This window comes from Lactuca saligna, chromosome 6 (assembly GCF_052625555.1).
Source record: "Lactuca saligna cultivar CGN05327 chromosome 6, ASM5262555v1, whole genome shotgun sequence".
NCBI lineage: Eukaryota > Viridiplantae > Streptophyta > Magnoliopsida > Asterales > Asteraceae > Lactuca > Lactuca saligna.
In genome coordinates this window covers 128,734,964-128,807,052 of record NC_136422.1, presented here as the reverse complement: position 1 = coordinate 128,807,052, position 72,089 = coordinate 128,734,964, and the positions used below count along the sequence as shown (strand labels likewise).

Sequence of the window (72,089 nt, the reverse complement as noted above, 5' to 3'; positions counted from 1 at the left end):
TTTCATATATATCATTTAATTAATTATTAAAACAAATACTCTTAAATGTCTTTTTATGTAATTTTGTATATTTCAACTAGTTTACCAAACATCATTTTTTTTATCAATTAGCTTCTCAGGTGTTAGCTAGCTTGTTATTTAACAGCCAACTTTTTAGCTACCAGCTAACTTTTCAGCTAACAGCTAGCTTTTCAGCTAGTATGTCAAACATAGCTTTAGACTAGCTTTTTAGGAGTTCTTTTTTTTTTAATTTTCCATATATACCCCTTAATTAATTATAAAAACAAATACTCTTAAATGTCTTTTTATGCAATTTTAGATATTTCAGTTAGTTTTAACAAACAACATTTTTTATCAGTTTTTATCAGTTAGCTTCTCAGCTATTAGCTAACTTTTATTTAACAACTAACTTTTCAGCTGTTAGCCAGTTTTTCAGCTAACATCTAGCTTTTCAGCTAGTACACCAAACATATCCTAAATAGCCAAATAAGTCTCTTTACCAACTTCCTTTTTAATCAGGAGTTAAGGTGTACATAACAATTTCTTGAGACAGCTATGTATGATTTAAAGAAGTTGTACAATACGGTAAAAAAGCATATAATTGTTGTTTATGACAAGACAAAAAAATAAATAAATAAAATACTGTTTATGAATAATGGTATTTACGCTAAAAACATTACATATGGAAACTAGCAAGTATTTTCCATAGTAGATATTGATGGATAATGAAACAACAAGTGGTGTACATGATATATTAGTTTACTCCTAACAAGAGCATTCACAATGGGTTTAATAAGAATGGAACAATTGATGACTATAGGATTGAATATAAATTTAATGAAGTGTGAGGAGGAAAGTAGAATGAGAGAGTTGTATGATCATTGAGAGTGGTTCAATGGATTTAATATTTTCTTTTTCAATTAAATTTCAAACCAAATATAGAAATTCATTAAACTTTATAGAGTTTAATGGAATTAGATGTTAAGGAGTATAGTTGAATAAAAAGTGAAATGTTGATGTGATGGTGATATGTCAATCCATTGAATTCCTTAGAATTCAAAGGATTGTGGATGCCTTAAGTATGGAGGAGGGTGGATTGGGAAATATAAATGGTTCAAATCATTTATCACTAAATGGTAACTAGGTTTTGTACTATAATTACAAGCATGGAAAATAATTTTTCAGCTTAAACTCTAGATTTAAACTAAATTCTTGAATTTGCAGATCCTTGAACCTGAAAGTGGTTGGGAACCAGTTCCGTTGACAGAGATGATGACCACTCGTGCTATAAGAAACTACTACTCGAATGCTGAGTATATTACTAGTGCTGTAAGGCTTGTACAACGAGGGGCAAGCACAAGGGAAAAGTATATATGTAAGAAGCTTCTCGAAATCTTAAATGTATGTGCTACACGATTCATGTTTGTTTTATGAGCACTCTTGGGTTTACTCCTCTGTGTATAATTATGTATTGTATGTGAACAGGTGGAAGTGTTGAGATTCGAATCTGAAGATAAAGTTGTTCAACAAAAAAAGCGCTCTGAAGAGAGACAAGAGAATCATATTCTAGGTAAGAGGTATCATTACCTTGGTCAATGGGACGCATCTTTAATACTATTCTTTTGTCATTTAACAAACAAGATACCATGTGAATGGAAGAGTCTATTGAGCATTTTTTTAACCAATTATAATTAACCTTTTAGGAGAAAAATATGATGATGAGATCGAAAGTTGGACAAATGGAAGAGAACGGTTCTTGGGTGATATGTTGTCAAACCTACAAGATGTACGTGCAATCTTTCTACTTAAATTAAAAAACTTGTCATAAACTAGTTCCTCGTGAGAAGTAGCAAGTATTTTTGATAGAAGTATCAAGTATGCAACATAGATGAACGTAATATCTCTAGTTTCTTACAAGTAAGGAGATTTTTAACTAAAATCTTGAACTTACAGATACTTGGACCTGAAAGTGGCTGGGAACCGGTTTCACTGAAAGGTGAGTGGCAAACTCGATACTTAAGTAGAGCTTACAATAGATCTCTTCTTCTAACCGATCCCAGCACACTGAAAAACCGAGGGGCAAGCATGAAGGAAAAGTATATATTTGGAAAGGTTCGCAATATTTTAAAGGTATGTAGTTAGTGATCTTCTGTTTTTCACTCGTTGAAGCAATGTACTATTACTGTTTGATGTTTGAGAACTCTTGGGTATCACTCCTCTGTATAATTAATACTTGTGTATATCGACAGGATGGTTGGGATTCTGCTCTTGCTGAAGAGAAATAGCAGCCTCATACTACATGTAAGAGGTTCTTGGAAAATTCTAACAAGCTGAACTTAACCAATACATTTTTGGCTTAAAAGCTTAAAATATTAAATGTGGTATTCGGCCCAACTACCTAGAATTGTTTACAGCTCATAGAGGTTGGTCTATATCATTTTGAGTGTTCTTAATTTGCTTTGTTAGTTTGCATGGTTCAAATGTGCAATTAGTAGTATGAAGTCTGAACAATAATTGACGTAAATGTAGTTTCATTTATTATTAGATGCAAGATTTTGTTTGTTAATAATGTGATTTTCCTAGTGTTGTCTGTAAGATTTGTTTACTCTCATAAAGAGCATGGAAATAAAAAATGAGAGATTGTAATTTTTAACGACGCACTGAGCTGTTGACGACATAATCCATCAGTATTTTGTTAGTGATAGCATTTACCGACGGATTGGCGTAGGAATCTAGGCCGTCAGGTTTAAGGTCGTTGGTCATGTGTACTGACAGATTAGCATCGGAATACCGACGGCTCCACTTTACCAACGGATTGGCTACGCTTTAGCAACAAATGCCTCTTTAAGCATGTTTGACTTGAATACTGACGTAATAACTATGCTTTAGCGACATACCATGTTTGACTTAGTTACTGATGGAATACATAGACACCTTTTACCGACGGATATTTCATCTAGTTTGTCGGTATTTACGATTTATTTTTTTAAAAATTGTAAAATACCAAAATTTCAAAGTTGTTTTTTTTGGTCAATATATGGAAAAAACCAATATGAAGTTGATAATAATAATCATATTTAAACTCAAACCTAACTAAAGATTGCAATTAAATTGTTTAAATACAAAAAAGGTGTCCAAATATCAAGTTCAATTGTTCCATACCAACTAAGAAATTACACAAAAGCAAAAAATACCAAGTGTTTATGCAATTGTCCGTTGTTTCCAAAACTAAGAAATATATATATATATATATATATATATATATATATATATATATATATATATATATATATATATATATATATATATATATATATATATATATCATCAGTGGGGCATATCCCATTCTCTAAAAAACCATCACCATTTTTTCTAGAAGTTGCTTTTGTACTTATCACATGTTAGAAACTTCCTTACCTTATAACCTTAAAAATGGTACTTAAACCATTATATCAATGTACTTTAGTTTATTATAACAATGTATTTTAGTTTTTAGTTATAGCAATATACTTACATTTTAAACTATAACAACAATGTACTTTTGTTTATTATTAATTTAATCCATAATAACAACATACTACTTCACTTTTAAACCATGAATTGCAATATACTTTTGTTTATTATCAACCAATATTAACAACAAACTACTAACTTTTAAACCATAATAACAATGTACTATTTATAATCAATTTTATCTAGAAAATCATCATACTTTATTTTCAAACCATAATAGCAATGTACTTTTGTTTATTATTAATTTAATCTATAATAACATCACACTACTTGATTTTTAAACCATAATAGCAATATACTTTAGTTTATTATGAATTTAATCAAAATTAACAATAAAATACTTAACTTTTACATCATGATATCAATGCACTTTTGTTTATAAACAATTTTATCCATAATAACAACATACTACTTCATTTTAAACCATAATAGCAATTTATTTTTGTTTATTATTAACGTAATCCATAGTAACAACATACTACTTAAGCTTAAACCATAACAATAAACCTGTAGTTTTGATGCCTTCGACTGGATAGACTGGGAATATAGTGTCCCTAAAATGATAAAATTAATATATGAGGCTCATATCCCAAAGGTAGCACCCTTCTTTTTTCATCCTTTTCTCCTCGGTTGGCTTTCACCATACTTGTTAACCAACCCCTACATATATGCATCCTATAATTTAGCAAAACAACACCAATGTCATATACAAAAATATGAGAAAATAAATATACAAACATGATAAAGATAAGTCACATGTGCTTCCTTAGTCGTATAAAGATATTTAGTTAATGCTAAAACAAAACAAGAATAATAAAATTTATAACTATGATTACTTACTAATCTATCTCGATGCTCGGTGTATCCTATGCAACCAACAGTTTGCCTTCATGTCATCTCATTACAGTTAGGGATGTTACGATTCTATTGACCGCTTTTAGATTACCTTTTCGATTTGTTCATGCTCGAGTGCTAACAAAAGAAAAATATACGTATAGTAACATTATATAGAATAAAACTCAACAAAATAGACAACAATGTATTGAATTCCTTACCTCACACAAATGTGGCCACACAATCTTTGGTATGCATGGGGTAAAAGTTATTCATCGTAGGAAAGTAGGAAACATAACCTTTAGGGATAGGTTTCCCAGTCTCTTATGCCATATTCGCATATCTCTTCCTCATATCCTTATCATGTCTCTATATTGATCATTAATCAAACTCTTAAATCCTAAATGCATGTTCACCCTCTCTTTTTGGTACCATGCACCTATATTTAGTCTGTAAAAAATAGAAGTAAAGGTAAAAATACAAACTAAAAACAAATGAGTAGAAGATACAGTAATAAGTATTATATTACTCGAAAATGTAGACATTTATCTAAGAACCGCATCTCGGATGTCACTTTATTGAGGTCACGACTGATACAAATTCTCCCAAAAGAGAATAGTACACACCCTATAGAGTCCATGATCTAAAACCAATAGTATTGAAAAACTATATAAGTTTAATTATAACATCCAAAAATAACTTTTTAAAAGATTCCAATAATAATTAATGTCTTATTTGGGGTGTTGACAATATTATCCCTAGATGTGCTAATATAAACAGATTATGTGTGGAGATAGATTCACCTTTTTGTCCATTTTGTATTGAGGATGTTGGAGATGTTATCCATTCATTTTTAAAGTGTTATTTTGTAATGTCTGTGTTTCTAGGCTTGTCATTAATAGCAATGTCATAGTCTAGGTTGATATTTGTAAGCTATTTTGAAATAATAAAAATGTATTATTTGAGTATTATGTGTTTTATGCTTAATTGCTTAATTATGTGGCTTAAATGAATGAAGAATAAAAATATGAGTTAAAATAAAATGTTAGATAAGCCAGATATCGATACATGAAGACGTAGTGGTCGTGACAAGGTTTCCGAATATATAAAGAATGCCGAAATCCGAGTTATAACGAAGAAGTTATAACCTGTCGAAGTTTCACGACAGAACCGGTACGGCACAACACGACGTAAATAGTGAATTTACGATAGAGCGATATCTAGCCTTATAGATCTAAACGAAAGTTGTAGAATATGTTAAACCGAGAGCGTGCATGAAAAGAACGTCTAAATCCGACTTAGTATGACGAAGTTATGATTTTCCGAAGTTTCGACTTAGTAGTATGTAGCCCGAAACTCGAATTTGAGATCGAGTGATTTCTAGCCAAAACTTTCTTAATAAGAATCGAAGATCTCATCAATAGTAGTGCAACGGAGGTAAGACAGATGAAAACGGGCGCCATACGAAGAAGTTATGAATTTCCAACGAAGTTTTCCTGTCCCGGCCTACTAAAAATAATATAATAAAAATATAATAAGAATAAATTCAAAGTTAGCCGACGAAGTCTAAACGAAAGTTTTAGATCTTGTTTTTACCTACGCATGGAAAAAAGAACGTCGAAAACGGAGCTTGTATGCGAAAGTTATCAATTTATGAAGTTCAGGGCGCGAACCCCAACACTGTGTCAGAGTTTATGACGTGTAAAGGGGTTCACGACGTGAACTCAGTGCTGACATCTTCTGGAGCCTTCTAGAGCAAGTGGACTGATGACGAACGCAATGACCTATGCTTGACTGAACTCACGACATGAATTTTGAGATTTCACGATGTGAATTCAATATTTCAGCCTATAAATAGAAATCCAAGGGCAACCGATTTTGGTTGCTATTCCCTTCACTCTCTCACTCCCTAAACCCTCTCTGGTCATTTTGAATTACCCCCGAAGCCCCGGTATCATCCTGAGAGCCAAATCAAGTCCCGAAGCCCGAAGATCCCAAGAAAAAAAAAGAGTTTCTGAGCCGAAGTTCTGCCTGCGAGAAGCCCGATGTGTGGAGATCTTCCAATTTCACCGAAGAATACTACTTCTACAAGTCGTAGTGCTGCCCGATCATCTTCTCATCAGGTGAGTGCATAGTCCCTTTAAAATACATGATTTTATACAACTAATTGATTGAATGTATTAAGTATATGATTTATGTGAGTGTGTAGTTATTTTTTTTCTAACACATAAATACAAAGTATTTCCATAAAATACGTGCTATGTGTTAATATGTTATGTGTTATTTGAAATGAGTATTGATTGAATATTTTATACATGTTTTATGTTATATATTTATATTTTTATCTACAAATACGTTGGGTGGAACATGTGTAGATAGTGATGTGTGATGAAATAAAAATGATAAGAGGCCTCGATGTTGTTGTTGATCTAGTCATCTAGCGGAGTATGGATGACGACCACAGACTCTTTTTAAACAGTCATGCGGAACGTTGGCATGTTCATAACCTATAGGTGTTATGAACGATGTGTTCATCGGTATACTTTATCCCCCTCATGGTTACCTTTAGGACATCTATTGTTAAGGAAACCCCTTTGCAGTAATGTCCGTCCCGATGAAAATCCTAGATTAGGTCCCTTGTGATAGTTGTTGTTTTAGGGACGTAAAGTGAGGATAACGGGAATGGGTAATTGGGTTATTGTTGGTTGGTAAAAAATAAATATAATTATTCATTGTGGGTTGAAAACCTTATATGCTCACCGGGCTCCCAAGCCTGACCCACTCAATTTCTTTTTATTATAGGTAGTGGCGCGATAGCATAAGTTGGAGAACTTGTGAAGATGTTTTTGTTTATAGACCAGTAGTTGTATGTAACTGTGTAAGGTCTATGTTTTATTGTGTATGCTTTTATGTTTGTATCGGAACATGACATCCCGAGTTTTGATAATTAATGAAAATACATTTCTTTAAGAAATGCTTTGATAAACCTTATTTTATCATGTATTGTTTTGGGGACAAATTCTGCAACTCTTTTAATCAAAGGATTACTCTAAAATTATTTTAAAAGCATAAATGAAACCGGTCTTTTCTGGCCGTGATTTTGGGGATGTCACATCTTTGGCTCAAGAGGCATCCAATCGAGTTTCGGTGTCGGTGAATTTACATATTTTGGTGTTTGATTGATTTATGACTATGGCTCAGGGATTGATGCTCGGCTTGTCGCCTACTTGAAGCATTTAATTTTGGATTCGATATTTAGTCACTACAAGAATCTCTCCCTATACCGACGATAGATTTCGTTGCTAAAATGTCAGCTATTCTGAAGACAAGTCGTCAGTCAAGAGTTGAACAAGTGTCTTTGACTTGGAACTCTATGTTGATGACTAGTCGTCTCAATAGAGTCGGCGGGAATGAAAATATTTTTGCGGTTTTCTGAAATCCTATAACGACGATTTTTCGTCGGTATAGGTAACGAAATTATACTTTTCTATTTTCTTATAATTCATGTTAAAAAAAATAAAAGTGATGTTGTTTTTCCTTAAGTTGTCCCATCTACTTGTCAGCAGTACAAAAAACGGTGACTCGTGTGAACTTTGTACCAACGAATTGTCATCGGTAAATTTTGCTTAATTGCGAGAAAAATGAAACGTCATATTTCTTTAACCCTATACCGACGACATGTCATCGGTTTAATGTTTTAACCCCATCAGACCCTATTCATCTCCCTCATTTCCAGCAACGTTGATCTATGAAATTCTCTCTCGAACTTTCACCTACAATCATTCCCTCCATCCGCCTCCTTTACTCGACCGTCGGTTAGCTCTACACAAGCAAAAATTTTAGTTTTACTACTCTTTTCAGGTTTATTTTGCTTTGAACCCAATCCACTTTTTTCTTTGTTTTCCGGTTAGGGTTTCACTGGAGGACTACCACCGACTTTACTCTCCTTCCAGTCACTCTCTTCACTACTGACAACAAGTAAGCATATGTCATTTATGAGTTTTTTTTATTTGCTGTTTTTTCGGTAACCATCATCCACCACTTGAGGAATACTATAGAAGCCAACAACCGGAACCCCGCAATCGCTGCCTACAAAAGAGGTATGTTTTTAAAAAAAAAATGGTTTCATAATTGTATGAAATTGTGATGTCTTGTATGCCTACTATGATGGTTTGTATAATTGTTTGAAACTGAAATTTGGTATAATTTGTTTGATTTTGTGTTTAGATGTATTGTATGATTGTATGAAAGTGGTATTATATGTCTGAAATGAGGTGCTTAATTGCTTAAGTTGGAATGAAGTGCTAAAATGAAGTGCTTAATTGCTTAAGCTCGAATGAAGTGCTAAAATGAAGTGTCATATTTATTTGATTTTGTGATTGAATGAAGTGCTTAATTGCTAAAATAGGAATTTGATGTCCAAAATGAATAACATCGTACTTTAAGAAAAGTACAATGCTATAACTGAATATGAAATGAAAAACTGCTACGTTGATATGTGCTTAATTACAAAATCACAACATGCTTTAAGAAAAGTACAATTATATAATTAAATATGAAATGAAAAAGTGTTACATTGATAAGTGCTTGATTATAACATCATACTTTAAGAAAAGTACAATGCTATAATTGAATATGAAATAAAAAGATCGTTACCTTGATAAGTGCTTGATTATAACATCATACTTTAAGAAAAGTACAATGCTATAATTGAATATGAAATGAAAAGAGTGTTACATTGATAAGTGATTAAGTAATATGAATATGAAAAAAGTACAATGATATAATTGGAAAAAATAATAAAAAGATGTTGAAAGCTAAAGATAAAAAAACTAACAAACAAGAAGTTAAAATACAATGCTTTAAGAAAAGTACGTTGCTATTAAAGAAAACATATTCGCAAAGGTTTGATTATAATTGATAAATGTATTAAATTAATTCGAAAATCAAATTAAATGGTAAATTATTTAAACCATAATATTATGTAATATAATATCAAAAGTATGGTGTTATAATAGAAAATAAACAAAAGTATGATGTTATAATTAACAAAAGCATCTACTTTTGTTAATTATAACATTATACTTTTGTTTATTTTCTATTATAGCATCGTACTTTTGATATTATATTACATAAAATTATGGTTTAAATAATGTATTGCTTTATTTGATTTTCTTGTTAAAACACATTAAATTATTGATTTTTAGTTTAATTCTTTTCTTTATATTCGTCAAGACCCTAGAAATATCCGCTTGAAATTGATTTAGAAATTAACTTTAGGTTGTCCCCATTTTGGGACTGCTTTCTGAATACTTTATCTCATTTAGGATGTGAATGTGTATTGCATGATTGTTTGTTTAAGAAAAATTTAGATGTTTTTTTCTCCGTGCTCCTCGGGTATATATTTCTTTATATACTTTAAAGCTAAGGGGAAAGACTATCGAATTATGTTAAAGAAACAATCATACGATACACATTCATATATAAGATAAGGTATTCAAAAAGTGGGTTTAGAAGCCTATTTTTGTGAATACTCTATCCATTCCGTTTGACTTTTACTAAGATCCGCTTTCCCGAAGAGCAAAATTCCAGCCTCACACTATGAAGCATATAAGAAGTTGAGAAAGATAAGGTTAGGATATCAATCCAACCATACATGAAAAAATGACAATGCTTTGTTTTGGAAGGAGAATAATTCCATCAAGAATTGTTGGATCTGCAAGGAGAGTAGACGGGTGGACACAACTACAAAGGGAAAGCAAGTACCACACATGGTTTTACGGTACTTTCATTTGATTTCAAGGCTTCGAAGAATGTATAACTCCATAAATACAACTAAATATATGATTTTGCCTAATATTGGGTGCTCAGTGGATGGTATGACGAGTCATTCGGTTGACAGGAAGTCATGGAAAGATTTTGATCAGAGATATGTATATTTTACCAAAGAACCTAAAAATGTTTGTCTAGGTTTGACTGCTAATGGCTTTTATTTATTCAACAAATTTAATAGTACTTATACTACTTGCCTAGTTATATTGACTACATCTAATACACCACCATGGATATACATGAAAGAGTATTCTTTTATGCTAACTTTTATGGTTCTTGGCCATAGATCACCCTCAATGGATATTGATGTTTTTTAGGCCAGTGGTGGATGATTTGAAAATGTTGTGGGCTGAAGGAGTCCAAATGAGATATGCGTCAACTATCATTGTATTCAATATGTATGCAATGTTGTTATGCCCTACTTGTGATAAGGATGTGTTGAATACTTCACTAGTGAATGATAAAATCAATGAAACAAAAGAAGTAAGATATGACTTTACATAAATAGGTATTCGTTTAGATCAATTTCCAAAAGAGAAATTCAACAAGAAGAAGAAAGAAAATAAGAAGAAGGAAGACCAGAAGAAGAAAGTAACAGTAAAGGAGTGAGACTACATGATGGTTTTTTCAACTCATTAAAGGAGTGACTACATGATGATTTTGGTTCAAACTTTAAGAAGAATGTAAATGATACTAAATCAAATATGGTTGGGATAAAATCTCATGATCATCACATCCTCCTGCAACAATTGCTAATATAGAGCTTTGAGTAGGTCGACCACCAAATGTTTCAACAACACTCATTTACCTGTGTCAATTATTTCAAAAAAGTTGTGTACGGTCCTTAGATTTTATCAACATGAGAAAATCCCAATCAGAAGTGGTAAAGACATTATGATTCTTGAGTTGATATATTCTCCAATATTTTTTGACATAATGATTCATCTAGTTGTTCATTTACCTAAAAAATCATTATTTGAGGACCTGTACACATGAGATGGATGTATCCATTTGAAAAATACATGAAACAACTTAAAAATTATGTCAGAAACAAAGCCAAGGTAGAAGGTTCGATAGCATAGGGTTATGTTGCAGACGAAGCTTTACGATTCTGCTATATATATCTTGAAGGTATGTAAACCAAATTCATTTTTGTTGATAGAAATGAGGATCCCGACTTTCCAAAATGGCAATTGTATGTGTTCTAATCACAATGTCGACCGATGTCCACTAAGAAGCTCACCGAACTTTGTAAAGAAGTAAAAAAGTCATTGCATTGGTTTGTACTAAATAGTTGCGATGAGGATGAGAGGAAAGGCTACAAATCATAAGTTTTATGATCTATTAACTATTTTTTCGATAGTGTTATGATGTCGTCAAACTATTCTACTTGTTTTGTCCCACATCCAACGAATTCAAATAACAATTGCTTGAAAGTTAATTTAAATAGAATTTCCTTCATGGTTCAAAAGAAAGGTAAATACCTTACAAATTTATAATGTAAAACTAATTTATTTATTACTTAATTGTATACTATTATATTTCATTATAGACTTATCCTCTCAAAAAAGAATCGCCTTTGGACCGTACTTGTTGGATTTAGATGACTAAGCCAGTAACTAAATTAGTATATTGTTTAATTAGAAGTAAAGTCCTTTTTGGATTGCCATCATGACCAGAAATGACTAGAAATGATATTATAAGAAAGAAGTATAATTTATTAGATTATTATATGATTAATAAACCAATTAGATATTATGGAAAAATGATTTGATATTATATTATAAACACTTGATTTATTGATTTATTATGTGATTAGTAAATTAATATAAGATCAATTGTTAAATAATTGATTTGTTAATATATATATATATATATATATATATATATATATATATATATATGATTAATAAATTAATACAAAATTAATTCGAATTAATTAATTATTAATCAGAATTAATCTGGAATTAGTTCAGAATTAATTGGAATTAACTAAATGAGCAAAGGGTGAATTGTAACTGTTTAATAGTTGAAAAAAAGGTAATTCTAGAAGCCTCCATATGATGGTCGATTTTGTGGAGTTCCTTAGGGTTTCCGTAAGCCTCTTGGTTGCATAGAAGGACATGATTTGAATTCATATTAAATCTATTATTTAATTAATTCAAATCTTATTTTGCCTGAAAGTTACTTAAACTATAAATATGACACATTTGGCTTGTGATTTTCATTCACCACATTACCTAAAGGCATAGGAATGAAATTCCCTTCATATCTCCTATGTCCTCCTCGTTCTAGGTTTTCTGGTTTTGGGTGTGAGACATTAGAGGCATCATCCTTTTGATGCTTGCTTTCAAAGAAACTTCAAGAGAATTTGATTTGATAATTTGCTATAATAATCAAAATGTATGTAACCCTAGTCTTTATGTTTATTTTGATTCTTCATACCGTCTCTCTAAGGCTTCTTGACGTTCATAGTTTATTGCTATCAATAGAGAAAAAATAGATCCAATCTAGGTTGCATGTGAACTTCAGAGTTGAAATGTTTTCTACCACACGACATTTTTTATAACCTAAACAACCCATTAGTACTAATGAATTAAAGGCGTTGGCACATGGTCCATTATATGCATATTCTTACACTGCCTACATAGTAAATGGTGTTTGATTTTTTTTGCTTAGCCATTATCTCCAACGTACTACTCAAAATAGTGGTATTGTTACATTAAGAGTAGACGATACACCATTTTATAGTCATTTAGAGGACATCATAGAGTTGCACTCTTTATATGGTTACTCGGTTGTTCTCTTTCATGTTAAATGGTTTAATGTGTAATTAAGTAAAGGAAATTTAATTACTAAAAAGAAAATGGTTGTTATCAATACTAGTCGTGAATGGTATGTCGACAAGACATGGTATGATCATCAACAATACATCTTAGCCACAAAAGCTAAACAAGTGTTTTATCTCCAAGATCCTACTTGAAAAAATAACTACAGAGTTGTGGAAGATGTTCATCATTGAAAACTTTGGGATCATCCAAGTATCGATGTGAATGAGACAAATGTCATGAAGAACACTCGATCAAATGATTTTTCAGTTTAGGTTATTTTTCTTCATTTTTTATTCCATTGTCTATTATTTCTCTCAATAGAGCACCCGAAGAACAACGAGGTACGTCAATTTTTAATCAAAATTTTATCGTATTGTTGATTAGGAGTAGTTTTTGTATATAGGGATAACTTTTTTTTTTGAGAAAAAACAAAAAAATAATTAAAATTCTTACGAAATTACGGTGTACAAGTCCACACTGCACATATTGTGCAATGTGGACTATGAAACCTACCGTTTTAATTTTTTTTTCCAGTTTTTTTCAAAAAAAAAAGTTATCCACATATAAAAAAACTATTCATAATCAACAATACGGTAAAATTTTGATTAAAAATGGACGTATCTCGTTGTTCTTCGGGTGCTCCATTGAGAGAAAATAGTAGACAATTGAAGAAGTATTAGTCAAGTTTAGTAAAAAAGTAGTAAATTTTTGCAAAAAGTAGTCAAATTTACCTAAAAAGTAGTCAAATTTACCAAAAAACAAAGTCAACAAATTCAAAAAAGCAAAAAACTATTTTATATTTTACAAAAAATATTTTTTAACAAAATAATTGTCAAAAAACTACTCTACATTTTATAAACAATATTTTTAATCAAAATAATTCTCTAAAAAATACTTTCTATTAAAAAAAAAAATGTAGCTTTTTAATCCAAAACCGTAGACTTCAACTAAAACCCTGTAATTTTCATTAAAAAAACATAGATTTAACCAAAAACCGTAGGCTACAGTTTGGGAAACCGAATTCATAGAGAGAAAACAATAAGTTTTAAAAAAACCTACGGTTTTATATCTTCAAAATGAGTTATTTATTTATTTATTTGTTCATTTATTTTTTATACTAAACACGAAATAGTAGACGAATTAGTGAAACAATAGACGATTTTAAATACCTACGGTTTCGTGGGCTATTTTTGGACAATTCCTAATTTTTGGTTAAAAATGGTTAATTACTTCCTTAATTTGGTTAGATTAGTAATTAGTCATAATTGTTATTTGTTTTAATCAACCATTATGTTGGCATTTCATGTTATTATCTTTTTAACAAATTATTTGGAATGCACCAAACATACAAATCAATTGTTCCCCTTCTATCTTATATGTATGTGGTATTCGATTATTTAGTAGGGACCGATCAAAGAATTCATTGTGTTTTGTTAATTCATTTTCTCTTATACAATACAAGCACACAGTGTATATGTTCTGTAGTAGAATCTGTGAATTACTCGCAAACACAAGATAAGATGCCAAGTCCTAAACATGTATTTTCACCATCAAATCATTTGATTTACTTCTAAAATATAAACTGTTGTCAACTACCTACATTGAACAAAATGAAATATCATGAAAATTCCTTTGATTTATCTTTTATGTGTTGTGAACATTGGCAAACGTAAATTGTTTTGGTGGTCATATATTCATAAACCAATCCATATATTATTTTTTAAAACATTTGAACTTACACCTTCATAATCACATAGTCTTGTTTCATTTCATACCATTGGATCAAAGGACTCTTGGCAAATGGTTGATGTTTATTAATACGATTTAAACTTTTATGAATTTTAATTGTTTATTCAATCGGACCACTGATATTGACAAAAAATTACAAGATTTGAATCTAATTTGTTCACTTGTTTTTTTTTTTCTTAAAAAAATCATAATAAAAAAATATGATTGCTGGAATTCATATGGGAAAATGAGCAAGTGTAATCAGGGTTCTTTTTTTTTTGGAGTATACTCTCTTTTTAACATAAAAAATAGAAAAAACTGTACAGATGGTCATTTTAGTTAGCTGAAAATTGTATTTTTATCCAAAAAGTTTTGGATTAACACAGAGGCCCAAACTTTTCATTTTGTTGCGAGTTTGGTCCAGTTTTTTATAAAGTTTTTCATAATGACTATTTTGCCCTTGTTTTTTTTTCTTTTTCAGCTTTTTATTATTTAAATACTTTTCTTTTATTAAAAGAAAAAATAAAAAAGAAATTTTGCATTTTCTATTTTATTTTTATATTTATTTATAACAAAATAAAAATGAAATATTTTTTTTCTCTCTGTCTCTCTCTCTCTCCCTCTTATTTCCACCACCACACAACCCTCCAACCTGCTGCCTTACCTCTTCCCTCTTCCCCTCCGATGACCACTGCCGACATAAGCAAAAAAGAAGCAGCCGCTAGACTATTGGGCAGCTTCCTGCCACCGTAGAGCTGCTCTTGGTCACCACCATCAACCACCTCTGTTATGTTGCTACTGCTACTACGTAAGTCCTCATTGCCATTTTTTGTGTGAATCGCAAAGGGCCAAACCAAGGAATCAAATGACCCGTCATTTTTTTTCTTTCATCATCTTCATCGGAGAGGATGTTCAGTGGCGATGTGCCGATGATAGCGAAGAAGGGCATGTTGCAGGTACGCTGTCATTGTTGCTCCAATTGAGGGTTTTCGAGCCCTAATCACACCTAAATCAAAGTTTTCTGGGCAAGCTTCAATATATGGTAAAATTACACCGCAAAAGAGAGGGTAATTCGAACACTAGAATGTAGAATGCTTTAATGGAGAAAGATAGAGGGCACATTGCTTCTATCTGTTTTGTTGAACATAGTCCTAAACCCTGAAGATTCTTGCAGTAGGAGTGGAATTGGAGAAAATCAAAAGAATAGAAGTTCGAGATGGTGGCTGTGACTGGTGATGACAGAGTGGGTGACGAAGGCAGGAGCTGCGCCGACATCTTGCTGTCTGGTTTTTTCTTGTGTCCGACCATTTACGACGAGGTGGAAGGCAGCAGATCAATATAAGCTTCATTTAATAGAATAAGAGGGAGAACGGGGGTAGTGACGGAGTTGTGGTGGTTGCATGCTGGACACTTTTAGTGGAGGGTGATGACAGGTGAATGCTGGAACGGAGGCAACAAGTGGAAGACAACAGCGATGTTGGGGTGTTTGATGGCAATGAGAGAGAGAGATAGATTCTTTTTTATTTTTCTTTTAATCATAAAAAAACATTTAAATAAATAAAAAAATAGAAAAAGAAAGTACCAAGGGTAAATCCATCATTTTCAATATTTCTAAATCAAATTGGACCAAAATCGCAACAAAATGAAAACTTTAGAGCTGTGGTGCTAGTTAAAACTTTTTTAGAACAAAGTGTCAATTTTGAGCAAACCACAATAATAATCTGTGCAATTTAGTCTAAAAATAACTAAATTTGTTAACAGAGAGGTGCACAAAAATCGGTCCTACGTCGTTTTGTTTTTTGGATTGGTCTTTTTTTGGACCGGTTCCGATCGGTTCTTCGTCGGTCCTTTTTCGGCCCCGTCCTTTTTTGGATCGGTCTTTTTTTCGGATTGGTTTTGGCTCTAAACTAATCCGATACGGGTCTTTTTTCGGTCCAGTTTCAGATTTTTTTTGGCTCTAAACTAATCCAATTTTTTTAATTTTTTTGCTACATTTCATAACATTTTAAACCATCATCCATCAAGTACATATATAATAATTTCAACATTTCATAACTTCATAAATACACATATAACTTCGACATATATCATTAATATATAAAACTTAAAAATTGGATTCAAGCTTTTGTAGTGTAAATCCAGAGACATTTTAAATTTTGAGAAAGAGAGAATTTGAGGTGAGAAGATTATAACCCGATAGTTAATTTTCATTACTTGGTTGAGTAAAAATAAATACTAACAACAAAGTTTGGGAATTTGTCCCACACGGGTGTATCAAATAGAGTAAATTATTGAAATCATCCATGTGGTTTGGTCAAAATTGCACGTTTGGTCCCTAACATTTTTTTTTTGTACTCGGATCGTCCCTATGGTTTGATTTTGTTGCGTTTTTCGTTCCTATGGTTTGGTAAAAATAGCATGTTTGGTCCCTAACTTTATGTATGTAAGGGATGAAAAATGCAATAAAATCAAACCACGGGGACGAAAAACGCAACAAAATCAAACTACAGGGACGATCCAAATGCAAAAAAAAGTTAGGGATCAAATGTGCAATTTTGACCAAACCACATGGACGATTTCAGTAATTTACTCTATCTAATAAGAATGGGAAAGGGACAAAATAAAAAAGCCAGCATTTAGGCGCTAAATCTCATCTCCGTTTCCCGCCACTTCTTCTACTTCCTCCTCCTCCTCCTCTCGCTCTCTGACTCACTCACTAAGTTTGGCTGCTTGGATTGCTGAAATCGGCGGCACAATGAAGGACCTTGATTTTAGCCGGGACAAAGGTATGCTTTCCATATGCTAAACCTAATCCCTGTAGATCAACTCTGTAAGTGCTAATTGACCGTTCATTTTTGTTCTTTTGCAACAGATCTAGCGAAAGATTTTCTTCAAAACTTCGCTGATTCAGAGGGCGAAGCCAAATATATTAGCATCCTTGTAGGTTTTTCCCTATTGTCTAGGGCACATAAATATTTCTTTGACGTTTTATGTACTAATTTACTTTGCGGTTTTTTTCCTACACAGCAAGATGTCGCGAATCGGAAACTGAAAGCAATAGAAATTGACCTCGAAGATCTGTTTGATGTATATTCCTTGTTCATGACCTTCATTTAGTACCTTATTACGACATAAGTTCTAAGATTTGATGCTTAAAACCCTTTTCATATTGTTTTTGATCAGTATAAGGATTTGGACGAGGAGTTTGTGGGACGAGTTACCGAGAACACCCGGAGATATGTTGGAATTTTTGCTGATGCTATTGATGAGTTGATCCCTGAGCCAACGGAGGCTATTCAGGAGGACGATTCTGACGTATTTCACACACAACGAGCCGAGGAAGGCAATGAGAATCCTGATGGGACCGACCCAAGACAGAAGATGCCCCCAGAAATTAGGCGTTTTTAGTAAGTATAAACTAGTTGTGTTTTTTCTTCTTAAATTGGTTCTGGTTTTCAAGAAAATTCGCTACTTTTATCACTATACTAAATTGATTTCCGACATCTTTACCCAAGTTGCTTCTACATGACAAGCAACTTTGAAATGGGTCAATCGTTGCATTTGATTCATTGTCCAAATCGTTTTGTAGGTGTATTATCTGTTTATCCATAGAAATTATGTATGTTAACATGCTAATTACCTGAGAAAATTAACGTTTTTGCCAAGTTTCTAATGCTCATTGTTTGTAATTCAGCGAAGTTTACATCAAAGCTTCCTCCAAGGTCCAGCCATTTACCATTAGGGAGGTTAGGGCTTCACATATTGGCCAGCTTGTCAAGGTATCTGGCATTGTGACTCGCTGTTCAGATGTAAAACCATTGATGAAGGTTGCTGTGTACACATGTGAAGAGTGTGGTTTTGAAATATATCAGGTATGTTTATGTATGTAGTAATCATCCCCAATCAAGCATGTGGGATTTTTTTTAAACGTTTTTGCCTTTATAACATGCTATCTCTATGAAACAAACAGGAAGTAACTGCTCGAGTGTTCATGCCTCTATTCGAATGCCCATCTAAGCGTTGTCAGGTTAACCGGGCAAAAGGACACCTTATCCTCCAACTCAGAGCCTCAAAGTTTTTAAAATTTCAAGAGGTCAGTTCAAGATACCTTTTTTGCAGTGATTTTCTCATTTTGTGCAATGGGAGATGTTTTTTTAAAGCTCCTCAAATCTGTTCTCTTACATTGGATGTTACACCTTGATAAATTTCAGGCCAAAATTCAAGAGCTTACTGAACATGTTCCTAAAGGTCATATTCCTCGTGCCATGACTGTTCACTTTCGAGGGGAACTTACAAGAAAGGTTGTTTTTTATGAAGATTGCTGAATTTTCATTTTTTAATATTGATACTAGCTTTTAAAGTTAAACTGCCAATATTGTTAACACTTAAACTTTCAGGTATCCCCAGGAGATGTTGTTGAGTTATCTGGAATATTTCTCCCTATTCCTTATACTGGGTTTAGAGCAATGCGGGCAGGCTTAGTGGCAGATACATACTTGGAGACTATGTCTATTTCCCATTTTAAGAAAAAATACCAAGAGTAAGCAGCAACTCCTAGATTTCTATGGTGTTTTTTTTCCAAGAAATGAAAATGTTGTTGATTTTGTACTGTATGTAATAGAAAATATTCCTTGTATAGTTATTGTTATATGCATTTGGTGGTTGAAGGATTTATTTTGGCATTGTGCAGCTATGAACTGAAAGGGGTTGAGGAAGAAGAAATAGGTCGTTTAGCTGAGGATGGTGACATATACAACAAGCTGTCTAGATCATTGGCTCCTGAGATTTTCGGACATGAAGATATCAAGAAAGCTCTTTTACTCTTATTAGTGGGCGCTCCTCATCGGAAGCTCAAGGATGGGATGAAGGTAAATCATGGTTAAAAGTAGTTAGTGTTTGGGTTTTTTTGTGCACAATACAAGTATGAGATTAAAGTTGTGATTCAGATAAGAGGGGATCTACATATATGTTTGATGGGTGATCCTGGAGTTGCAAAAAGTCAGCTGCTTAAGCACATAGTTACTGTTGCACCAAGAGGTGTGTATACAACTGGAAAAGGAAGCAGTGGTGTTGGTCTTACAGCTGCTGTTCAGAAGGACCCCGTCACCAATGAGTTTGTGCTGGAAGGGGGGGCATTGGTGAGTCAGGATTTTCAGTTACTACTATTCATATTCTAATATTAATATCTAAACAAAGAAAATTGATAAATAAATAAATAAATGGATGGGTGTAGGTGCTGGCTGATATGGGGATATGTGCGATTGATGAGTTTGATAAGATGGATGAGTCAGACAGGACTGCCATACATGAAGTCATGGAGCAGCAGACGGTTAGCATTGCCAAAGCCGGGATCACCACATCTCTCAATGCAAGAACTGCAGTTCTTGCTGCTGCCAATCCTGCCTGGTATTATTTACTCTTTACATTAATTATTATTGTCATTATCATTTATTTTTTAATTACTAATGTGAATGTTTTGTTTGATGATTCAGGGGGAGATATGATCTGCGCAGAACTCCAGCTGAAAATATAAACCTGCCTCCAGCACTTCTATCGAGATTTGATCTTTTGTGGTTGATCCTTGACAAGGCAGATATGGACAATGATCTTGAAATGGCCAGGCATGTTGTTTATGTCCACCAGAACAGAGAATCTCCTGCCCTTGGCTTTGCTCCACTTGAAGCTTCTGTTCTCAGGTGTATATTCATATTCCCTTTACTCAATGGTAAAATTAAAAAAAAAAAAAAAAAGTTGATAGTGTGAGAGTTGTTGATATAATAAATGATGATAATAGGGCATACATATCAGCTGCTCGGAAGCTGTCACCTAGTATACCAAGAGAGCTGGAGGAGTACATAGCCACTGCGTATTCAAGCATCAGGCAAGAAGAAGCAAAATCAAACAGCCCTCACTCCTACACCACTATCAGAACGCTTCTCAGCATTCTGCGCATATCGACTGTGAGTTGTTATTTCTTATACTAGCAATAGTAAATTAGTAATATGAATATGAATATGTGGATTGATTGATGACACAGGCACTTGCTCGGCTGAGGTTCTCGGATGTGGTGGCTCAGAGTGACGTGGACGAAGCACTGCGGTTGATGCAGATGTCAAAATTTTCATTGTACTCTGAAGATCGCCAGAAATCTGGTCTTGATGCAATCTCAGATATATACTCAATACTACGTGATGAAGCTGCAAGGTCCAACAAGATGGATGTAACCTATGGACAAGCTCTTAACAGGATCTCAAGAATGGTCAGTTAGTTAGCTGCTCTCTTTCTTCTTCTTATCTCTCTCTCTCTCTTTTTTTTTTTTTTTTTGCTTAATTATAGAGATGAATGTTGCGTTGTCAACAGGGGTACACCGAGGCTCAGCTCAAGGAATGCTTAGAAGAGTATGCAGCATTGAATGTGTGGCAGATTCATCCCAACACCTTTGATATTCGATTTATTGATGCTTGACTTCATCATGTCTTACTAGTTAGTATCTATCTGTCTATTTTTATTTTAGATTAGATTGCCTTCTTTCATGTGTCTTTTTATCATTCAATTGGATGTTGGTAGACAGCTTCAGTAACTTCATATCAAATTACCTTCAAACATTTGCAACTACCCTTGTATTTTTTTTTTTCTTTGCTAAAGCTATGGGAGAGGCATATGATGTGTGGTCTTGATGATATTGTTCAACTTGCATACTGTTTCTGCTTTGATATGTGAAATGAAAACCCAACCAAATACAATACCATAGTGATTTTGGCTTGTGAATAAAGTGTTCCTATTTTATTTTCTGAAAGATCTGATGTCCCAAAAAAAACTATATCATACTATTCTAGCAAAAATAGGCCAAAGGACAACTTTGGTATGCCCAAACCACTTGCCTTCTCCTTTACCTCCATGCCATGCACACATACGTTATTTGAGACCCTACAATCATTGTCTTCCTCGTGAACTTATCTAAGAACCATTATCGACTTTAGCTCCAAACCATTTTCTCCAGCCTCCACAAAACATCTTTAGCCTATAAGGTGATATCAAGTCATGACCTTCAAAATCACATGTGTGCATAATCGTTGGTGATACACAATTAAATCTGCCTCCGACTCTATTGAAAATCATATGTATAGTATCTATTCAACGAGATGTCAAAGGGTCCCAAGGATGATCTTTGTTTAAGGTAAACCACCTTTGAGGTCACCGAGAATCATGATGGAATTTTAGGAATTGCATGGTTGTATAAGTCATAATAGAGAGCAATACTTTTATTGATATTTCACTTATATATCATATCGAAGCAAAATAGCACAATCTCCTTTGCACATAATAAAAACTTCCAAAACTTATGTCATGTCGAATGCCATGGGAGATTTTCAAGTACACCTCAATAGGATCTCACATTCTTTGCTCCATTCCTTTCTCTACTTTTTTTTTTTTTTTTTTTTTTTTTTTTTTTTTTTTTTTTTTTTTCGGGTTTACGTCCAAATCCCAACTTTTTTTTTGAATTTGTGGTCATTTTGAGTTAGTTTCGTTATATTTTGGTCTCTATAAATATTAAAATGATTCGAATACCCTTGGGGTATTTATTTTCTATTTTTATTTCATTTTTTTTAAATTTAATATTTATTTATTTATTTTAATAATTAAAAAAATAAGAGGGACCTCTCTCTCTCTCTCTCTCTCTCTCTCTCTCTCTCTCTCTCTCTCTCTCTCTCTCTCTCTCTCTCTCTCTCTCTCTCTCTCTGGATGATGGGATCTGGAATTAGTAAAGCGACCAATATAGGTTTCTTCATAGAAGTGGTCAATAGAGTTTCTCCTTTCTTCTAGTTCTAAAAAACGATCATCATAAAGTTGTGATGTGCACAATAGTACATACTTGTTTTGAATTTATAACCTAACTTAACTAATATATGTACCTATAGGCAGTGTACCTAGTCGGATTATAAAATAGCTTTGGTAAGTCGGGTATCGAACACAGGGAACAAAATTTAGTTAATTAATTTAACTACTTCTAATTAAACTATAAAACAAATTTAAATTGGAGGTTTTTACTGATTTTGCAAGATCATAAGAACTTAAATTAAAATAACAAATTACCAGCTAAGTAAGCAAATAAACACGAATTTACTTCAAGATTAAAGCGTACTTTTGTTTAGTTCCGATTTCACCTTGTTGATTTCTAGTGGATAAAATATATTGATTATTAATTTATTAACTAGCTATTATATAATCAAATATCTATACATACCAATTCATGAATTGCTATGTAATGATCAAGCATAAGTTAAACACCAAATCAATAATGAGCACAAATTGGACTATGAATGATAATAGTTACTTTTCTATAATCAGGTTAAACAACCAAGCACAAATTAAGATTAATTATGCTCTCTAACACAATTAAAGTTGGTAGCTTTAATTACTTTATCTAAGATGTGATTAATCCTAACTCTAATTATTTAATGATCATAAACAATTAGGTTACAAATTCAAGCAATTAGAATGATTAACTATCATGCAGAAACTGATTAATAAACAATATAAACTAGAACTAAAACATGTTAGAGTTTTAATTATCAAACACAAGTAACACCAACATATACCATTCAATAGTTGAAATCAACACATACTAGCTAAGCAAACAAATAAACAAAAATTTACTTCAAGATTAAAGAGTACTACTGTTCAGTTCTGCTTTTACCTTCTCCTATGGTTGATTTCTAGTGGATGGAATATATTGATTTCCAATTTATTAACTAACTATTATGATCAAATATCTAGACATACCAATTCATGAATTACTATGTAATGATCAAGCACAAGTTAAACACCAAATCGATAATAAGCACAAATTAGACTATGAATGATAGTAGTTACTTTTCTATGATCAACTATTAAGATTAATTATGCTCTCTAACACAGTTAAAGTTAGTAGCTTTAATTACTTTATCTAAGATGTGATTAATCCTAGCTCTAATTATTTAACGATCATAAACAATTAGGTTACAAATTCAAGCAATTAGAATGATCAACTATCACACATAATTTGATTAAAAAGCAATATAAACTAGAACTAAAACATGCTAGCGTTTTAATTATCAAACACAAGTAACACCAACATATATCATTCAATAATCGAAATCAACACATGAGGATTAGGTTCATCTTCACCAAACAGAAGTATAAGGTTTTTAGCCTCTCATAGTAGCAGAAAAACACACAAAACCTATGCAATTAAGACTAGACAGGAGTATGTTTAGCAAACCAAATAGATCTATGTAGAATTCTTCTAAATCGTCTTCAACTTGTAACATACCAAAAATTCAGATAAAATTTTCATTGTAAGTTCATTCCAATCATATGATAATCATATCAAAACAGTCAAGAGTATATCATAGTAAAATGTTATCAGAGTACCAAATCATCTAACACCAAAACCAGATAGAATCTCAATCAATAGCCCAAAATCCTCAAGTATGACCCAAAGTCAACTTGGTCCAAAAGTCAACGGTCAACAGACCTTCACGACTTGACCACCTATAGCTCACATCATAAGCCACTACAAAACAAAATAATCGAGTCTCACAACCCTCAGGACGTGACATCCATCACCTCACATCGTGATATCAGTCTGGAAGCCATTTTGATCCAAAAACCTTTTAATCCATTAAGCCACTAATTCATCTTTTCTAGGAGGCTTCCTAACACTCCAAGGATCATAAAAACCGATGTTGTAAGGTCCTGTATGTCCAATACAAGACATGGGCTCAAATTAGGTCATTCATGGAGAAAAGAAGATAAATTCTCATATGAACTCCAACATCTTGCAAACTTTCATATCTATAACATATAAGCACCAAGGGATCCTAAGGACCCATAAAGTTGCCAACTTTATAGAGTCCCAACACTCTAACTCCTAAGATCTTGGATAGATATGCATAAAACCTTAGATCTAGCAACAAGGAAACATAAAGCTTGGATCTTGATTACTTACATTGGTCGAGAAGTGTAGCTAGAGGTTGCAAATGAAACTTTCAAGCTGAAACCATGCTTTCATGATGATCTCTTCCTCTTCAAGCCACTAAAACACTACCAAATGTTCAAGGATCACAATGAGAGGCTAGGGTTAGGATTTTAGTGAGTTTTGGAACGAATGAGGCTGTTTAAAAACCCTAAAATGAGGTTGATGGGACTTAAATACGAAGGAAACCCTAAAAGATCATGAGCTTGGGCTATAGTGTATCTCACGTCGTGAGCTCTTATTGCTCACGTCGTGAGCTCAGTTTCAATCAAAATCTTCATTTAATCATTCCTCACGTTCTGAACCTTCTATGGCTCACGTCGTGAGCCTTGGTTTTACCCTAAAACCATGCCTTGACTTCTTGAAACTCTAAATCGACCCGATACGGAAAACCAGGTGTTACATGCTAGTTGATAACAGTGGTCGGACCTATCGATTCGTAGGAAAAAATGACAAGATGTTAAAAAGCTTTATCTCAAATTTTGTTATAGAAGATGTACAACTACACTATAAGTCTTGGCATCGTATTCCTCTCGAACACAAAAAGGTTACGTATCCTGAGATAGATGTAAGTACACAATACTTTTTATATGTAAAAAATTTGTATACTTTTAAATACTTTTTACTAATTAAATTTGTTTTCTTATTGTAGACATATTTTGATCATGATATGTATCGGGGTGCAACTTTGTGGGAAAGCATGCGAGCGGTTGTAAATGACGACTGCCAAAGAGCTTATAAAGAACATAAACATGTTTTGAACTGTTATTTTGACTAAGTTGGTGGATATGATCACGCGGAAGGTGCAAGAATAAATTCACTGGAAGAAGTGGACGATGATGCTTCGAACGACATGATAGCAGGTCATATGCAGACATACACTATGAGGAAATAATTAAATTTATTTGTATTATATAAAAATTTTGTTAACACTTATATAAATATATTAAATGTTTTTGGCTTATTATAGATTGAAAAAGGACTAGCCTTGCAACATATTAATATGTGAAGACAAATGCGTTATAAGAAAGGTCTAAGGTTGGTTTACACTGCAATCAGAAAGAGATTTGGTAAGTAATAAACGAAGTTATTACGGTGTTAATATGTTGTTGTTGTAGTACTAGTAGTTGTTGTTATAGTTGTTTTTGTTGTTGTTATAGTTTTTTTAAGGCATATTATTATTATTATTATTATTATTATTATTTTATTGTTTAAATTTAGTTATTTATTTTAATTAATGTATGTTTATTATTTATTTATTTTAGGAAAAGATTGAAGCAGAGTATAGAAAGATACAAGAAGAGCTCGGGGAAAGCGAACGCTTAAATGAAGAACACTATCTCACCCGTGTCGCTTGTGAGAGACGTAGACATGTTCGTGGAGTTGGAAGGAAACTAAGCATCAACAATCATTTAATTCCAAATCAACATTCCAGATATTCCAAATCTTCCATATCCCACAAAATACAAATAATTTTCATGTTGTTGCATTAACCCAACGAATGAAATATATGCAACAAGTGTACAATAATCCATTGGCGCTCGTAATAACTTCCAACCACCACCAACGTTACAATTTCAATTCAATCCCAATGATTCCACAAAATACACCTGAACAAACCAACGAAACTGAGGAGAACAAGGGGACGTGGGAAGATTGTTTTTGATCTTGTATGTTATTTTGAACAATGTTTGTTTAAGACTTATCATTTTTTTGTAGTAGATTTTTAATTTGAACTTTGATGGTTTGTTATGTTTATTTATTGTTTGACATAATTTTGCACATATAATGTCGAGATTTGTTTTAAAAAAATAGGTTTGGTATATATAAAAAAATATGTGAAAAATAAATAAATAAGCTCTACCGACAACATGTCGTCGGTACAAGTCATAATTGTAAAAACGGTTTTGACCTTTACCGACAACATGTCGTCACTATAGCTGATACTGAAACAACTGTTGCAATCTTTTCCGGACGACTTGCTTGACACCTTTTCCCAACAAGAAGTCATTGGTACATATTGCATCTATAATATCGACGATAAGTCGTCTATTAGAGTATATAATAAAACTTTTTTTTCTCGAAATCACTTCTGACAACAATTTTCCAACGACTTGTTGTCTGGATTGGTTGACCAGACGACATCTATCCCCACGACATTTTCCACCTTTACCGACAAGGCTATACTGACAACCTTGTGTAGACAACAAGTCGTCGGTGGAATGCATTGATTTTCCGTTAAACTAAACTAAACATAGGATGGAACATATTTTGTATAAGATTGTAGCATTTTTTTTAAAAAAAAATTGTGTTAGAACAAAGGCTGGAACGATTGTGATGCGAATACAAGACTCGGGTTTTTTGGCTCCTTTTTAATTACACCAGTATATATAAAGACCTAAATTTTATAAATTGCATATGAAGCCTAAAATGCCCCCAAAACGTCAGTGTGAGGCCTGATCGATCAAACCGCATTTTACATGGTTGAAAGAGCTAATTAATGCCAAAACAGGATTGTTAAACCGATGATAATATTACTAAAAGTCTAAAACAAAAACGCTAGCATGACCCATAGACTAAAGGAGCACAGTGGCAACAACAATGCCCAACAGGACACCTGAAGCTCTTTTGATCTTCGACAATCTTCTTTTTTCCTAGAATCAGCAAAGAAAAGGTTGTTATGATATACTTGATCACAATTATAAAACAAACTTTCAAACACATTTTCAATCGGACATATTATATATTAATCCATATGATATGATGTATTGGTTGTCTCCGTTCCATATTACTTCAATTGTATTTGGTGTTTTTCTTGTTTTCTCCAGTAAAAAATACTATACAGGGAAAAGAGAAAGAATAACATACTTGACATTTGAGTGCAGATTCAAGCGTTCTCACAACGAAATCCATTGACGGGCGACGTTTCGGCTCTCTTTCCACACATTGTAATGCCAACTTTACGAACTTGTCAAAAGAAGGAAGTTCCATTTGTTTCCTTAGATCAGAATCAATAATCTTATCTCGAATTTCTTCTTTTGATGATTTCTTTACCCATTTGATTAGGGATCGGCGTGCATCATCACAACCAAAATCAATACAAAACCTTGAGCATAAAACTTCGAATAACACGACTCCAAAGGAGTAGACGTCTGATTCTTTCGTGTATATCATGGTTTCCACAAACTCAGGATCAGCATATCCGTATGTGCCTTTGGCTTGGGTCATGAGATACGAACGATTTACGTTCGCAGGCCCATATTTGGAGAAACCAAAATCTGCAATTTTGGCGTTCCAGTTTTCGTCTAATAGGATGTTGGCACTCTTGATATCACAATGGAGGACTCGTTGGGCTTCCCTAGGATTGTGTAGGTACTCAAGGCCACGTGCAGCCCCAAGACATATCTTGAGACGTTGAACCCACGTCAACTTGGGGTCTGCTAGATGAAAGTCAAGGCTTTTGTTTGGTGCATACTCATACACAAGGATTCTTTCCTTCTCCTCATCACAGTATCCTATGAGTGAGATGAGATTTTCATGTTTATTATCGGAAAGCAACATGATTTCCCTTCGAAACTCCAGATCCAGATCTTTATTCCAGCGCTTTACAGCACCGATGGTTTGACCTTCAGAACGTGAGAACTCTCCTTTGTATACTTTACCAAATCCACCTTCTGCAATGAAGTTGCATGCATCAAAGTTGTGGGTGGCAGATTTTATGGATTCGAGTGAAATTTGGAGGTGCGCAAACTCTCTTATGAAAAACGACATTGTTGGCTAAAATTGTCAAAGAAAAGTTGAAAGTTTCTAGAAATAATGATGAAAGGGATTGGAAGAAGCTAGATGTTGATACATTTTTCTCTAAGTACTGTGATGTTGTACTTATAGGGTGAGGCGTCAACCATGATTTTGTGTTCCAAAGCCATTGTCATCTACCACCCATCTTCGTGAGTCAAGTGCCTGATTTTAAAGAACAATTTGACTTAAAGTCGTAAACTATACAACTACTAAGTCAGAATCATAAAAAAAATGTATAGTTTATGCCAATTTGATCTTAAAGTTGGCCACTTGAGTCGCGAAGATGCTTGGGTAGTGGTAGTTTATAGTTTATTAGATATCTTTTACTACTATTAATTATGTAATCATAGAACGAGTCCAAGTGAACCACTTGTTGATATTTATAAATGGTTAAAATTACTCAAATTGAAATTTACAATTAATATGACAATTAAAAATTATTCCTTTTTTTACAGCAAGAAAACTATATTGCAAACAATATTTGGCGAAGAGTGTAAAGTGATGAAACAAATATCCAACGATGTGCAAAGAGTAAAGACTTCTACCAGTTTTAGTCTCATTTTAAAACCAACGAATGATTTTTATTAGAATTACATTTTTAAGCGTTTACATCTTAATAAAAGCTAGAATAAAAGTCTAAATAATTGGGTACAATAAAATTACAATCATGTTTGAACAAAGTGGAACCTGATGCTACAAAATTATGATTTTCTTTTAAACTAAAATAAAAGAGTATGGTTGGATCTCATCTACGAGCTTAGACATGTGTATTATACTAAGTCCATCCACAATGGGAGTTATATAAGGGTTTAATGGAGTAAATGTAAATATAATATAGAGGAGAGAGAGTGTCGAGTTGAATGGCCATTGAACGGTGGAATGAAGTTGTAATTGACAATTTATTAATTTTTTAAAAATTAAAGTGAATGTGTATATTCTCTTTCCTAGTTAGCAATCCATACAACTTTCCATGAGTTTAATCCATTGGAGATGGCCTAATACTAGGTTTAAACCTTTGGAACTCCACAGTTTAAAAATTGAAATATAATTATACTTCTGATAGTGTAATTAAAAGATATAAAATTTTAGAAATAATGAAGAATTATGAAATTGTAATGTTATTAACATGAATAAATCAAATACAATAAAGTATTATAAATTAATTAATTAATATGACGGATGAAGTGTAATACACGAAAACAAAATAAAAGATGGTAGAAAAATGGTTCTTATAAATTCCCAAAAACTTCTTTATAAACGACATTGAAAGTTTTATTTGTGAGACTACCATCTTTATCTAAAATTAACAATTTTAATCATTCTCTGCTTTGAACTCTAGATAAGGCAACATACAATTGGCCATGTGAAAGGATGGGATGTTTGAGAAACAAACCAGCCTTCGATAACGACTATCCCTGACTCTTAGTAATGGTCATTGCAAAACATACAACCAATGGAAACTATGTTATTCAGAATTTGAAGGGAATTTTCTTTTCTAATGGAGTTAATGACATTCTTGGAATAAAAGTGTGGTTTCCAATATTATTTCCAGATATGACACGTGCCTCAATAACACGTTTGCCCAATGATATCACCTGGAGTCTTGTCCCATTACACAATCCATTTTTCTGATCAATATTTTTCAGCAACATAACCAGAACACCAAATTTTAAAACTAACTTATGGTTTGGTAAACCCAATATTTTCAGGCCATTTAAAACATTAGGTGAATATAAATTTGCATCAAACTGATCATGGACAAATTCAGATTGGCATATACTATCTGAACTTAAATATTCAACATCATCTCCTGGAAACTTCGATAGCAAACGATCGTTCCTTTTCTGAACCACTTCATTTTTTGAAGCAAGTACTGCTCTTTCATGAAAATAGTTTGTAATGTTGTACGTTTTCAAAATTGAAGGATATACGAAGTCAATTAATAAACCTATGGGATCATGTAGATCATTAATGAGAATATCATCTGGAATATCAATAACCGTTTCTCAATCATTGATACCACGAAGTTTGCCTTCTCCTATATCCAACACCCATTTTGCAAAATCTCTGATTTTTACTATATCAGATTGATCCCTTCCAATAATTAGTCTCATGTTTTTTGTTAATTTATGGATCTTTATGTGTTGCCATAAATATGACGAGCTTAAAGAAGCATTAACAATGTTTTGTCAACTTCCACCTAAAATAACAGGTAGAATTTGTCTAAAATATCCTCCAAAAACAATAACTTTCCCTCCAAGCGGAATATCTAAGTTGGTAGAATTTTCAGACCTGAATAAATCTTTCAAACTTCGATCTAAAGCTTCAAATGCATGCTTATGGACCATAGGAGCTTCATCCCAAATTATCAATGAGGTTTTTCTCAATAAGATAGCAAGGTCACTACCTCGATTTATTCTACAAACAGAATCCTCTGTTAGTTCAAATGGAATTAAAAATTGAGAGTGTGCTGTTCTACCTGCGGGCAAAAATAGTGAAGCAATCCCACTTGAAGAAAAATTTAAAACAATATGACCATCTTTTCTAATAGCTGCAGATATTGTCTTCCATAAAAAAGTTTTACCAGTTCCACCATAACCATAAACAAAGAAGACACCTCCTTTATTTTGTTTAACTACAGTCATGATATCAAGGAAAATGTGACACTGCTCATTGTCAATGCAAGAAACATACGATCAAACTCAGTCTTCATAATGGGAATGTCATAATCTTGCTCCTCGATGATAAGTCGATTGTTTGAAGAAGAAATATAATCGACATCCAGGATAGGCATGTTTTTATAATTTTTCAGACTCAAGTTGTTCCGAAGTAAAACTTGTTCTATGTCGAAGAAAATTAAGTTCTTAAGTTGATCTTCATTGAGTGATAAGTCTGTAGGAGAAAGAGCAAATTAATTTGAAATATTATTACCAATATTTGTATTATAATTAAAATATTAATTAATGTATGTTTAAAAATAAATATTTGACAATTTAATAAATAATAATAATAATAATAATAAAGTTTAATACCTGGAGACTTGAATCTCTATCGTTGGTTATAAAGAATTCTATCTGCCAAATATTCCCATGTGTTTTCCCAAACAACCTCTGGTTTAGACATACTATTACACATCAACAATGTAGCAAATAAGAATCGTAGTTAAAAACCAAATCCAAAATGACTCGCTTCTTTGATTGCATCGATGTATTCATTGTCATCATCCAAGAGACCAAGAGCATAACAAACATCTCTAAAAGAAGAATATTCTTCACCATAAAATGTGCGAATTTCTTCAAATGATTTGGGACCTTTCACCTTATTTAACAATATCCTTACAAAATAAGCTTCACCTAGATTAGGTGAAACCGAATGAATTCTACCAATGCACTTTCCTACTTTCCGTGGGTTACAAATCATATCACCATGTTGTCAAACAAACTTTGTAGGAAAATCAACATACGTAAGTTTTCGTGCATCAGAATTAACTACATTACACTCCATCCAAGCTATGAACATTGAAGAAGCAACAGAAGGTTTGTCCAGAACATTGTCAATATCATCGTCTTCCCCATATATAATTTGTTGTTGACCAGGAAGATGAAAAGGCAGTCTAACCATAGAAGGATACCTGTAATGAACATCATATTTAAAAATTCGCCATGATGCTTCACATGCAGATAAATATCTACAGTCGTACTACTCATTTATTTCATCAATCGTATCATTAGTATCACACTCGTTATTGCTTCGTACAATGCCAATTGTAGCTCTATCAGGTCCCTTGTTTATGTATTTAGATAAATACTTTATAGAAGAACCCTAATTGCACCATTCAACATTAATATGTGATTGATATCTTTTCAATAGATATTTGTTGTAAGGGACAAAATTTCTATTATCCAACTTCACGCCCGATTTTTCAACAAAATGACCATCGTTTCTACTCCTATATAATGGAAAACCATTCTGATCAACAGACGTATGATTATATAATTGCTTTGGAAAGTTTTTCGAGCACTTGTCGACCATACAAGGACAATTCATATTTTCAGAGCCAGATGGACCATGAATCATGAACTCATTCACAAGAGAATACAATTCTGGATCTTCATCTATGTTTGGTATCTCAGCGGAAATTATCGGATCGATAAATTTAACAGTGGGCAGCTTGTAGTCAGAATGCATAAATAGACATATATGACTATGGTTCAAGCCATTATGGGGTGTTGACTACCCATGTCAAGCCATTTTGGGGTGCCTGCCTACCCTCCGGTTTATCTCACCCGGTCACGGGGACTATTTCACCCCCTACTACTATCACAGTATAAAATATCATAAACATGTTGTCAGACATATCTGGGGTGTCCTACCTACCCTTCGGTCCTAACAATCGATCAGGGGACTATTCCCCTCCTACTACCACTACCACATAGAACATAGCATACCGTCACATAGAACATATCAAATAATAGCAAACCAGACAATTATCACAGAGACAATCATCTCAACTGTAATCGACTACTAGTGAGTCGGCCTTGGTGCCTTAAACCCACTTCTACTGGAAGGTAACTCGCCTCAATGCCGCGTAGTGTCTGAACTATCCCCGGCGTGAAAATCGAATTTCCTCGACTCCTCAATCCCTACATGGCAACTCTACCAAGTCATCAATTCGTACTCACAACCCCCATAAGGGTCAACCCAAATCCTGGTCAAAGTCAACCTCTAGTTGACTTGACTCGTCGAGTTAGTCTACCAACTCGTCGAGTCCTTATTCCTCCAAAATGATCCGACTCTCGACTCTACTCGTCGAGTCTAGCAACAACTCGACAGATCCTCCTTCAACCATAATATCAGGACCATCTTCAACCGACTCGTTGAGTTCCCCTTGAACTTCTCGAGTTCATCCCCCTCATAAAGAATGTGTTCAGTCTATGACTCGCCGAGTTGTATGAGTAAATCATCGAGTCCATCTTCATGGTTAGGGAGATTGCCTTGGACTCGCCAAGTTTGTTCATACACTCGTCGAGTCCCATGATTTCTAGGTCTATAATCACATCCATCTTTGTTGAGTCCTCTTCTAGACTCAACCAGACTCCTTAAAACAGCAAAGGTCGGGGTACCATTACCCGACTCGCCGAGTCCCAAGAACAACTCGCCGAGTCTACTAAGTCCATGTCCATAAACTCGATTTTTGTTGAGCTCATCTCATCCAAAGGGTAGATCTAACCTCTTAGGGTCAATATAACACGTAAAGTCACGAACTTTACGTCCATGCATGGGTCTTTAAGCTCAAAAGGACCAAAAATGAGACCTACAAGATGCATGGGGCTCTCATGGCCATAGAGTTGGTACCTTTATGCCATGAGACCCTTCCAAAGTTCAAGATCTGAAGCCATAACTCCACATTACACCCCACAACCCGAAAATAACTTAAAAATGCCCTAAAGATACCAAAATCCAAGCCCTAAAGTTGATTAAACACATGGGAAGTCAAGATTGAAGCTTTTTACCTTAAATGAGCTGGAGATGAAACACAATCTCTGGATCTTCTAGCTTTAACTGGAGCTCCCGAGCTCCTTTCTTCTTCTCAAGCTTCACAATCACCAAAGAATGCACAAAAATGGCTTAAGAGCACTCAAACAAGGCTAGGGTTTCAGTTTAAGGTCTTCTGGAAGTGTGAGGGACGATGGAGGCTGATATGGGAGGAGATAAGTTGTTAAAATATGGTGCAAACCCCCAAATTTAGCGTTTCACTCAGACAGCTCCTACTCGTCGAGTTAGTCTCTGGACTCGTTGAGTAGGTTACTTAAAATTCGCGCGTAAAGCCGAGTCTACTCAACGAGTTGGGCCTTCAACTCGTCGAGTCCCAGAGTAAAATACAATAATACTTGAAATTAAATACGTACCAAGAACGGGTTGTTATAAAAATAACTCATTGGCGTTCGTAATTCCTAACTTCCAACCACCACCAATGTTACAATTTCAATTCAACCCCAATGATTACACAAAATACCCTCGAACAAACCAGTGAAACCGAGGAGAACAAGGCGACGGAGGAAGATTGTTTTTGATCTTGTATGTTATTTTTAACAATGTGTGTTGAAGACTTGTCTTTTTTTTTTTTTTTTTTGGTTTGAAACAGATCTTTAATTTGAACTTTGATGGTTTTTTATGTTTATTTAGTGTTTGACATAATTCTGCATATATAATATAGGGATTTTAGGTTTGATAAATATAAAAAAAAATCTGTGAAAAATATATGAATAAATAAATAAATAAGCTCTACCGATGACATGTCGTTGGTACAAGTCATAACTGTAAAATCGGTTTTGATCTTTACCGACAACATGTCGTCACTATAGCTGATTTTGAAACAACATTTACAATCTTTCCCAGATGACTTGCTTAACACCTTTTCCCAACAAGAAGTCATTGGTACATATTGCCTCTATAATACCGACGATAAGTCGTCTTTTAAAGTATATAATAATTTTTTTTTCTTGAAGTCACTTCTGACGATAATTTTCCGACAACTTGTTGTTTGGATTGGTTGATCTATAACGACGACATCTATCCCCATGACATTTTCCACCTTTACCAACACGGCTATACCGACGACCTTGTTAGAACAAAGGCTAGAACGATTGGGATGTGAATACAAGACTCGGGGTTTTTTTGGCTGCTTTTTAATTACACCATTATATATAAAGACTAAATTTTATAAGTTGCATATGAACCCTTAAATGCCCCCAAAACGTCAGTGTGAGGCCTGATCGATCATATCGACTTTACATGGTTGAAAGAGCTAATTAATGCAAAAACAGGATTGTTAAACCGATGATATTATTACTAAAATAAAAACGCTAGCATGGCCCCTAGACTACAGGAGCACAATGGCAACAACAATGCCGAACAGAACACCTGAAGCTCTTTTGATCTTCGAAAATCTTCTTTTTTCCTAGAATCAGCAAAGAAAAGGTTGTTATGATATGCTTGATCACAATTATAAAACAAACTTTCAAACACATTTTCAATCGGACATATTATATATTAATCCATATGATGTATTTGGTTGTCTCCGTTCCATATTACTTAAATTATAGTATTTGGTGCGTTTGTTGTTCTCTCCGGTAAAAAAATACTATATAGGGAAAAGAGAAAGAATAACATACTTGACATTTGAGTGCAGATTCAAGCGTTCTCACAACGAAATCCATTGGCGGGCGACGTTTCGGCTCTCTTTCCACACATTGTAATGCTAACTTTACGAACTTGTCAAAAGAAGGAAGTTCCATTTGTTTCCTTAGATCAGAATCAATAATCTTATCTCGAATTTCTTCTTTTGATGATTTCTTTACCCATTTGTAAGATAGATTCCCAAGAATCTCGTCACTTTCCGGTCGAGGTGCCGCCCGGGAAAATCTCGTTTTCTTCAAATCACGCACTTTCTTCGGTGAGTTCATACCCCTATAATCTACATTTTTAAATGCGTTAACAATATTGTTTTAATATACACTTTTAGGGGGGGGGGGGGATACAAGTAAACACACGATTATTATCGTGTGTAACTCAAAGATTCACTAAATACTCATTTTTATCAAGTAATACATGTGTAATTCATAACCATTATATGAAATCCTTCGTACGGAAAACATAACACGATATCATATTATCCGTTGAAATTAAATAGGTGGTTATACGTATACGAATCAAACGGTCTATTTATACCTTGAGTACATGTGTTCATTTATGTCATCACAAAAGTTACACATTACAATACAAGTGAGCATCACACTAAGGTTTACTATACAAACGAAACAAACTTTTGAAAAAACTATATTAGTTTACGAAAGACATTTTTACATGTTAAAAACTCTTTATCAAACTGTCTTACATACTTTATGATTCCTTTCAAACGCTGTTAGAATCATGTTTCTAACAAAGGTCTTCCTATATTTAAAACTGTTCTTATCAAACAAACTGCTTTCAAATCATTTTATAAACTGACATCAAGTCATCATTTCTTATTTATTAAACTTTTCAAAAGCTTTTACAAAACTTCTTTTATATTTTTGTGCTTGCCTATATATGTATACTTATATAAGTAATGTTTGAAGGACTTAGGACGGCTAGCTCGCTTTATTTCCTTTTCCCCGTTGGGATGTGGCCTTAGGGCATCGGTTATTCGTCCGAATGTCGTCTAAATATTAGTTATATATATCATATGTACATATATAGACATAAAAGTTTCCGTCAGTTCGCTCAGTACCTTTGAGTAGCAAAGGCATATTTTGAGTTATACACACACATTATCAATAACTATAATAGGTATAGTTAAGACATACTATTTACCATTCCAAGTACCAGGAGTTATACAAGATTCAGTCTATTCATGAGTCAATACAAATACATTACATACTACGCGAAGAGATACAATTATATACGATTAAAAAGGCATACAATCTTAAGACATACAATTACAGAAGCATACAACTTCAAGACATACCATTTCAAGGAATACAATTACATGAGATATTATACTAGATATTCATAACATTTTATTTACTACAAGTACCATATTAAGAAGGTATATTCATATACAAAAACAAAATGGACTTTCATACGTAAATCTATTTAATACTACGAATTGTGAGACATTTCAGCTTCATGTACGTTCGAGTATGCATTTTAAGTCCTGTATTATATACCATAATCCCTTGGAGGGGGGGGGGGGGGGGCGTGACATTTGTGTATAGATCTATATGGGATTGACAATCCCGCACCTAAACTGTTAGCTACAGTTAGACCGGCAGGTCTGGGGTGACAAATGTCATAACATTCCAACGCCTGAAGAACGTTGTTACAGGCCATCAATGTCAATAGCATGGTTATAAAACTCACATGAAGTATTAAAAACACACTGATTTACGGAGTTTTCATATATCTTAGCGATTATAACTGTACAAAAATCTACTATTTTATGACATGAAAAACATCATGGTAGTTCATTTTGGGACTTTTAAACTATCACTCACTTACAAGAAAATATTGGAATTCTGAAGCAAACATTCAAAACAGTTGGGTCTTGGTAGAAGGCTACATTTTATACTAGTAGAAAATATGGGATTTTCTAGAGTTTTCAAACGTTACAGATATTTACAAACATGTTCATTGGTACAAACTTTCCTTCAAAAACATTTACAAGTCTTTGAATTATAGCTTTACAAATCAAAGTCACATAAATACTTATGAATTCACCAGCATATTTGCTAATACTCGCTTTCAAAATAACTTGTATTCCCAGGATACGGATAGACAGGTACGACTACCAGGTTCTGTGAAGACGGAGCAATCAAGACTTGTCTTTTATTTTTGAATATTCATTTTGTAGAATTATACTATGAAAGAACTCAAATGTAATTAAAATTATACTATTAATGCAATGGATGATGTTGTTGCTTGTTTACTACTTTGCATTGCTGTGATACATTACATGACGTCCTCCGCCCCAGAACGTTTCCGCCGTTCTCGGTTTTGGGGTGTGACAGATTGGTATCAGAGCATTGTTTATAGTGAATTAAGTATATCAACCCATAAAAGAGACACAAACTATAAATACAATAGGGATTAAAATACTCTGATAAAGAGTCTATACTTTTAAGTAATAAAGTATTTGAATTATACATGTCTGCATTCATCAGTGTCACTAAGACAAAACAAAAGTATTACGATTGTTGGGCAGCACAAGTAGACTTAGAGACATATAGTCAAAACTGGGATGATATAGCCTGATCAACTATATTTTCCAAGGGTTGACTAGCATGTGCCTAAGTGTGGTTGTGAGTTGCAACAAGTCTAAAAACTTACCCACAATACCACAATGGGAACAATAGAACGTAAAACTAAAATACTATAGGAGTATTTTGTGTATTCTATAAACTACTTATGTGTTAGATTCTAATACCCCAAATTACCGTATAGATAACATAGCTGGACCCCATCCCCACGACAACTCGTACTTCCCGAACAAAGGCAATGCTGGAGGGTTCAGAGAAGAACCAGAGAATGATCATCCAATCCCCTTTGAATGATCACCATACTGAAGATCTTTCGGATGATGATAACTCTGAACTCGAGAAGGAGAACCTACCCCTGGTAGCTCCGAATTCAAACCCTGACCCCCCGTCTAGGTCTTCATGGCCCGACGCCTCCTTAGGAAGAATACTTGGAAACATGGAGCGAAGAGCAAGATCGACCTATGTCGTCAAAAGGAGACCGAAGCTACTACAACTTAAGCGAAGGGAGCTCAGTAGGCAAAGTTCTAACAATCCGGATCCGCAGAGTTGGTCAAAACGAAATTCAAGGCAGGACGACTCTCCATTGTATCAAAGAGGATAAATACCAACGCAAGAATGCACACCATCTACACCAATCATCTTGAAAACACTCGTGAGAGAACTAAGAGAGACCATGAGACTCTGCTGCAAGCATTAGCTGAAACACAAGCCGAAGTCATAGAACTCCTAAGGGTATACGAAGGACACCTACTTGATATGGAACGTTAACTGACTGAGCTGAGAGTCCACCAGAGGGATGACCGTCGCCAAAAGTAGATGCCTTACTTTAATTTCCATTGTTAAAAGAATTATTTTCTGTCTATGCCCGATGCAGCATTTTCTATGAAACTATCTTGTATTGTAAGTACTGTTAGTTAGGCCTTTATGCGGCCTAAACCATTCTACTCTGGTTATGATGTAAGACCTTCTTCAAAGTCAAATTTTTCCTAAGCTTATTAAATCGTAAAGCATCGATGATATTAACAGTCGGCTAACTCCCGTGTCGCCTTTTGTTCAAAAACCCTCATCATACCTTCGTTAATATGCTTTAGTCAAGTCATTGGACTATAGTAATTTAACTCCGAAGGCATTTCCATGTCCCTTCTAGTGGTTGGATCATGTTATCCACCAACCAAAGATACCTCGGCTTGAATGACAAACATCTTAAAAAGACCATTCTACAAACATACTTCTACTCTATACTATGATTGCATCATGGGGATGTAGATCAAACCATCATGAACATACTTCCAATCCGTACTAGTACTGCATCATAGGGATGTATGTCAAACTTTCGAGAACATACTTGTACTCTTTACTTAAAGCAATCGAAGTACGTCTAGAGTCAACTAGAATCGCTCACAAAAATCTTTATCTTTCGTATTACAAAAATCATGTCGTCATCCGGAAACGATCCACCGAGCAACGAAAACCCTATCCTCCATATCGACACCGCTTCATTTCAAGCTGCAGTAGCAGCTGCGGTGACAACTTTCCTTACACAAAACAACAAATGGCAACAGTCATAGACTCACGAAGCCATAAGACCAAAAGGAAGAGGCGATATCGTCAAGCCCTAAAGGAGCGCAAGAGATCCCAAAGACTTGCATACCACAGCAACAATTGGCAACTCTTGCAGGACGCCTTAGAAAGCAGTTTCCAAGGTGGTATAATGAGGAAGGCACTCACGTCCACATAACTCTGGCTAAACACCTCACTCTCGCCACCAAGGCTAAGTACTAGCCAGTCATGCCACCAATACGGGGAGATAGGACATCTCAAGAAGGATTTTCCTATAACAAAGAACTCTGGCGCAGAAGGTAGGATTCTCAGGGTCACAGCTGCAGGAGAACCTACTACGAACCCACGTTAATGTAATTTAGGCATTTCATTGTAACAGGCTTATAAACCATCCAAAACTAGCACAAATCAGAGTCTTATCCTTTGTGGGATCCCTTCGGTATAGGGATGCTCGTACTATGTATACTTGCCATTTATAGTATACCTTATTCACGACAATAGACTTGTAGTAGTCTAAAGTACTGTGACTCTGTTGATGGTTGCACGGTTGTGTTTTGTCTGTAAACGTTTCATATTCAAATCAAATGTCTTTAAGTTTCCTTATGACTCCAACATTATCTTACGACTTGACTCAATTTGATCCTCACAAAAACAGCTTCATACGTACATCTCCTTCTCCGAAAACGTCTTTCTAGCGAAACCATCATCCCGAAACACCAAAGTACCCATGTATAGAATACCTCATAGTTCTTTCTTTTCCAAAGGAATCTCCGAATTACCACTTGTACAGTACGCCAAGTTCAAATCCAAAGAGTCCATACGGTTGAACTTCGCTGATGAACGTATACATAAGGGTGATATATAATCAAGGTCCTACAAGTTTGGAATTGACAATTCCACTTTAACTTCTTTTTCCTCGAGGGGATGAGGGCTTAAAGAAGAATCATTTATTCGATTACCTTTTCAACCTTAATTATAAACGACTCGTATAACCGAGACTGTGATGGATGAACCAGGTATGAGTTCTACTATGAACTTCAAGACGGAGACTGCCCAAGATTACGAGTGATCGTGCGTCCGTAAAAATAAACTTAGAAATACCTATCCTTTTCCCCTAATTCATGAGTAGTCATACTTCTATTAGATATTCATGACAGCTAATCCACCCCAAGGTTTCAACATCATGATTAGCAAGAGTTGGTTAAGTCTACATTGAACCGACATTAGGTGCTATGATAAGCAGTTCGTCCTAACCTCCCTAAAACAACAAAGCTCTAGTTATTTACAGCGACAAACCAAGTACGTACCGTCTCATCAAATTCGTGTATGCAAGCTCAGAAATACTTACAAAAGGAATATCATGTATTCCTTGCACACATCGCCAAGACGTGCCAAGAAATGAAGGACATTCAGAACATCCAAGAAGTACACGGCTTTTCCCCAACACCTTTCCGAAAGGACAACCGAGACTACCAACACGACGTCAAGTCAAATTCAGAATCGACTTAGTTCCAGTAGCCAAATCAACTTATTGTCTAGCTCCAACCGAGGTGCAAGAACTTCCTAACAAGCTTAAAAAACTCCTCAGAAGGGGATTCTTTAGGACAAATTTCTCACTTGGAAGAGCACCGGATTCGTCTGTAAACAAGAAAGAGCGTTCCAAACGCTAAAGTAAGTCTGATGCATCGCACCAATATTATCCCTCCCAAAAATGGGATAGAATATTGCATGGTGTAATGCGATACATATAACCAAGGGCTTGGTTGTGTTATTATGCAAGGGGAAAGATCACTACCTATACCTCAAGACAGTTTAAGACCCAAGAATTTGATTGTTCAACACATGACCTTGATTCAGGAGCAATGTTGATTACTCTGAAGATCTGGAGACACTACTTGTAGGGTACAAGGTGTAATACCCTCACCAAACACGGAAACACACAACACACCTTCGACAAGGAAAGGATATCATACCAGTGAAGTCAAACGAAAGAAGCAAAGTCGTATCCCATTAGTGAAAGATTCACTGGAATGCCAGGCGAAGACGAATGTTTGCTTAAGAACACGAGTATCAAATAGAACTCCTATCGGTAGCATGATTGTTAATACTACTTAAAACTTGAATTTCGGGATGAAATTCCCTCTAACAGGGGGATGATGTGACAACCCGATATTTTGAGATGATAAAATGTAACGCCAGACAAATTTAAGCCAAAACTTAACTTTCCTAAAATCATATTTGGGTTAAATAAAGTGGTAGGACTCGTATCAAGGTTTTCATACATATAAAGAACACTAAAATCCAAGTTATAACGAAGAAGTTATGACTAATCAAATATTCACGGCGAGAACCGGCAACGTTGGTAGACGTAAAACGCAAAGTTTCGATACAATAGTTTTTAGCCTTAGGTATCTAAACGAAAGTCGTAGATTACGTTAAACCGTGATGATGCATAAAAAGAACGCCCAATTCTGACTTCGTATGAGGAAGTTATGATTTTCCGAAGTTTCTAACCTAGTAGTAGACAGCTAAAAACTCGAAACAGAGATCGAGCGATCTTTAGCCGACACAACCTAAACGAAAGTTGGAGATCCCGACAATAGGAGTATAACAATAAAAAGTCTGACGAAAACGGACTTCGGATAAAGAAGTTACGGATTTTTAACGAAGTTATCGTGTCCCGACCTATTAATTAAAATATAATTAAAAATAAAGTCAAAATTAGCCGACGGAGTCTAAATGAAAGTTGTAGAGTATTTTCTCACCTTCGCGTGGATATAAAGAACTTCAAAAATGGAGCTCGTACGTGAAAGTTACGGAATTTAGAAGACGAAAGCCAGAATTACGCCCCGCGTAATATGGGAGTACGCCCCGCGTACTAGACCCAAAGTCGAGTCCCATCGGCTGCCCCCCTCTACGCGTAGCTAGGCCTGAATCGTAAGCTGTGATGCAAACGAACGCCCCGCGTACCTTCGGAGTATGCCCCGCGTACGAAGAACTCCCCGCGTAAGTCCGAAGTACGCCCTGCGTACCGAGGACCTCCAACTCCTATAAATAGGCTGCGAGGGTGCCGGCTGTTTTCACAAAAATACCTCATTTCTCTCTCATTTTCGCCTCGTTTTTTGTGCCAACAACATCCCGACTCCCCGGTTTCATATTAAAGCCCCGACGAAAGTCCGAAGCCCCGAGATTCCCGAGAATCTCGTCACTTTCCGGTTGAGGTGCCGCCCGGGAAAATCTCGTTTTCTTCAAATCACGCACTTTCTTCGGTGAGTTCATACCCCTATAATCCACATTTTTAAATGCGTTAACAATATTGTTTTAATATACACTTTTAAGGGGGGGGGGGGGATACAAGTAAACACACGATTATTATCGTGTGTAACTCAAAGATTCACTAAATACTCATTTTTATCAAGTAAAACATGTGTAATTCATAACCATTATATGAAATCCTTCGTACGGAAAACATAACACGATATCATATTATCCGTTGAAATTAAATAGGTGGTTATACGTATACGAATCAAACGGTCTATTTATACCTTGAGTACATGTGTTCATTTATGTCATCACAAAAGTTACACATTACAATACAAGTGAGCATCACACTAAGGTTTACTATACAAACGAAACAAACTTTTGGAAAAACTATATTAGTTTACGAAAGACATTTTTACATGTTAAAAACTCTTTATCAAACTGTCTTACATACTTTATGATTCCTTTCAAACGCTGTTAGAATCATGTTTCTAACAAAGGTCTTCCTATATTTAAAACTGTTCTTATCAAACAAACTGCTTTCAAATCATTTTATAAACTAACATCAAGTCATCATTTCTTATTTATTAAACTTTTCAAAAGCTTTTACAAAACTTCTTTTATATTTTTGTGCTTGCCTATATATGTATACTTATATAAGTAATGTTTGAAGGACTTAGGACGGCTAGCTCGCTTTATTTCCTTTTCCTCGTTGGGATGTGGCCTTAGGGCATCGGTTATTCGTCCGAATGTCGTCTAAATATTAGTTATATATATCATATGTACATATATAGACATAAAAGTTTCCGTCAGTTCGCTCAGTACCTTTGAGTAGCAAAGGCATATTTCAAGTTATACACACACATTATCAATAACTATAATAGGTATAGTTAAGACATACTATTTACCATTCTAAGTACCAGGAGTTATACAAGATTCAGTCTATTCATGAGTCAATACAAATACATTACATACTACGCGAAGAGATACAATTATATACGATTAAAAAGGCATACAATCTTAAGACATACAATTACAGAAGCATACAACTTCAAGACATACCATTTCAAGGAATACAATTACATGAGATATTATACTAGATATTCATAACATTTTATTTACTACAAGTACCATATCAAGAAGGTATATTCATATACAAAAACAAAATGGACTTTCATACGTAAATCTATTTAATAATAAGAATTGTGAGACATTTCAGCTTCACGTACGTTCGAGTATGCATTTTAAGTCCTGTATTATATACAATAATCCCTTGGAGGGGGGGGGGGGGGCGTGACACTTGTGTATAGATCTATACGGGATTGACAATCCTGCACCTAAACTGTTAGCTACAGTTAGACCGGCAGGTCTGGGGTGACAAATGTCATAACATTCCAACGCCTGAAGAACGTTGTTACAGGCCATCAATGTCAATAGCATGGTTATAAAACTCACATGAAGTATTAAAAACACACTGATTTACGGAGTTTTCATATATCTTAGCGATTATAACTGTACACAAATCTACTATTTTATGACATGAAAAACATCATGGTAGTTCATTTTGGGACTTTTAGACTATCACTCACTTACAAGCAAATATTGGAATTCTGAAGCAAACATTCAAAACAGTTGGGTCTTGGTAGAAGGCTAAATTTTATACTAGTAGAAAATATGGGATTTTCTAGAGTTTTCAAACGTTTACAGATATTTACAAACATGTTCATTGGTACAAACTTTCCTTCAAAAACATTTACAAGTCTTTGAATTACAGCTTTACAAATCAAAGTCACATAAATACTTATGAATTCACCAGCATATTTGCTGATACTCGCTTTCAAAATAACTTGTATTCCTAGGATACGGATAGACAGGTACGACTACCACGTTTTGTGAAGACGGAGCAATCAAGACTTGTCTTTTATTTTTGAATATTCATTTTGTAGAATTATACTAAGAAAGAACTCAAATGTAATTAAAATTATACTATTAATGCAATGGATGATGTTGTTGCTTGTTTACTAGTTTGCATTGTAGTGATACATTACATGACGTCCTCCGCCCCAGAACGTTTCCGCCGTTCTCGGTTTTAGGGTGTGACATCTGTGCTTGTTCAGAATCCGACAAGGTGAAAATTTCCGCCTACACTCTCACCAATAAAGCTCTGACTTGGTGGAACGGCCGAGTCAAATCCCTAACTCTACCTGTAGCCAATGCTATGGGTTGGGAAGTTATGAAGGAACTTCTACGTGCAGAGTATTGCCCTTGGGGTGAAATTCAGAAGCTGGAGCATGAACTCTGGAACCTGAAGATGAAAGGTTCCGATATCGCCATGTACACTTCAAGGTTTGATGACTTAGCGCTTCTCTGTCCGGGATTGGTTACCCCAAAGAGTAAAAAGATTGAGAGGTTTATCTGGGGGTTGACCCAGCCAACCAAAGGGAACGTTATAGCTGCGAAGCCGGATACCTATGACAGTGCCAAATGCCTAGCGCAAACCCTGATCGACCATAATGATGAACATGAAGAAGCAGCCACCACTCCTGAGCCAACAGAGAAGAGTGGCGAGAAAAGAAAGTTTTGGAAGAAGAAGAAGAGTCAGTCTTCCCCAGATCCCTCGAAGAAACAACTGATAGTGGCAGTCCACGCTGCCACTACCCTGCTGCTGTTTTTGTTGTCGGTTCCTCATCCCAAGGACCTATCACCGTGTATGCCTGTATCCTCACGTGGTGGAACCAGTGCAGTTACCACCAACGTATCCCTGGCCCTTTTCGTTTCAAAGTTTTGTAAAAGATGTGGCGAGGAAGGTCACCTCGCGCGAAGCTGCAGAGCACCAACCCAATCAAATAGCCAAGCTTCTGGAGCTAGTGTCGGTTGGACATGTTACAGTTGTGGAGAAGTTGGACATTACAAACGAAACTGTCCTAAGGGAGTAACAGCTGGCAACACCAGGAGAGCCTTAACTATGGGACAAGAAAGGACAGCCATCGACCCCACCGTTGCCACAGGTATATTTCCTCTCGGTGAATTTTATGCCTGTGATCCTTTTTGATTCTAATGCTGAAAGAAACTTGCTAACTATTCATTCAAACACCTTTCTAAACTTAGTCCTTCGTTAATAATCGAAAACGTGTACCGGCAAGTTGGTTAGCAAGTGAGAAGAGAAAGCTAACGTCATACCCATAGACCGTATCCTCAATCCAGACGATTATTTTGTTCCATTCGATTAGATGTCAAACTTTTCTTGAAAGGCCTTGATGCGGATCTTTGGCATGGAATGACTGAGTCTCATTTATGTTGTTATTCTTGGATCGTCCGTCTGAATCTTTCGTTAGACCCAACTTTTGTGATTTAGGAATCAAACCTGAATCCAACCTTCGCATCATTTCGTGCGTCAAATCTTAAAAAGTTTCCCATGCATTCCTTGTACGTGTAGTCATCGGGAAACGGGAAGTCTGCAACTCTTTCCTTAATATCTTTCCCAAGAATTCCTTCCGAACGTCTAGTCAAATCTCGCATCAACCTAATCCCTAGGACTACCTCATAGCCAGACCTCTGAGGAGATGATGTGTCCAAGACAACGACCAAAGCTTGATATGATTACTACAAGTTAGTAGTGGTGCCTTTCGGTCAAACCATTTTCCCTCGTCATGTAGATGAGCAAAGTAGTCATATCCGTGGACCTATCCAAAAACTAAGGCGATAGAGAATTAGTCGGCACCGGAGATACCTATAGAAGCCCGTCAATTCTTGGGTTCCATCGACTATTATCGCAAGCCCACCCAAAAATTTCTTCTAGAACCATCAGACCCTTAACTACTCTGCTCCATGAAGATGTGCTTTGAGGAGTGCGAACTACTTCCCTCGTGATACATGATATGCTTTGAGAATTAGTTGGAGCGTGTGTCCTGTTGAAGGCGTTATCCCAGAGAAAACATGATATGCTTTGAGGAGTGCGAACTACTTCCCTCGTGATACATTAGACCCTTTGCGATCCTCGTAGGATCGATTCCGTAACCTTCAAACTTCGGCTACCCTCAAAACTGAGTAACATTCCTCTGGTACTTCACGTCTTGGTCTTTAAGAAGTATCTACCCAACAAAAACCAAGACGCGTCCCGATAGTGAGGGTTCGTTGGAAAGTCAAGCGGAGACCCGATGTCACTTGGGAGCGTGAGAAACTGGAGCAGCTGATCCATCCACATCTCTTTTCATTTCATGATTTGTATCTTAATTCTGAATTTCGGGACGAAATTCCCTCTAACGGGGGGGATAATGTGACAACCTGAAGTTCGTTCCATTATTTGTAACCCGTTTTCGTTAACAAAGGCGTTAAGTTCCAAAATATGCCGTTAACTTTGTTTTTAATTAAATTATTGCAACTTCTATTAATGTTTTAATAATGTTAGAATACATTTTAAAGACATTAAAATATTTTCTATTTCATTTAGAAAATATTTAGTTTTATTTAAGTTGTAATTACGACAACTTTATCGGGTGCGACCAAAAGCACCGTCTAACGGCAGTATCGGGTAGAATTCCACCGTGTCCCCAACTTTCAGCATATATAAAGTTGAGAGAGCCTCATTTGAAGCTTTTTCCACTCTCTCTCTACTTTCTCTCTCTACTCTCTCTCTAAAATCCGATTTTGAGCCAAAAACACCCAAATCAAGCTTCAAAACATCAAGGTAATTATCCTAGTTTCTAGTTTAACATCTTTGGCCTTCAAATTCATAATTTTTATGAGGAATGAGACCATAAACAAGTGTTTACGGTCTAGGAACCTCCTTAGGCCGTGAACACCTCATATGAGGGTTGTGAAGCCTCAAAACCCCTCCAAAACACTTCTAGGGCTTAGATTCGACTTAGAAACTTGCATGCATGGACTAAGGACCCCAAAATCATGACATGTGATGCACCAAAACATCCTCAAATGCATCAAACATGAGTTTACGGCCCAAGAACATTCTTGGACCATAAACCCACCTCCTTAGACCGTAAACACCGAACAAAGGGTGTTAAGGTGCATTTAATCCCTTGAAAAGCTTGGTTTTGGACCTAGAATCACATGTGATTGAATTACAACCATCAAAGCCCTTAATTCATGGACAAACATGAGTTTATGGTTGTAAACTCATGAGTTTAAGGTAGTAAACTCCCCAAGAACATCTCCTTAGACCTTAAACTCATTTCCTAGACCATTTCAAGTCCCGATCACTTCCTAAGCCATGAAATTGACCCTAGAACCTTCCCGTGTGCATTGTAAGACTTTGTGGCATCCAAGAACACACCACCCATGAGTTTACGACCGTAAACTCATGGGGAATGAGTCATTAGAACTGTAAACCCTCTTATGAGTTTACTCTTGAGGAGTAAACTCCATATCCGAGCCTTATACGTCCCTAGATGTCACCCGGGTCACTCCTAACACTTGAATTTAAGTGTTTTCGCGTCTTGGAATGTATAATCATATCTAATTAGTGATTTAAAGTCTAATTAGATACATTTGCATATCATTTCATATTACATAGGAACCTCACGCCTTATCAAGCCCCGGACCGATACTTAGCATCCAATCCTACACGCTTCTCGACCGGTGAGTTCATACCCCTAACCTTTTTCAAATGTTTTCAGGGGGGAATACAAGCAAAAGTACAAGGAAATCTTGTACTTAAACTTATTATTTTCTATTCAAATGTTTCACGTTATGCATACTTTTAATACTAAAAATCGTACTAACCATTGTTTCGAATTGCAGAGTGAATTGTCAAACTAAATGTAGATTCCTTTCATAGATGTTATAAACTAAGTCTCATATTATGTTTTGTAAAAGGAATCATACTAAGATTAATACAAGAACGAATACGAATACGAATACGAATACGAATAGGAATAGGAATAGGTATACGAATACGAATTCAAATAGGAATATAATAGATATACGAATATGAATACGAGTACGAATAGGAATAGAATAGATATACGAATACGAATACGAATACGAATACAAATACAAATACAAATACGAACACGAATACGAATACGAATTCAAATTGGAATAGAATAGATATACGAATACGAATACAAATAGAAATACGAATATGAATACGAATACGGATATAACTAAAAAGATATACGAATACGAATGCGAATACGAATACGAATAGGATTAGGAATAAGAATACGAACACAAAATAACACCTTTGGATGACGCCAAGACTTCGAATATACCGCTTGTGTACCCCTTGAGTGTCACCAGAGCTTCGAAATTAATTTGACAGTACGCCTCTGGACATCGACTGTCGACAGAGCTTCGAAATTACGTCTAAGGTACCCCTTTGCAAATCACCAGAACTTCGAAAATACTGTCAATGTACACTTCTGAGTGAATCCAAATATTCGAAAATACCTCTAAGTATAGCAGATAATCAACAATCGAATGTAGGATAACTAAGATATCAGAATACTTAAATAATACTATAACTAAGGAATTTACTAGTACATCGAAATCTAAACTACGAATTAAGTATCAAAAGGAAAGCTAAACACTTAGGAAAATATGGGATTTTCCTGGAATAACTTAACAACTCGTAAACGAATTAAGTAATGAAATGATAACTAAACTGTTTCTACATAAGAAAATATTGGATTTTCTTGGATAACAACTTTTTCAGAAAACAAAAAAGAGATCTCATTCTTTTCAAAAAAAAACCGCTTATGAACTCACCAGCTTTATGCTAATTTTCAAACTGCTTGTATTCTCAGGTCAGCATTAGACAGGTACACCGCCACCTTTTGGAGAAGACGGAGCTTTAGAAGACTCGTCTTTGTTTTTGTTCATATGATATATATGTATATAACACTTGTATAACTTTTCTTTCAAACTGATGTAAACAATTCTATGTAATGTAATGTTTTGTGTTTACTGTGTTACTATGTACATTGGATTTGATACTCAACGTGGACTCCGCCCCGGAAATGTTTCCGCCTTCGGTTTCTGGGGTGTGACAGATTGGTATCAGAGTGCTTGTTTATAGTGAACTAGTATACCGAAGCTTGCATGGTATAAGACTATGTACATTAAGGGGCCTAAGTTCTCTGAACTAAAAGTATACCTCAGAGTATAAGTATTTTCAAAAGTATACAGGTATACCCAATCGTCGAGATCCGTAACTACAAGTAGAACAAAACAAAAGTAAATGGGTGTTGTGCACTGCGGTTAAACCTGGGCAGTTATGTTGTCGTGTCTAGGATCAATATAGCCTGGCCAACTATATTCATTCGAGACACAGCCAACATGTGCTTGGGAGTGACTGTGGTGTGCGGCATGCCTAAAACTTACCCAATACCCAAACAATGAGCCGACATTGTAGCGAGACAAGAAATACTATGGGGGTATTTCTTGAGCCAAATCCGTTATAGAAATCCTCATCCCAACATTGCTCCTCAATCATTCCTTTATCGATAATTTACCTGTTTTGATAACTCCTCCCCGCTTTATCGCTTAATAGAAATTATGTCTGTCATAAAGAGATATCTCGTGTATTATATCTCTTGATTCAATTCGGAGCACTTACCATCCTCTCTTTCCTGATCTTATTAGATTAAGATGCCTCCCAGAAAGAGACCCAACTTAGAGACCAACAACAACCCTCCTCCGCCACCACCTTCTCTTCAAGTCGATTTGGTAACCCTTCAGACAGTTTTTACTGCCGCAGTGGCAGCAGCCATATCGCAAATGAACCCTGGTAGTTTAGGAGGTGGTCCCCAGCCTCAAAACCAGGAAGGTAGCCAGGGACACCGAAAGGAGTGTTCCTATAAAGACTTTATGAATGCAAAACCCACATTCTTCGATGGCATAGGAGGTGTCATTGCACTAACTCGGTGGTTAGAGAAGATCGAATCCATCTTCGAGATCTGTGCTTGTTCAGAATCCGACAAGGTGAAATTTGCCTCCTGCACTCTCACCAATAAATCTATGACTTGGTGGAACGGCCGAGTCAAATCCCTAACTCTACCTGTAGCCAATGCTATGGGTTGGGAAGTTATGAAGGAACTTCTACATGCAGAGTATTGCCCTTAGGGTGAAATTCAGAAGCTGGAGCATGAACTCTGGAACCTGAAGATGAAAGGTTCCGATATCGCCACGTACACTTCAAGGTTTGATGACTTAGCGCTTCTCTGTCCGGGATTGGTTACCCCAGAGAGTAAAAAGATTGAGAGGTTTATCTGGGGGTTGACCCAGCCAACCAAAGGGAACGTTATAGCTGCAAAGCCGGATACCTATGACAGTGCCAAATGCCTAGCGCAAACCCTGATCGACCATAATGATGAACATGAAGAAGCAGCCACCACTCCTGAGCCAATAGAGAAGAGTGGCGAGAAAAGAAAGTTTTGGAAGAAGAAGAAGAGTCAGTCTTCCCCAGATCCCTCGAAGAAACAACTGATAGTGGCAGTCCACGCTGCCACTACCTTGCTGCTGTTTTTGTTGTCGGTTCCTCATCCCAAGGACCTATCACCATGTATGCCTGTATCCTCACGTGGTGGAACCAGTGCAGTTACCACCAACGTATCCCTGGCCCTTTTCGTTTCAAATTTTTGTAAAAGATGTGGCGAGGAAGGTCACCTCGCGCGAAGCTGCAGAGCACCAACCCAATCAAATAGCCAAGCTTCTGGAGCTAGTGTCGGTTGGACATGTTACAGTTGTGGAGAAGTTGGACATTACAAACGAAACTGTCCTAAGGCAGTAACAGCTGGCAACACCAGGAGAGCCTTAACTATGGGACAAGAAAGGACAGCCATCGACCCCACCGTTGCCACAGGTATATTTCCTCTCGGTGAATTTTATGCCTGTGATCCTTTTTGATTCTAATGCTGAAAGAAACTTGTTAACTATTCATTCAAACACCTTTCTAAACTTAGTCCTTCGTTAATAATCGAAAACGTGTACTGTCAAGTTGGTTAGCAAGTGAGAAGAGAACGCTAACGTCATACCCATAGATCGTATCCTCAATTTAGACGATTATTCTGTTCCATTCGATTAAATGTCGAACTTTTCTTGAAAGGCCTTGATGTGGATCTTTGGCATGGAATGACTGAGTCTCATTCATGTTGTTATTCTTGGATCGTCCGTTTGAATCTTTCCTCAGACCCGACTCTTATGATCTTAGGAATCAAACCTGAATCCAACCTTCGCATCATTTCGTGCATCAAATCTTAAAAAGTTTCCCATGCATTCCTTGTACGTGTAGTCATCAGGAAATGGGAAGTCTGCAACTCTTTCCTTAATATCTTTCCCGAGAATTTTCCGAGAATTCCTTCCGAACGTCTAGTCAAATCTCGCATCAACCTAATCCCTAGGACTACCTCATAGCCAGACCTCCGAGGAGATGATGTGTCCAAGACAACGACCAAAGCTTGATATGATTACTACAAGTTAGTAGTGGTTCCTTTCGGTCAAACCATTTTCCCTCGTCATGTAGATGAGCAAAGTAGTCATATCCGTGGACCTATCCAAAAACTAAGGCGATAGAGAATTAGTCGGCACCGGAGATACCTTTAGAAGCCCGTCAATTCTTGGGTTCCATCGACTATTATCGCAAGCCCAACCAAAAGTTTCTTCTAGAACCATCAGACCCTTAACTACTCTGCTCCATGAAGATGTGCTTTCCTATTGGAGCGTGTGTCCTGTTGAAGGCGTTATCCCAGAGAAAACATGATATGCTTTGAGGAGTGCGAACTACTTCCCTCGTGATACATTAGACCCTTTGCGATCCTCGTAGGATCGATTCCGTAACCTTCAAACTTCGGCTACCCTCAAAACTGAGTAACATTCCTCTGGTACTTCACGTCTTGGTCTTTAAGAAGTATCTACCCAACAAAAACCAAGACGCGTCCCGATAGTGAGGGTTCGTTGGAAAGTCAAGCGGAGACCCGATGTCACTTGGGAGCGTGAGAAACTGGAGCAGCTGATCCATCCACATCTCTTTTCATTTCATGATTTGTATCTTAATTCTGAATTTCGGGACGAAATTCCCTCTAACGGGGGGGGGGGGGGGGGGGGATAATGTGACAACCTGAAGTTCGTTCCATTAATTGTAACCCGTTTTCGTTAACAAAGGCGTTAAGTTCCAAAATTTGCCGTTAACTTTGTTTTTAATTAAATTATTGTGACTTCTATTAATGTTTTAATAATGTTAGAATACATTTTAAAGACATTAAAATATTTTCTATTTCATTTAGAAAATATTTAGTTTTATTTAAGTTGTAATTACGACAACTTAATCGGGTGCGACCAAAAGCACCGTCTAACGGCAGTATCGGGTAGAATTCCACCATGTCCCCAACTTTCAGCATATATAAAGTTGAGAGAGCCTCATTTGAAGCTTTTTCCACTCTCTCTCTACTTTCTCTCTCTACTCTCTCTCTCAAATCTGATTTTGAGCCAAAAACACCCAAATCAAGCTTCAAAACATCAAGGTAATTATCCTAGTTTCTAGTTTAACATCTTTGGCCTTCAAATTCATAATTTTTATGAGGAATGAGACCATAAACAAGTGTTTACATTCTAGGAACCTCCTTAGGCCGTGAACACCTCATATGAGGGTTGTGAAGCCTCAAAACCCCTCCAAAACACTTCTAGGGCTTAGATTCGACTTAGAAACTTGCATGCATGGACTAAGGACCCCAAAATCATGACATATGATGTATGGACATGAGTTTATGGCCCAAGCATGTTCTTGGACCGTAAGCCCTCATTCATGGACCATAAACTCATATTAATGAGTCAAAATGCCCTTAAACACCTTCAAAATGCTTCCATGGGAGTGTAGAACCTTATAAACCTTCATGTGATGTACCAAAACATCCTCAAATGCATCAAACATGAGTTTACGGCCCAAGAACATTCTTGGACCATAAACCCACCTCCTTAGACCGTAAACACCGAACAAAGGGTGTTAAGGTGCATTTAATCCCTTGAAAAGCTTGGTTTTGGACCTAGAATCACATGTGATTGAATTACAACCATCAAAGCCCTTAATTCATGGACAAACATGAGTTTACGGTTGTAAACTCATGAGTTTAAGGTAGTAAACTCCCCAAGAACATCTCCTTATACCTTAAACTCATTTCCAAGACCATTTCAAGTCCCGATCACTTCCTAAGCCATGAAATTGACCCTAGAACCTTCCCGTGTGCATTGTAAGACTTTGTGGCATCCAAGAACACACCACCCATGAGTTTATGGCCGTAAACTCATGGGGAATGAGTCATTAGAACCGTAAACCCTCTTATGAGTTTACTCTTGAGGAGTAAACTCCATATCCGAGCCTTATACGTCCCTAGATGTCACCCGGGTCACTCCTAACACTTGAATTTAAGTGTTTTTGCGTCTTGGAGTGTATAATCATATCTAATTAGTGATTTAAAGTCTAATTAGATACATTTGCATATCATTTCATATTACATAGGAACCTCACGCTTTATCAAGCCCTGGACCGATACTTAGCATCCAATCCGACACGCTTCTCGACCGGTGAGTTCATACCCCTAACCTTTTTCAAATGTTTTCAGGGGGGAATACAAGCAAAAGTACAAGGAAATCTTGTACTTAAACTTATTATTTTCCATTCAAATGTTTCACGTTATGTATACTTTTAATACTAAAAATCGTACTAACCATTGTTTCGAATTGCAGAGTGAATTGTCAAACTAAATGTAGATTCCTTTCATAGATTTTATAAACTAAGTTTCATATTATGTTTTGTAAAAGGAATCATACTAATCATAAACTAAGATTAAGACAAGAACGAATACAAATAGGAATAGGAATAGGTATACGAATACGAATACGAATACGAATTCAAATAGGAATATAACAGATATACGAATATGAATACGAATACGAATACGAATAAGAATAGAATAGATATACGAATACGAATACGAATACAAATACGAATACGAACACGAATACGAATACGAATTCAAATTGGAATAGAATAGATATACAAATACGAATACAAATACAAATAAAAATACGAATATGAATACGAATATAACTAAAAAGATATATGAATACGAATACGAATACGAATAGGATTAGGAATACGAGTACGAATACAAAATAACTCCTTTGGATGACACCAAGACTTCGAATATACCGCTTGTGTACCCCTTGAGTGTCACCAGAGCTTTGAAATTAATTTGACAGTATGCCTCTGGACATCGACTGTCGATAGAGCTTCGAAATTACGTCTAAGGTAACCTTTTGGAAATCACCAGAACTTCGAAAATACTGTCAATGTACACTTCTGAGTGAATCCAAATATTCAAAAATACCTCTAAGTATAGCAGATAATCAACAATCGAATGTAGGATAACTAAGATATCAGAATACTTAACTAATACTATAAGTAAGGAATTTACAAGTACATCGAAATCTAAACTACAAATTAAGTATCAAAAGGACAGCTAAACACTTAGGAAAATATGGGATTTTCCTGGAATAACTTAACAACTCGTAAATGAATTAAGTAATGAAATGATAACTAAACTGTTTCTACATAAGAAAATATGGGATTTTCTTGGATAACAACTTTTTTAGAAAACAAAAAAGAGATCTCATTCTTTTCAAAAAAAAAAAAAACCACTTATGAACTCACCAGCTTTATGCTGATTTTCAAACTGCTTGTATTCTCAGGTCAGCATTAGACAGGTACACCGCCACCTTTTGGAGAAGACGGAGCTTTAGAAGACTCGTCTTTGTTTTTGTTCATATGATATATATGTATATAACACTTGTATAACTTTTCTTTCAAACTGATGTAAACAATTCTATGTAATGTAATGTTTTGTGTTTACTGTGTTACTATGTACATTGGATTTGATACTCAACGTGGAGTCCGCCTAAAAAATGTTTCCGCCTTCGGTTTTCGTGGTGTGACAGATGCATCATAGAAAACCACAAAATCCTTAAATCCCTCTGGAAGGGTCAAGGGTGGGGCCTCGCAAAGTCTCTGCCGAAGGGTATCAGATGATGATTGCTACTCAGGGCCCCATCGGAAATCCACTCCCTTCCTCGTCAGATGAATGAGTGGTACTGCAATCTTAGAAAAATCCTAAATAAATCTCCGGTAGTACCCTGCCAGACCAGGAACACTCATGATATCCGAGTGAGATTTTGTAACCTCCCATTGCATCACCACCTTAATTTTGGTCGGATCGACCAAAATCCCATCTTGGTTAATGAGGTGTCTAAGGAACTGAACCTCTCTCGACCAAAACTCGCACTTTGAGAACATAGCGTAAAGTCGTTCTCGCCTTTAAACCCACAGAAGCTCATGAAGATGCTCCTCATGCTAATCCCTAGTCTTGGAATACACCATGATATCATAATTGAACACAATAATTGTGTGATTGAGAATCGGACTGCATACCTGACTCATCAAATACATGAATATTGATGATGCATTGGTGAGCACAAACGACATCACCATGAACTCGCAATGCCCATAACGAGTCCAGAACGCAGTCTTCTCCATGTCCTCTTCCCTCACCCTGACCTGATGGTACCCATACCTCAGGTCTATCTTGGAAAATCAAGCTGCTCCCTGCAACTGATCAAAGAGATCATTAATCCGTGGAAGGGGATAATGGTTCTTCACTATAAACTTGTTTAGTTCCCTATAATTGATGCACATCCTATGCGAACCATCCTTCTTTTTGACAAAAAGAATCGGTGCTCCCCAGGGAGAACTGCTTGGATGGATGAACTACTTCCCTTGCAGCTCTTACAGCTGAGATAACGGATCCTACATCTCAAGTGGTGCCAATTGGTATGGCACCTTGTCAATAGGGGCTGCATCTGGCACAAGGTCAATCCTGAACTCGACCTGCCTCTCAGGAGCCACACCTAGTAACTCCTCCATGAATACATTAGTGAATTCCCTGACGACCGGAACATCAACAACTGACACCTGATCCCCATGTTGCATATCCACCACATAAGCTAAATAACCTGCACACTCATACCGAATATATTGCTGAGCCCTGGCTGCTGAACAAAACTCTGAACCGAAGCTGGTGCCCTCTTCATAAATGACAAGTTCTCCCCTACTTAGGGTTCGAACCACGACACGCTAACCCTCACAATCGATCATGGCACTAAATAGAATGAGCCAGTCCATACCCACGATTAGACAAACATTCCCCATAGGAATCGGAATCAAGTCGATCAAAAAGGACACCTCGAAGATCTCTAGAATACATCCCTGATAAACCAAAGAAGTAGAAACCCCATGTTCTTTGGGGATAGAAACTCACAATGGACACTCCAACTCCCCCATGGGCGAAACAAACTCCCTACTGAAGCATCGAAAAACAAAAGACCGGCTCGCACCCAAGTTAAATAACATTAGAGCAGGGAAGGAGTTCACTAGGTACAAACATATAAGCATAAAATAAACATAATCATTAAGATAAGAGATAGAAACATACGATTCACAACATCCGGTGCTGTCCTAGCCTCCTCGGTAATATGCTGGAAAGCGCGGCCTCGTTCCCTCTGGAGCTCCGCCCTGCCCTGACTCCCATCAGTGATTCTTAATGTAGCTGGTGCGGGGGCCTACGGCAGCTTAGCGGCGGGCAATGCACAGTTGAGCTTCACATGGCCAACCTGATCACAATGATATAAAATCCTCATACCCTGAACCGGGGAGGAATGGCGGCAGTCCCACACATAATGCCTCTCCTTGTTACATTTGTGGCACACTCCACTAGATCAACAAGCTCCCACATAAGCCTTCCCGCACTTCCTGTAAGTGAGAACACACTGACCTCCAGACCTAGAATCGATGGCCTTGAACCGCTTCGAGGCCGAGTGTGACTGTGTTAAGGACTGCCTCTACTCCTTCAATCGAAAATCAATCTCAAGCTCACACCGACTGGCGGCCTCCTGCAACTCCAACAAGGTATCAAACCGCTTAATAGAAACAAACTGGTTGATGTCTGTATTGAGCGTGCTCAAATAACGGGTCATCTGAGCCTGCTCTAAAGCAAACTCAGGGTAAAACATCACCCTCTCAGTAAAGATTCTGATCCACGCCTCAGATCTAAAAACTCATGAGCCAACATCTCCTATTGAACTCGAGGAATGTAGCAAGTGAGAAACATCTCCCTAAACTGATCCCATGATACCACAACCCTCTACTTATCTGAGTATGATCCCGTAACAAGTCTCCACCAATCCTTCACTCCGAACTCAGGAGGTTCAGAGCGCACCTGACCTTCTGGTCAGTAGGGCATAAACACGTGAAGAAACACCCCTCCACATCGGATAGCCACCTCATGGATATGATCAGGTCCTAGACTCCATCTAAAGGCTTCATATCATCAAATTCCCGATACTAAAAAACTTATGCTGTCCTAACACCTGCACCTACCACGGCTGCAGAGGCTACAACAACAGTTATCTCAGCAATGGCTGCATAGCGATCATCAAATAACTCCATCATTGCGGTCTTGATAGACCCGAATATCTATGGAATCTAACCCCAGACAATAGTAACCACCTCCTCATGGATGATCTCCCTAACATCGTCTTCTGTCAATGATGGCATATCCTGACTGTCGGCTCCCGATCCCGACACGGATCCGGTCTCGAATCATTTCGTAACCACCGTACTGAAAATGTAGCACGAATATATTAGATAGTTCAGATAAATAATGGGGAACCAACTCCCAGCGAAGCCCTAGGGGTTGTGACTTCCCTGCTATGCATACGGGTCATGTGCTTTTAGTAGTACGAGCCCATACTACCTTCCACTCCTACCCATGTTGTCTCAAGGATCATCACAACACCCTAACAATACTTATAACCATAATCGAAGGCGTAGTCCTCACTCCTAGAGGAAAAGATAAACATCTCACTACTGGTGGACTGACCCATCAAGAATCATCCATGAAACTTCCACCAACCCTGTAGCACTCATGTATGCTAGCCATACATAACAAAAGATCCTATAGACATTCGAATAGCCGATCCTACCCTAAGCCCTTCATCAAAAAAGAACAGGAAATATGGCCAAACCAAACATTTTTAGGCTTTAAGATCTTTGTTATATAAAACCATGATGCATACACTAAGCAACTACAATAATGATGTGAATTTCATAAAAGAAAAGGCCCTAGGCTATCAGACATCTTATAATCAAGATCCCGAGCCAATTAATAGCATACTGTTCTACACATATCATAATATCAAATAATAACATGGTATTTTGGGGACTACTTACTGGCTCCGGCTGATCGTACACACCACATCCTCCTTTGGTATTTTAAAAACCATTTGAAAATCTTTTCCTGAGTTTGAGACTAGATTCACATGAGTGTTCCTCCAATTCACATAAACCAAGTCTCTAATACCACCTTGTAACATCCATAAAATTTTGAAAATTTTAAAAAATTTTAAATAAATCCAAAAACCATCATTCATTACAAATTGTTTTCAAAATAGCTCAACATCAGAGAAATCCCAGAAATCATAAAACAAATATGAGGAGGTGCATGATTAAACCTTCGCCTTTACACGATCCTCCGAAGTACCTGAAACATAATCCAAAATGTAAGCCTGAAGCTTAGTAAGTTCCCTCAAAATACCAATCATAATACCAAAACAAGAATAATATCACAAACAACATGTATTCAGAGCCTTCAGCCTGACTGGAACCCCCAACCTGCCTACAGTCTATCTGGTACGCTCACAGAACCTATATCATTACTAGTATGCCACCTTCAGCTGTAAGAACCAAAAAATTTCAACCAAATTTTCACTTTTAATTTCATAAAAACAAATATCATAACATTAATTCTAAAAATCAATCAATAAGTTTTCAAAACAATTTATCAATCCAGGACCACCATTCTATCTCTATGCAGGTGTACAATCTTGCCGGAGCCTTCTTGCGATCCTCGAAAGTACCTGAAACACATAACATATAACACGGTAAGCATAAATGCTTAGTGAGTTCCCCAAAATACCACATACACATACTAGCCACCTTAGGCTACAAGACCTTACGATCACTGTGTCTCATTGGGATCTTCCGATCCCATAATCCTGGTAGACCTTCTGGTCCTACCATACTGACCTTCCGGTCCTAACCCTGTTGACCTTTCGGTCCAATCCTGCTTGACCTTCCGATCCAACCCTGCTTGATCTTTCGGTCCAACTCATACATCATATGCATATCATATCAAATCATATAACTCATACAAGCACATAAGACCTTCCGATCACACATAGTTACCATTCTAGGTAAAGTATAGTGAGAAGACTCACCTCGTAACTAGAAGATAACAAACAAGCTCTCGAAATCCTGAACTACCTCAGCCTATCATAATAGACAAACATCTTAATCATTATCCATCCTTTTATCCTTTTTACTCCTAAAGCCCTTTTATTCTCTTTCTGTCTCTTAGAATTGGATAAAAGACCATTTTACCCCTCCATGGTCTCATATGCCCCTTAGTGACCCATCCCATAAGCTAACCGAAGTCTGCTTAATTTAATCTGTCCAGGCTGACCTGACTCGCCGAGTGCACTCTTGTGACTTGTCGAGTCCATTCGCATTTCTTCAAGTTCTGTCTTAGAGTCCACTCAGCCCGTCGAGTTTCCCTTCAACTCAACGAGTTCATATTGGGTCGAAGATATCGGGACAACCCCACTACGACTCATCGAGTCATCCAACAGACTCGGCGAGTCCATCCCATCGAATCCTCATTCAGCCATTTGAGGTCAGATTCGTGGCTCTAACTTATAGATCCAACCTTCTAACATCCAATAATCACGTAAAGGTTTGATATTTACGTCCATGCATCACCCATCTAGATTTATTTGTCAAAATAACCCTCAAAATGGTGTTTCAGGATCAATACTATTATGTGACTGCATAAAGCTTAAATCATGGGACTCTCTGGACCTCTTAAGGTCCAGATCTGTAGTCTAAGCCTCAAGGGGACCTCTTATACTCAATATCTTCAACTAAAAAAGGGTAAAGAAACCCTAATTTCATGATATCTACTAATCATACAAAAATAGGTACAGATTCATACCTTAAACAGCAACCTAGAATGGAATAGAAGGAGATCTGAGCTCCTCTAGTTGATTTAGCTTGAATAATCTTCTCCTTCCTTGCAAGAATGCACCAAGATGAAGAAAATGGCTCCCTTTTTCACTCTAAGCTCTCTGGATCGATTTGGGGTCTCTCAAAGGGGAAGTGTAGCCGCAAATGAAGGCCATAAGAGCCTTTAAATAGGTCACAAACCCGCGAAATTAGGGTTTTTCTCAGTAGTGCTGACTCGGCGAGTCAGATACTCGACTCGTCGAGTCCATTAATTAAACATGTCACCAAGTCGCGACCGCACTCGATGAGTTGAGGCACCAACTTGTCGAGTCCCTCCAAAATTCTTAAATTAAATATTAAGAATAATATACCTGGAAAAATGGATGTTACATCAGCCTTCAGCTTATCTGGAATGTTCTTTGAGCCTTCAGCCTGACTGGTATGCCCCAGCAGCCTTCAGTCTATCTGGGATGCCCTGGGTCTGTTAGCCTTCAACACAAAGCAGGTCCGCCCACTACAAATAAAATGACATTTAGTGACATAAGAAAATATGCCACTAAAACCCAAAAAAGTGTCACTAAAGCCCTCGTGGATAATCAGCGGCACAAAAAAAAGTGTCACTAAAAACACTCCCACTAAAGGCCTTTACTGGCACTTTCTGGTTGTGACGCTGCAACTTTATTGAACTTTAGTGACACTTTTCTATTATGCCACTAAAATATTTGTAGGATTTAGTGTCACTATTTTTATGTCATTATTTTACTCTAAAATTAAATATTATTTCCATGCTTTTTGTGGAATTTTTTTAACACAAAAGTTATATTAACAAATTAGGTTTGAATTTTTTAAATTTTAAAGGTAATATAAAATAATAATAAGACAATTAAGATAATGAATGAAATCACAATATCATTAAGTAAATTCAAACTTTTCTAACAAAAATACTATCAATAATTAATTTATAATACAAATGTCTTCAAAAAGATTAAATAAATATAAATGTTCTACTAATACTCAAAACATAATACTATCAAACTAGATACTTTTGGGAGAATAAACACAAAACTTGATTCTGGTCTCTTTTTTTGTTTCTAATTGAAACCTACATAACAAATGAATAAAATTAGATCAATAAGACTTTTGAATAAAAACAAGACATGCAAAATTAGTAAAATGCTTACCACCCTTCCATAGCTTGTTAAAGAGGGATCTGCCGGCATGAGGCATGTAATATGATTACAACAGAAGAATAAGGCTTGAAAGTTATAAGGTATCAACTCCTTCTAAACCAACAATAGTAGTGAATATTTTGGTCTTCACCAGATTTAGCTACAGTTTTTATAGGACAAAAGACACATCATCAAATCTAGGTAGATATTTCATCCATAAAGAAAAAACGTAAACACTTACTTCTTTGGCACCTCAATCTTCTTTTGTCTTATTTTTTTTCTAGAATAGATGATATCAACTATTGGACAATAAGCTCTTCTAGTTTCTAACAAATGAGATACATGTAACTAAATAAGATCAATCAAATAAAATTTAATATAATATATTTATACTATTATGTTACACAAAGTGATAATGCATAACTAAAGCAATCACCTCTTAGAAGCATACGAGATTCAACATGAAGTTGGTCAAATTGAGCGCTTCTTTCCTATCAATCCAAGAATAAACAATTTATCAACAAACATCATTAGAAACAACTCAATGACAATTAAGTAATTATGTTTTTAAATTATTTTATTCTTTTAAAATTAAAAGTCATAACAACTCATAACTAACCTGAAAATTAACCAAAATGTATCCAAAAATGGAATCACGTAGGAGAGATATATCTTTGCTTACCTTCTTTTGCTACAGGTTTAGACTTTTGGATCCTCATTGGAACTCTTGAGTCTTTTTTTCATGTTTTTCTTCTCACTCAACACATCTACATTTACTTCCTCCTCCCTGTCTTCCCTAATTTTCATATTTCTAGTCTCTAATTCCTTTCCCACTATTGGACCAGTGCCTCTAAAAACCTCTTGAATAAGTGATTCAGTCATTTATATGTGAACGTTACTAACATACCTGCATTTGAAATATAATTTTAGCTAAAGATTCTTCTACTTGTGAATAAGTCAATAAAAATAAAAGCATATGATGCTTCAGGTGTATACTGGTTATAAACTTTAGGATTCATGACACAGAAGCAAATATCATGGGTATACATGCGTTGTGAATAAGTAAAATATTATATAATCGCAAAAAAATTGAACTCATAGTGGTATCTGTTTCAGGCATTTCCTCGAGCACTTGATGTGCATCTCTAAACATGAAGGATATTTGATTAATATTAAAATAGAAATGCCAAAAACATCCAAACGACAACAAATTACAACAATGTGGGTTAAAAAATAAACTCAAAAAAAAGTTCTGAGTAACAACAATTTAAATTGAAAATCTGAAAATTTGAGAATAGAGTAGAGACAGACCTTAAACTGTGTTAATGGAGAGCTTTCGAGGAGATAGAGAAGGCTAAGGGAGAGATCGCAGGGTAGATTTGTAATGCACAATGGAGGATGGAGCGAATTGGGAATTTTTATTAGGTTTCAGAAGATACATCACAATAGGGTTGGCAATTTTAGTAGATAAATAAGTTTTTAAGTATACGGGGTGAATGTAAACTGAGTAAAGCGGGAATGAAAATTTGAGATAAGCGGGAATCCAAATTCTGAAGTTTGAAGCAGGAATGAAAATTTATAGTGGCACAACAAAAATATGCCACAAAAAAAAAAAACATAATTTAGTGGCACAAAAATAATATGCCGTTAAAAACTTGTGCCACTAAATGTAATTTTGTTTCACTACTAGAAAACAGACCTTTAATGACGTGCAAATAATGACACACGCTGATAGAGGACATGCATTTCTGTGTGCCTTAAAAAATAATGTCAGTTTTGCAAAATTTGAAGGATAGAGGACACGCATTTGTGGGCGCCCTAAAATTAGTGTCCAACAAAAAGAAATTAAAAGAACGGAGGGCACCTATCCTAAAAAGCGTGTCGTGTTACCCTGTCGCTTTATAATTTTAGTCTAAGCGCGCGTTTTTGTTTTTTAATAGCAGGGGAAATGAAATCAAAAAAATTAAAAACCCCTCCTGTTGTGTCTCCTCCCTTCCACAGGAACACTCACCTTGATCAGACTCACTACCATCTATCTCTCTCTCTCTCTCTCTATGTCTCTCCATGGTAAAGACCACCACTATCTTGTATATGGAATGTAATAAATCGGGAGGAAAGGGCGATTTCTTGGCTGAAAATCCTTTGCAAAGTGATTCCTCTCAATCTTCATCCTCTCACTGTTTCTCCCCATTCGTGCTTCTAATGAATCAAATATCATCGAATAATAATGTAAAGATTCAAGAAATCGCCCGAGAAAAAACGGCCCAGTGTGGTTCGCATCTTGCTCCGCCATCGTTAGTAGCGTCGGCCCGGTTTATTACATTCCATATAAATTTCCTTTCCTTCAATTCTAACCCTAGTTTGTTCTCCCCCCCCCCCCCCTTTTCCTTCACAAACACACATGGATTATGAGTTCCTTATCTGTTCCTATGGGGTTCACGAAGCATGGTTTATACATCTAGGGTTTCTGAATTTCAAGTATTATGCACACAAATGTCAGAAGAAATATGGTCAACCAGCTCAAATATGGTCTGATTGCTTCATCGTTGTACGTCGTGGCTTCTTCATCGAGAGAAGTATTGGCTCCTTCTTCGTCACTAATCAACTATTGATATATGGTAAGCTTAGAGACCTAACTGCTCAATGACAAACACATGAACATTGTTCTGCTTCTTTTTTCGTTTCTTTTTAGGTTTATTTAATTTGATTTAGAACTCTTGAATTTATCCCCATTATTCGCCCAATTACTGCTAGTTGTCAAAGACATGTTTAACTGCCTTAGTCATCAACGAACATGGGATGCCCAAACGACTGAACCATGGCCTGTAAATGAAACGAAAACTGGTAATCTTGATAAGCTAGTAGTTTTCCAATCCATTACACTCCCATACACACACTTATTTCTATTTATTTCCTTCTTTTCTTTCTTTTCTTTTGATTTCACGTACAGGGGTTGTAGTAAACATAATCTTTTTTTCTTTTTCTTTTTCGTTTTGTCCTTTCTATGTGATTTAAGGTTCTATTACAATTGCTTTGTGCTCTGTATGATACCATTGCCTCATATAGGAGTGTGTGGAAGCTTAAAATCAGGGTAGTGGAGTATTTACTTGTTGTCCAACTCACCAACTCATCTGTTCATGAGGCTTTATCAGGATCAATTGTCCATAACAAAAGCTTGGTACTGTTTTGTTTTTCTATTTCTATTTCTATTTAATCTTATTATCCCTCTTAAATAATCTCTTTTCTCGTGTATTTATTTATCTATTGATACCCTATTGTAAAGTGTTGAAGAAGATTAGCTAGACTATTAATCCAGATGTTCCTTTTGATGATGTTGTTGCAGGGTGTTTATAGGATAATCTGCAACTTAGTGTTGCACATTATATAAACAGTGATGTCCGTGTATCAGATTCATCTCAACAAAATGGAAAACGAATTACTGGTCTTGTTCAGCACCAAAAAGGCAAGCAAGGAGATGCAAGATAGGGTAAGGGCATCAGACTTCTTCCTTCATGTATCAAAACTCGTACTTTAGAAAGGTTTATTATCTTTTCTTTCATTATTGATTATATTTGTAGATATTATATTATATTTATATTTTTCTGATTTCATTGTTGTTTATAGGTCTGAAACTGAAAGCTCACAAGCTGTTGATAAAGTCCATCATCAAGTAAGAAGAGCTCCCAGTTTTAGTGGTCCTTTAAACCTTCCAAACCGAGCTTCAGGAAACAGTTTGTCAGCTCCAAGTAAACCATCTGGAGGTATTTTTTTTAATTCATTTCAACATCAATGAAATCCCTCTTTGTTTTTTTTCTTTTTCTTTTAATATATATATATATATATATATATATATATATATATATATATATATATATATATATATATATATAACTTGCACAAGATACAGGGATTCTTTGGATGATAAGTCAAAAGCAAATTTAGTACAAATAAATGGATGGTTTTCTATGACATCAGAAGACCTGGATCTTGTAAAGGATATTCCATTATGTACAGTTCCTCAAAATATTACCTGAGTTGTTCATTCAACCGATTGAAAAATGGCTCAATATGAGCAAAGTTCTGCCAAATGAGTTGATCCCAGTCATTGACATATCTGATTCTGAAGACCCTGAGGTAATAAAGTCAGTATGTGATGCAGCCAAGAAATTGGGATTTTTTCAAATAGTTAACCATGGTGTACCACTTAGCATAATTGAGGGTGTTAAAGATGCAACACATAAGTTTTTTGAGTTATCAAGCGAAGAGAAAAAGAAATACTTGTCCCAGAATACTCCCTCAAAAAATGTTAGAAAGGTTTATTATCTTTTCTTTCATTATTGATTATATTTATAAATATTATATTATATTTATATTTTCTGATTTCATTGTTGTTTATAGGTCTGAAATTGAAAGCTCACAAGTTGTTGATAAAGTCCATCATCAACTAAGAAAAGCTCCCAGTTTTAGTGGTCCTTTAAACCTTCCAAACCGAGCTTTAGGAAACAGTTAGTCAGCTCCATTAAACCATCTGGAGGTATGTTTTTTAATTCATTTCAACATCAATGAAAGGCCTCTTTGTTTTTTTCCTTTTCTTTTAATATATATATATTTTTTACTTGCACAGAATACTCCTTCAAAAAATGTTAGATACCTTAAAAGTTTCAGTCCCGAACTTACTTCCTTCATGTGATCCTAATGTTTATTTATAGAATTGTTGCCATTTAGTTTCCTAATAATTATACTACACATAACACATGCATGCTTGAACTTTTAAGAAGGTGAATATTGAAATACCCTTTTCAAGGCATGAGTCCAATAGATGCAGATGAAGGTCAGGAACGAATAACAGCCGTTAAGACCACGGTCGGTCCTTCACCATAACAGTCGTTAAGACCACTCATTTTTCATGTACACAATGGTATTTTGGCCCTCAAGTTACTTATTAATCTTAAAATTTTGGCTGTCGTATACTTTCTTCCTAATAAAAAATACAATATTACTAATTCATTTCCTTTCTCTTCTTTTAACCTAATATATGGCGTTAAATAGCAACTTAACTTTGAGTTTGTGTACAGACAAAAATTACAAGAACTGCTAGATTTCTTAGGAGCATTATATGTTGTTGTTCTCTTCCAATATGGTTCCAAAATATATAACACTACTGATAGATATAGAGCACATGGTTTATATTCAAGTTCCTTCCCATGGTGGCATTTGAGATGCATAATGTCTTTGTATGTGTTTGTTGTCTGGCCTGAATCAGATCCACTTCACTTAAATACATTTTATAATATCTGTGAATTGTGATGTCTGATGTCTAGTGTTGTTCAAACTTCAAATCACATTAATTTTATTCTATGTTAAGGTGTATGAATGTCATTTGAAAAGAAACAAACTGTGTTTTCAGCTACTGGAGAAAGCACTAGAAAGGAGTGGAAATGATTTAGATTCTGGCATCAAGAGTCTCAATGAACTCTATCTTGGATATGTGGATGGGATCTCAGGTTTACCCATGCAATCAAATGTAGTAACTGAAAAAGGTAATTCTTTTCATTTCCATTGCCAAATAAATAGAGTTTTGGAAATTATGTGTCTTTATTATTATGAACTTTCTTTTTTGTTATATTTAATAAACAAGATTCATTTATTTATTAAAATTCAAAACCACAGATTCTTCTACTGAGAGTGAAGGTGTTGCTTCTTTGGAGAACAATTCATCAGCTAATAATGACAACATCCCTAAAAGTGGTGCAGAATGGGCTGAAATGTTTCCAGTAAGAAACAGAGTTGTATGGTTATTTGTTAGTTTTATAGGAATGTATAACCCATGTTAGCAATGTATTGTTTTTGTTTAACATTTGAATGATTCTTTGTATGACATTATAATTTGTGCAATTTATTTTATTTTTTGAGTATGAAATTTTATTTTATATTATGCAACGGATTGTATTTTTTGTATAAGGTATTTTATTCCTATTATGAGAAATTAAATGCATATTTTATTTAAAAATTAATAAATATATAATTGTTTTTTTAAACATTCAAATTTACAATACGCAAAAATGTGTGTCATCTTCACTTATGATATGGCCTTTCTTAACAGGGGTTTTAATGATACGCATTGCGTGTCGTAAATGCACGTCGTCTATAGACGACGCGCAAAAGCGTGTCGTCTCTCACTATGGTAGGTCCTTTCTTGACGCGCATTTGTGCATTGTCTGAGCGTTTTACGACACACATTGCATGTCGTAAAAGGCTGTTTTTCTAGTAGTGTTTGTAGTGCCTCAACCCACCCTCACATAACATATCGACATATAACAATTAAACATATAACCAGACAATCATGCATACAGACAGATCTTATAGATCACTAAGTATAGCATCATCCTATTATCAAGATGCAGATCTAATAGATCACTATAGTCTACAATCATATGATAAACCAGGCTAACAATCTAAAGGGGCCAGCCTTGGTACCTTTGACCCAACATGTATAGTGAGGAACACTCACCTCACAAGCAGCATGACCAACCCATCAAAACCTCAAATACCCAAAATGCCCTCAAAGTCAAACTTGGTCAACCATGGGCAAAGTCAAGGTTAATAGTCCATGTTGACCCAACTCGTTAAGTGCACTTACCAACTCGTTCAGTTCCTTAGTACTTAGAGAAACAGGGAAAACCCAAGCCAACTCGTTGAGTTCCTTTAGTACTTAGAGAAACAGGGAAAACCCGAGCCAACTCGCCGAGTTATCAAGACAACTCGTAGAGTTCCTACAGTATCCATAATAACGGGAAAACTCGATGAAACTCATTGAATTGTCAAGACAACTCATCGAGTTTTCCCAACTTAACTCATTCAGTCCTTTTTCGACCCTTCCATTGCTCAAGAATGCAGATCTGGAACCTATAAGTGGAAAACCACATAAAGTTGCTATTTTATGTCCATGCATGACACAAAGAGGCTAAAACACTCAAACAAGTCCTAACAAGGGTCTCAAGCATAAAGGTGGCCTATAGCATGATAAACCTTGAAGCTTTAAGCCCAAAGATGCCACAAAGTATCCAAATCTAAAGTCGCAACTCCAATAAAAGGCCAAACCCAAGAATGACTCTAATATGAACCAAAAATGATAATAAACTTCCAAAGGGGGAGATCTAAGCAATAAATGACTAAGGTATCGACTTTATACCTCAAATAGTTGCAACAATAGAGAAGATTTCAGATATACAGCCTTCCTCTCAATCAAACCTCTTCAAACTCCAGGATTCTTCAAAAGATCACCAAAAATTCAGTCTTCAAGCTCACACACACACACATAAAAAGGGATACAATGCACGAATTAGGGTTTCTATGGACAGAGGGGAAGACAAAGAGGCCATACAAAGGCCATAAGGTCTTTAAATAGGGTGCAACACTCTAAAAATTAGAGTTTCATAATCAGCCACCAACTCGTTGAGTATTCCTCAACAACTCGTCAAGTTGGTCCAAAAATATGCACGACCCAAGAGCTTTGAACACCTCGAGTTGAGGCTATCAACTCGACGAGTTTCAAAAGGGAATTTTGTCTTTTAAGCTATCAGTCTCATACCTAGGAATCAAGATGTTACAACACTCCCCAGTGTGCTACCCCCACTCCATTAAGCACTTAAACAGTTCATCCCCTACTCCATACTCTCAGTCCTTATCTCGAAAGATTACTTATCATGTAAAGTTGGCAACTTTACGTGCATGCATGGCTTAATGGGGTTCTAGAGCTCAAAAGAGCCTTACAAAGGCTCTTGACACATGCATGAGTCAATATACACCATAAAGTTTGCATTTTTATGCATAAGGGACCCCTAAAATGTCTATATCTAAAGGGTTAAACTTCTAAAACGACCTTATCCACAAAGCCAACCAAAGGGACCAAAATAGTTATAAACAAACCTAAGACTAGTTCTATACAAGGAGTTGACATGTTATGGACTTTATACCTCAAAAGTCACAAAATGACGAAGCTAAATTTGGATCTCTAAGCTCTTCTCCAAGCAATAAGTCTTCAATATTCTTCTACCACTTCCAAATGCACAAGAACACACCAAAGTTATTTGTAAGAGCTTAAAAGTACAAAAAACAAAGGCTAGGCACGAAATTAGGGTTTTAAAGATATGTAGGTTTTTCTAAAATGTCCAAAAGGTGGGTTTAAGAAGCTTAAATAGGGCACAAAACCTAAAAATTAGGGTTTTTCCCAAGCCATCATACGCCCAACGTAACCCCATGTGCGCCCAGTGTACGTGGGCGATGTCTGCGATCATGGTCTAGCTAGTACACTAAGCGTACTCATCCAGTACACCCCGCATACTAGCCAGAGGGCCAATAATACAAATATTTTTTTGGAACGGTTAAAAGGAAACTTATAAGGTCCGAATATTACACAAACCTTCATCCTTGTGCTTATATCCTTTTATATCTAGGTTTTTAGGCTTAGTTCTTCATGTTGGGTTCATATGGGTGGTTAGTTTTGATAAACTTGGAAACTTTATCATTCCTTGAGGTCCCTAGAGATATATATGTTGCAGAACTTAAATGATTCAATTGTTTGTTGCCATTCATGTAGTTTTGTTTTACCTCATTTCACCCTTTTGACCTAAGTGTAGGGATTAGGGAAGGACAAGCATTCATAAGTTATGATTTTTATTGTCCCCTGTGATGCAAAGGAGCCATCTGAAAGTATTAAGGGATGTATTAAAGGATTAAGCTCTTAATGAAGGAATGCTTATTCTGACCAAACACCATGGCATGGCCAAGGTGGTGTCACGCTGCAACGTATCTGTTTTTTTCGAACGTAACCATGCATGGCTTTATGATTGTCACGACATGGTGGATGGTTTCTCTATGACTGCTTTGTCTTCTGGCTACTATAGTGCGGTCATTGGTTGGTCATGACGTGGTGGCTGACTATTGACACTTAACCGTTGACCATTGAATTTTTACCAGTTTGACTTTTGGTCAAACTTGAAGAGGTTTTGAGTTATAAATTGAGGTTTTATTGTGATTGGTTTAGGAGGTTTGAGGCGATTCTGTGAGGATTTCGAGTAGTGGATTTCATCTCTTTAATCAGGGGAGTTTTCTCACTATACAATGTAGGACACTAGGTGTTGTTTTATGCTAGATTGTTATAGTGACTTTTGTATTAAAATAATATGTTTGGGATCATAACACTTATATGAAAGATTGTGGTGGGATCACATCTCTTAAACGGAAGACCATGGCGGGAAAGACTGCATCGGGTTTGTAGCAACGAAAGTGACTGTAAGGCTATGGTAGGATCATAACATACACAAATTGAAATAAACCATATGGTGGGGCCCACTGTTATGTATAATATGTGTTATTTTGGGAAACTCGTTAAGCTTTGTGCTTACAATTTAAGTTTAAATGTTTCAGCAGTGGAAAGGAGCCACCTTAATTGCATTGCGTGCACCGATGATTTTCCGTACTATGAGATTTTAGGATTACTTAGATATTTTAAGAAAACAATATAATTTGGTTTATATGACTTGTGAGGTTTATGGAATGGTTTTATTAGCGTAAAAATGAAAATTTTTCCAGGTATTTTTGGAATGTTTCAAAGTTTTA

General features: G+C 35.8%; 5 protein-coding genes across 5 annotated transcripts in view; 2 read left to right on the top strand and 3 right to left on the bottom strand.

Annotated features, from left to right (window-relative positions):
* The window catches only part of LOC145001562 (putative serine/threonine-protein kinase PBL28), a 5,728-nt gene extending 3,185 nt beyond the window's left edge, over positions 1-2,543 (top strand). The window contains exons 4-8 of the mRNA XM_078960931.1: positions 1,225-1,401; positions 1,486-1,570; positions 1,704-1,786; positions 1,954-2,130; positions 2,250-2,543. Of these exons, the coding sequence (XP_078817057.1) occupies positions 1,225-1,401; positions 1,486-1,570; positions 1,704-1,786; positions 1,954-2,130; positions 2,250-2,285 (558 nt within the window). The 3' untranslated portion in view covers positions 2,286-2,543. The remainder of the gene's footprint in view (positions 1-1,224; positions 1,402-1,485; positions 1,571-1,703; positions 1,787-1,953; positions 2,131-2,249) is intronic.
* A 14,839-nt stretch (positions 2,544-17,382) lies between these two features.
* LOC145001351 (DNA replication licensing factor MCM7-like) lies at positions 17,383-21,428 on the top strand. The gene is made up of 15 exons (XM_078960724.1): positions 17,383-17,524; positions 17,611-17,678; positions 17,766-17,825; positions 17,922-18,145; positions 18,433-18,610; positions 18,709-18,831; positions 18,950-19,039; positions 19,136-19,278; positions 19,429-19,606; positions 19,685-19,876; positions 19,972-20,144; positions 20,231-20,434; positions 20,533-20,698; positions 20,776-20,997; positions 21,099-21,428. The coding sequence occupies exons 1-15, from the start codon at positions 17,494-17,496 to the stop codon at positions 21,201-21,203; spliced, it is 2,157 nt and encodes a 718-aa protein (XP_078816850.1). The 5' UTR covers positions 17,383-17,493; the 3' UTR covers positions 21,204-21,428.
* Positions 21,429-27,145: 5,717 nt separating this feature from the next.
* Positions 27,146-28,683, bottom strand: LOC145001774 (receptor-like protein kinase HERK 1). The gene is made up of 2 exons (XM_078961122.1): positions 27,625-28,683; positions 27,146-27,410 (listed from the first exon to the last, which is right to left on the bottom strand). Exons 1-2 carry the CDS (start codon positions 28,525-28,527, stop codon positions 27,333-27,335), a joined length of 981 nt encoding a protein of 326 aa, XP_078817248.1. The 5' UTR covers positions 28,528-28,683; the 3' UTR covers positions 27,146-27,332.
* Positions 28,684-30,023: 1,340 nt separating this feature from the next.
* On the bottom strand, positions 30,024-30,668 carry LOC145002890 (uncharacterized). Its single transcript, XM_078962074.1, has 2 exons — positions 30,587-30,668; positions 30,024-30,502 (listed from the first exon to the last, which is right to left on the bottom strand). Exons 1-2 carry the CDS (start codon positions 30,666-30,668, stop codon positions 30,024-30,026), a joined length of 561 nt encoding a protein of 186 aa, XP_078818200.1.
* Positions 30,669-30,743: 75 nt separating this feature from the next.
* On the bottom strand, positions 30,744-63,350 carry LOC145002889 (uncharacterized). The gene is made up of 7 exons (XM_078962073.1): positions 63,174-63,350; positions 62,873-62,959; positions 62,710-62,816; positions 31,993-32,185; positions 31,725-31,872; positions 31,249-31,446; positions 30,744-31,189 (listed from the first exon to the last, which is right to left on the bottom strand). Exons 1-7 carry the CDS (start codon positions 63,348-63,350, stop codon positions 30,744-30,746), a joined length of 1,356 nt encoding a protein of 451 aa, XP_078818199.1.
* Positions 63,351-72,089: the final 8,739 nt, after the last annotated feature.

Coding starts and splice junctions, on each gene's coding strand:
- LOC145002890 (XM_078962074.1), bottom strand. CDS start 30,668: ATGAGACTAATTATTGGAAGGGATCAATCTGATATAGTAAAAATCAGA. Junction 30,503..30,586: donor GGTGTTGGATATAGGAGAAG/GCAAACTTCGTG, acceptor ATGATCCCATAG/GTTTATTAATTGACTTCGTA.
- LOC145001774 (XM_078961122.1), bottom strand. CDS start 28,527: ATGTCGTTTTTCATAAGAGAGTTTGCGCACCTCCAAATTTCACTCGAA. Junction 27,411..27,624: donor AATCTGCACTCAAATGTCAA/GTATGTTATTCT, acceptor TGCTGATTCTAG/GAAAAAAGAAGATTGTCGAA.
- LOC145002889 (XM_078962073.1), bottom strand. CDS start 63,350: ATGACTGAATCACTTATTCAAGAGGTTTTTAGAGGCACTGGTCCAATA. Junction 32,186..62,709: donor AAGATTGAGGTGCCAAAGAA/GTAAGTGTTTAC, acceptor TGTTCATTACAG/GTATCCTTCTATGGTTAGAC. Junction 31,190..31,248: donor TATGAAGACTGAGTTTGATC/GTATGTTTCTTG, acceptor TCATGACTGTAG/TTAAACAAAATAAAGGAGGT.
- LOC145001351 (XM_078960724.1), top strand. CDS start 17,494: ATGAAGGACCTTGATTTTAGCCGGGACAAAG. Junction 18,611..18,708: donor GTGGTTTTGAAATATATCAG/GTATGTTTATGT, acceptor TGAAACAAACAG/GAAGTAACTGCTCGAGTGTT. Junction 19,040..19,135: donor GAGGGGAACTTACAAGAAAG/GTTGTTTTTTAT, acceptor TTAAACTTTCAG/GTATCCCCAGGAGATGTTGT.